Below are 72,089 nucleotides of genomic sequence, written 5' to 3'. Positions count from 1 at the left end.
CATTTTGAAGATGTCCATTGGAAGCTGATGCAGACATTTTAGAGAATGCCATTTTGAAATGCAACCTGGGAGGAAGCAGAAACCAGCTACATGCCTTCCCAGGTAATAGAGGTTTTCCAGATGTCATTGGCCATCCCCCAGTGAAGGTATTCGATTGTCGATACATTACCTTGGGCACTTTATAGCCTTAAGACAATAACTGTGTAACCAAATAAACCCCCTTTTATAAAAGCCAATCCATTTCTGGTGTTTTGCATTCAGCAGCATTAGCAAACTGGAACTCTACCCTATTTTTGATGCCTTAGTTTGGACACTTTTATGGCCTTAGGGCTGTAACTTTGTAACCAAATAAACTCCCTTTACAAAAGCCAATCCATTTCTGCCATTTTGCATAATGGTAGCATTAGCAAACTGCAATAGATTTTGGTACCCGAGGAGTGGGGTACTGCTAAGTTTGCAAATACCAAATATGTTGGAATGGCCTTTTAAATGGATAAGGGGAAGATTCTGGAAGGATTGTGAGAAGCTTGATAGAAAAGGCCTCAATTGCTTTGAAGATACTGTTGGTAGAAATATGGACTCTAAAGATATTTCTGAGGAGGACTTCAATGGATATGAATGTGTCATTGCCAACTGGAAGAAAGGTGTTCTGGTTTGCTAATGCTGCCAGGATGCAAAACACCAGAAATGGATTGGCTTTTATAAAGGGAGTTTATTTGGTTACAAAGTTACAGTCTTAAGGCCATAAAGTGTCCAAGGTAAGGCTTCAACAATAGGGTGCCTTCACTGAATGATGGCCAATAGCATCCAGAAAACCTCTGTTAGCTGAGAGGGCATGTGGCTGGTGTCTGCTTGTTCCCAGGTTGCATTTCAAAAGGGCATTCTCCAAAATGCCAGTGTTAGCTTTCAATGGCTGTCTTCAAAATATCTGTCTCAGCTGCAGCAAGCAAGCTCCTTCTGTCTAAGCTCTTATATATGGCTCTAGCAAACTAATCAAGGCCCACATTGGATGGGCAGGGCCACAGCTCCAAGAAAATGATCTAATCAGAGTTATCACCTACAGTTGGGTAAGTCACATCTCCATGGAAACAACCTAATCCAAATGTTCCAACCTAATCAACACTAATACGTCTGTCCCCACAAGATTGCATCAAAAAACATGGTGCTTTGGGGGACATAATACATCCAAACCAGCAAAAAAGATGATCCTTGTTTTAAAGTGGCAGAGAATTTGGCAAAATTAAGTCCTGGTGTTGGATGGAAGACAGCATTTGAAAATGAAGGGCTGGGATACTTAACTGAGGAGATTTTGAAACTAAATGTCCACAAGCAGCCTGACTTCTTGCAGTTTATAGTAAAATGTAAGAGGAGAGGGATAAGCTGAGAAATGAACTCTTTTGTTCAAAGAAATCAGAAATTGATGGTCTGGAAAACTCTGGGCTTCCAGAAAGTGAAACCCCAAAAGACTACAACCCCATGTGAGAATTTAATCAAACCTGGAAATCAGCCAGCCATTTCAGTATAAGCTAGGACTGGAGATGGAGTTATCCAGAAAGGATCTGTGGACAGTCTTATTGTCTGAAGATTTTGACCCCTGTAAGCTGCATGCCAAGCCAACAAGTTTTTTTTTTATGAGATCTGTATAGATGGAACCACTGCCAGTCTGGACTGGAGGAGATGGAGAAGGAACAAATTGAAGGAAAAATTTCTTCAAAGACAGAACCATGGAAATTGAGGTCTGGAGTCAAGGGTCTTGGGCAGGGAGAGCAGAGTGGCCCTGCAAGTGGAAAGGGTGAAGTTAGCACTGGAGGCAGGGGTGGGCCTTCCTCCTCAATGCTCTGGAACAGTGCTGCTGTCCCAGGCCTCAGAGAGGGTGGAACACATTCCCTAGGGATTGGGAAGAGCCTGGCCACCACTCCACTGTTCAGAGAGGGGAGAACCATTGCCCTGGAGAGGCAGAGTCTAGGTGCTGCCCCGATGTTTGAAGAGGGTGGGGCCAAGAAGAAGGTGGTCTCCCCAATGGGTGGTTATGGTAGAGCATTGCCCTGGCGTTTGGAGAGACAAGGGCTACCATGAAGACCCTTGGAAAGGGTTGGACTCCTGCTCTTGCAAGCCCCAAGGATAAAACATTCTATAAACGACTCAGACTTTGAAATAGAATAGAGTTTGCTCTGCAGGTTTTAAGAATTGTTTTGGTCGGTGAACCCTGTTTTCCTTTCAATTTCTCCCTATGGCAATGAGAATGTTTATCCGATGACTGTCCCCTCTTTGTATATTTGCGGCAGATAACTTGTTCTAAGTTTTGCAGGTCCACAGCTAGAGAGGGAAATCATCACCTGTACCTGATTTTGATGAGATCTTATACTTATTTATTGTTACTGAAATAATTTAAGGTTTTTTGATATTGTGATGGGATGGATGTATTTTTTATATGGAAAGATCTTGCCATTCTGGGGTCCAGGGGGTGGAATGTGCCAGTTTGGATATATTGTCCCCCAAAACAACCATGATCTTTTAACCCAATCTTTTTGGGTGGAACATTTTGACTGAGAGTTTCCATGGAGATGTGACATACCCAAGTGTGGGTAATACTGTTGATTAGATTATTTTCATGGAGGTGTTACCCCACCCATTCAGTGTGGGTATTAATTAAATATCTGGAGTCCTATAAGAGCACACAGAGAAAAGTAGCTCAGTGCTACCACTGAGAGAGATTTTGGAGATGGCTGTTGAAAGTAGACTTTTGCTGGGAGAAACTAAGAAAATACCCCCAAATGCTTAGAGAGAAATGTCCTGGGAGAAAGCCATTTTGAAACCAGAACCCTACAGAAGATGTCTTCCCAGCTGAGAGAGGTTTTCTGGCACCATCAGCCCCTATTCAGTGAAGTTACCCTATTGCTGATGCCTTAATTTGGACTTTATGGCCTTAGGACTGTAACTTTGTAATCAGATAAACCCACTTTATAAAAGTGAGTCCATTTCTAGTATTTTGCATAATGGCTGCATTAGCAAACCAGAACAATAAAAATGTTTTTACATGAGGGAGAATTAATCAATGTCAAATTTGCATGTTGTTAAAAATGGGAAGGTATTGGGGAAAAATACAATCAATGCAAACTAGAGTCTATAGTTAACAGTAACTGTGTGATATGCTTTCATTAATTATAACAAAGGCAATATTCCAAAGTTAAATGTTTATAAGAGGGGTATGTAAGGGAGGGGTATGGGATTCTTGGCATCGGTGGTATTGTCTGACTTTTTTATTATTTCATTTCATTTAACTTTTTCCTTTGTAGCCTTTTAGTTGTCATTTTTTTCTTCTTTTTTCTTTCACCACTTGCTTTTCCTTTGTGGAAGAAATGGAAATGTCCTCATGTAGATAGTGGTGGTGAATGTACAATTATGATTATACAGGGAACCACTGATTGTTTACTTAGGATGGAATACATGGTGTGTGAATAAAACCACCTAAAAATAAACAAAGGATACAAGTGCTGAAGAAAATGTGGATAAAGGGATGTACCTAATCATTGTTGGTGGGGAAGTACAATGGTGTAGCCCATCTGGAGGGCAGTGTGGTCATTCCACAGGAAGTCAAGCATGGGGTTGCCATATGGTCCTGCAACTGTGTTACTGGTTATATACTTGGAAGTAATGAAAATAGGGACATGAATGGACATTTGCACAGTGGAGTTTATGGTGGCAGTATTCACAATTTGCAGTGCATGTAGATGGCCTGAGGGTACATCGACTGATGAATGGAATGGTGAACTGTGGTGTATACGTACAATGGAATATTGAATAAATACAAGAAGGAATGAAGTTGTGAGGTGAATGGACATTGAGGACAGTATGTTGAGTGAAATAAACCAGAAATGAGAAGTTTAATATTATAATGCCTCACTAGTATGGACTAAATATAAAGTACAAACTGAGAATTGAATCTGACAGCATAGGTTATCAGGGCAAGGCTTATTGTAAAGGTTCCTAGATTGTAAGCTCTTACAGCAGTTACATCTATTCCTGAGTTGTAAGGGCTATTTCTAAATTCTGAGATGCTGAGTTCTTTGTGTATAAACTAGTCAGTCCCTGGAACTTAGGGTATCTGTGTGACACTGGAGACTTAAGAGTCAGAGTCTGGCAGTTATGAATGTCAGCATTACCTCATATAGCAAATGTTAAGGAAACAGAAAAAAAGAGATCAGACTACAATTAGAGAGATGAATGAAATGGATTTATTTAGGACTAAGGTAAATCAGACTAAAGGGTAAAGGATGATATTGACGGTGTTTTAAACCTTCAACTTCTGTGTGAGACCAAAGGAAGAGATGTTTATTAGGTGCAAAATCTGTATTTTTTGTAACACAAAAAATTGTGACTTGTATGGTCAATTTATTCAAACCCCATAATTACATTGAACTGAATAGGGAGTGAAATCTCATTGTTTTGTACAAGTTAGTGTGAAGTCCCAATACATCCCAGAGTAATTTGGGTAGAGAACAAAAATGTATTTGCAGAGCCCTTTTGTGGGACTAGGGAAAAATGTGGAAATGGTGAACTTCCCCACCTGGTGAGTTAATGATATTCTCACAAGTATTGGGAGCTACCAGTCTAGCAGGCCAAGGCCTCAGTCTTGGGGCTTGCCCTTATGAATCTTGTTACTGCAAAGGAGAGGTGAAGCCTAATTAAAATGGTGCCTAAGAGTCACCCTCAGAGAACCTCTTTTGTTGCTCAGATTTGGCATCTCTCACAAAGCCAATTCTGCAGGTAAACTCACTGTCTTCCCCCCCTATGTGTAAATATCCCTGGGAATGTGGGACATGACTCACAGGGATGAGATTGGCCCTGGCATTGTAGGATTAAGAAAGCCTACTTCAACCAAAATGGGGAAGAGAAATGAAACAAAATAAAATTTCAGTGGCTGAGAGATTTCAAACAGAGTTGAGAGGTCATTCTGGAGGTTATTCTTATGCATTATATAGACATCCCTTTTTTAGTGTATTGGAATAGCTAGAAGGAAATACCTTAAACTGCTGAAATGCAACCCAGTAGCCTTGATTCTTGAAGACAATTTTATAACTATTTTGCTTACACTGTGTGACCATGTGATTGTGAAAATCTTGTGGCTTCTACTCCCTTTATCCAGTGTATGGACAGATGAATAGAAAAATTAGGGCACAAAGTAAATGAATAATAGGGAGGTGTTTCAGTTTGCTAATGCTGCCAGAATGCAAAGTACCAGAAATGGATTAGCTTCTATAAAGGGGGTTTATTTGGTTACAAAGTTATAATCTTAAGGCCATAAAATGTCCAAAATAAGGCATCAGCCATAGGGTACCTTCACTGGAAAAAGGCCATTGGCATCCAGAAAACCTCAGTTAGCTGGGAAGGTCATGGCTGGTGTCTGCTTGCTGCCAGGTTGTGTTTCAAAATAACATTCTCCAAAATGTCTCTGTAAGTTGCAGCTCTGAGCTCCTCCTGTTTGTCAGCTGTTTTAAATGGCTCCAGTGATTCAATTAAGAAACACCCTGAATGGGAAGGGTAACACCTCCATGGAAATTATCCAATCAAAGTTCTTGCCCACAGTTTATTGAGTCACATCTCCACAGAAACACATAATAGGTTCCAACCTAATCAACTCTAATATGTCTGCCCCCACAAAACTGCATCAAAGAACATGGCATTTTGGGGGACATAATACATCCAAACCAGCACAGGAGGGATGGGTGGTATATGATGTTTTGAGTGTTCTTTACTTTAATTTTAATTTTTATTCTTTTTTGTGTGTGGTAATGAAAATGTTCAAAAATTGATTGTGGTTATGAATGCACAACCATATAATAGTACTATGAACAACTGATTATACTCGATTACAATATGGTTTGTGACTATATCTCAATAAAATTGAGTTTAAAAAACTAAGAATCAACTGAAAATATTTAAAAATAAAAAGCCAAAACCTTGACAATTGGAGCAAAGAGGAACATTAAAATTCAATGGTAAGCTTTTGATTAGCCATATTATTGAGAATGATATACAGTATACCTATAAACATCTCTCTATCTATACCTCTATGTGGACTCGCTCTGTAACTATAATTATATATTATTGTTTTTGAAGTTCTGACTGTTGCTATAAGATATGAAACAAGAAAACAATATTGCTAAGGTGAAAAGATTATTAGATTCAAAGTATATTATTGTCTATTAATAGTCAAGAAAATAAACTGAAAATCTATACATAAATGTATTTAGAAAAGTGATAAAGATTGAATAAAAAAAGTGGCTTTTTTATAAATGAGACATCACCAAAATGAGATGTATTGAAAATACTTTTATTTCATATTAATGCCCTATAACATTAGATGACTAGGAAAAACCTAAATGAGAAATGTGTGGAACCCATAAGAAGATGATAATAAAAAATTATTATAAAATATGTAACAAATCCTAAAAAAGTTAAGAGACATTGCATTCCAGCATAGGAAATCTTGTCAGTCCTTTCACAATCTTTACCAAAAATCCTATTGATAAAAAATTAAAAAAAAATAATCCATGGAAGTACCCTACACAACAGTGAACTCTAAGTTAAACCATCACTTTAATTAATAGCACAATTATAAAAGTGGGCTAACATCAATTGTAATAAATGTTCCACACCAATGCAAGGTGTGTTGGTGGTGGGGTGGTGTATGGGAATCCTGCATTTTATTCATGATCTTTAAACCAAAAAGTTCTCTAACAAAGAAACAGTACTCCTATTACAGTAAAAATCTTAACATTTTTGAATATCTCACAAAAATATTCATGTTCGTTAGGAAGTACAGTCAGTAAAGAACATATCAAACTTACGAAAGAGTGATAAAGAGCACTTGCTTTACAAATTTCTAGAATGTTGTAAAATTTACAATAATTAAAAGTAGTGTCGGCCTGTTGCAACAATCAATAGAGAGAGCAAATAAAAAGACCTGATCACTTCAAACAGGAGAAGCTATTAGATAACTCTATACTTCATATCAGTAGAGATGGAATGACTTTTCAAGACTTGATAATGGGACAGTAGACTAACTCATTAGAAAAAAGATCAAGATAGCAACTCATCACATGTGATAAAAAAAGTGAACTACAGTGTAATCAAAATGTTAACTATAAAATAAATAAGACCAGTGATGTCATCATCATGTCAATGTAAGACATCCCTTGAAACAACCTCCTCATTCATTGAATAAAAGGAAAAAATACCACTTGTTTAGATTTCTGGATGGTAGAATCTGAAGAAGGACTCTACAAACAATGAAAGAAAAATAAAAATATCAGGTAGGACATTTCTGTCCCCAACATGCTGGTTCTCTTCCCTCTCCCTCACTCAGTCCCATGCAGCTTGAGGGTTGCTCAGAGGCAGTGGCAGAGGTCTCCCATCTCCCACCAGAGACACAGACTGTGGAGCCAATCAAAGCAGTGAGTTGGAAGCCCACACATATTCAGGCACAAGGATGCTAGCCCACAGAGAGCTAGGGTGGAACATGAGCCACTGCAGAGTGCTGCATACTAAAGGACCCCTCTGTGGAGGTAGAGACCATGATAGAACTGTGGCTGGAAAGTGGTGCATTCATTCAATCCAGTTTCTGTTGGATGAACCACTGAAATGCAAAACAGACTTTTCTGAAATGATCCACCTTTCTGGATTGACTCTAACTGGCCCCCAAGGCAGGATACCCTAATGGGGAATAAACTGGAGGCAGAAAATCCTCACAGAAAAAATGGGGGAGTTTAAACTAAACTGTTGTAAGACAGGAGGGTCCCAGAACTGAAAACTGTAAGGAAAATGGGGCACTGAGTGAGGGAGAGAATTTAACCAAATCATAGGAACTGGTGAGAAAATTCTTTTCAAAAACAAACAGAAGAGATCAAGATTCCTGGAGAAGGAACAGAGGAAAGGAAGCTTTCTCATGGAGCTGAAACAATCACATAAAAGACCAATCTGAAAAATTGAGCAAAATATCCAGGGCACAAATCAGATGAAGAAGAGCAGAGAAAATCTGATCAGTTAAACATGGGCTTTGCTTAATGTCCAGAATAAGTTGGACCAAGCATTAAAGAGCCTCAAAAAAAAAAAAAAAACAAAAAAAAAAAAAAAAAAAAAAACAATCAACAATAAAACCTTAGACAAGAGGGAGAAACTGACCTTCAGAGTTAACTCATTAAGATAATAAGATGCTCTAACTCCAGCAAAAAAAAAAAAATACAAGCCATACAAGGAAATGAATTAAAACTTCAGAAGAGACACAGAATTTGCAACAACTAATCAAATAAGTTGAAACAAGTCTCCAAAATCAATTCAAAGAAATAAAGGAAAATAATTTTCTCCTTTTTTTTCTTCTAGTTTTCTCCCCAGCATAAAGAGATAAAGGATATTCAGAAGACTATATGTGAGCATAAAGAAGAATTTGAAAGTATAAAAAGAAACATAATAGAAATAATGGGGATGAAAGGCACCATACTGACAACTAAAAATACACTAGAGGCATTCAACAGCAGATTTGAAGAGGCAAAAGAAAGAATTATTAAACTAGAAGACAGGACAATAGAAATCATACAGTCAGAAGAACAAATAGAGAAAATAATAGAAAAAAATTGAGCAGTGTCTCAGGGATTTGAGTGAGAGCATGAAGCACACAAACATATGTGTCATGGGTGTCCCAGAAGGAGAAGAGAAGGGAAAAGGGGCAGGAAAAATACTTGAGGAAAGAATGGCCTAAAATATTCCAACTCTTAGGAAAGACATAAATATACATAACCAAGAAGCACAACATATTCCAAACAGTAAATTCTAATAGACCTACTCTGAAAAACATAATAATCAGAATGTCCAATGCCAAAGATAGAGAGATAATTCTGAAAGCAGTAAGAGAAAAGTGATTTGTCACATACAAGGGATCCTCAATAAGTCTAAGTGCCAATTTCTCATCAGAAACCATAGATATGGCTTGATATATTTAAGGCTCTGAAGGAGAAAAACTGTCAGCCAAAAATTCTTTAACCTGCAAAAGTGTCTTTCAAAAATGAGGGAGAGTTTAAAACATTGACAGATAAATAGAAACTGATAGAGATCATCAACAAAAGACATGCCCTTCAAAATTACTAAAGGGAGTACTTCAGGTTGTAAGGAGAAGACAAGAGAGTGGCTTGGAGTAATGTGAAGAAAAAAAGTTTATCAGTAAGCATAAATAAAAGCATAAGTGCAAAACCTCATAGTAATGTCTGCCCAATAGACCACTATATAGACTGATTCTATAAGAGTCAGTATTACAGTTTGCTAATGTTGCAGAATGCAAAATATTGGAAACGGATTGGCTTTTATAAAAGGGGGTTTATTTGGTTACACAGTTACAGTCTTAAGTCCATAAAGTGTCCAAGGTAATGCATCAACAATCAGGTACCTTTGCTGGAGGACAGCCAATGGCATCCAGAAAACCTTTGTTAGCTGGGAAAGCATGTGGCTGGTGTCTGTGCTACAGAGTCCTGGTTTCAAAACGGCTTTCTCCAGGACATTCCTCTCTAGGCTTCAGCTTTTCACCAAAATGTCACTCTCAGTTGCTCTTGGAGTGTTTGTCCTCTCTTAGCTTCTCCAGAGCAAAAGTCTGCTTTCAAAGGCCATCTCCAAAATGTCTCTGTAAGTTGCAGCTCCTCTCTCAGCTCCTGTGCATTCTTTAAAATGTCCCTCTTGGTTGTAGCAAGCTCACTCCTTCTGTCTGAGCTTATATAGTGCTCTAGTAAATTAATCAAGGCCTATGCTGAATGGGCAGGGCCACATCTCCATGGAAATTATCCAGTCAGAGTTATCATCTACAACTGGGTGGGTTGCATCTCCATGGAAACACTCAAAGAATTACAGTCTAATCAACACCAAGATGTCTGCCCACACAAGATTGCATCAAGGATAATGGTGTTTTGGGGGACATCATACATTCAAACTGGCACAGTCAGAATACAATTGATCAAGAAAAATGCAAAACCCATAGTATTGTATGCTGAATAGTTCATTCAATAGACTGACTCTAAGTTAGAATACAAATGACTAAGAAAAAGGCATATTTCCCAATAATGGACATGCAAACTATACAGTGGTAAAGTGGGACAAAAGCAACATAAACAGGGGAAAGAGAGGGATATCAGAGCAGAGAATATGTATGCTATTGAAGCTAATTTGACATCTTTTCAAATTAGTAGGTTACACATGTAGGTTTTGTACTATAAATGCCAGGTAACTGCAAAGAAATTACTTAAAAAATATAGAGAAACAGAAATGAGAAAGGGATAAATCAGATACATAACAAAATATCAACTATACAGAAAAAGAGGGCTCAATAAAGGAAAAGAGGGACAAAAAAAGATATGACATAAAAAGCAAAGCATAAAATGGCTGAAGCAAGTATTGCCTTTAGAGCGATAGCATTGAACATTAATGGATTAAACTCCCCAATCAAAAAATACAGATTGGCAGAATGGATTAAAAACAAACAAACAAACAAAAAACATGATGCCACCATGTGTTGTTTACAATTGAGTCACCTTAGATCCAAAGACACAAAAGAGTCGAAAGTGAAAGGCTGGAAAAAGATATTCCATACAAATAGTAACCAAAAAAGAGCTAGGATAGCTATAATAATATTGGACAAAATAGACTTTTAGTCAAAGTTGTAATGAGACTAAAAAGGAGATGATATATCAACAAAAGGGATGATCCATTAAGAAGAAATAACAATTATAAATATTTATGCACCTAACCATAGTGCCCCCAAATATGAGGCAAACACTGGCAAAACTAAAGGGAGAAATACGCACCTCTATAATAATAGTTGGAGACCTCAATACACCACTGTCACCACTGTCATCTAGACAGAAATCAATCAGGAAATAGAGAACTTGAATAATATGATACAGGAGCCTAACAGACATATACATATATTGCACCCCCAAAACAGCAGGATATATATTCTTCTCAAGTGCACATGGATTATTCCCCAGGATAGACCATATGTTGGGTTACAAAATACATCTCAATAAATTTAAAAAGACTGAAATTTTACAAAGCATCTTCTCTGACTATACTGGAATGACACTGTAAATCAATTACAGAGAACTGGAAAATCCACAGATTTATGGAAGTCAAATAACTGACACAAACAATCAGTGGGTCAAAGAAGAAATTGCAAGGGAAATCAGTAAATATCTGACACAAGTGAAAACAAGAACACAACATATCAAAGTTTATGTGATGCTCTGAAGACAGTGCTGAAAGGGAAATTTACAGCCCTGAACAAAGCAAGCAGAAGGAAAGACAACAAAGATTAGAGCAGAAGTAAATGAAATTGAAAATTAAAAAATAGAGTGAATTAACAAAACCAAAAGTTGGCCCTTTAAAAGATCAATAAAACTGAGAAACCCTTAGGTAGACTGACAAAGAAAAAAGAGACAATGCAAATAAATAAAATCTGACCATACAGAGGTAAAATGGATCATAAAAGGATACTTTGAAAAACTGTATGCTAAGAAATTAGACAACCCAAATGAAATGTTAAATTCCTAGGTAAACATGAGCAACCTATACTGACTCTAGAAGAAACAGAAGACTTCAACAGACTAATTACAAGTAGAGATTGAATTAGTCAACAAAAATGTCCCAAAAAAGAAAAGCCCACAACCAGAATGCTTCACAGGTAAATTCTACCAATTATTCCAAGAAGAATTAATATAAATTCTGCTGAAACTCTTCTAAAAAAAAATTCACAGGAGGGAACACTACTATCTCTTACTATGAGGCCCACATCACCCTAATACCAAAGCCAGATAAAGATATTACAAGAAAAAAATACAAACCAATTTCTCTTATGAATATAGATGCAAAAATCCTCAACAAAATATTTGCAAATCAAATCCAACAGCACATTAAAAGAATTATACACCATGAACCAAGTAGGTTTTATCCCTGCTATGCAGGGGTAGTTCAAAATAAGAAAATCAACTAATGTAAAATACCACACATTAACAAAACAAAGGGAAAAACACATGAGCATATCTATTGACACAGAAAAGGCATCTGACAAAATCCTACATACTTTCTTAATAAAAACACTTAGAAAAATAAGAATATAAGGAAACTTCCTCAACATGAAAAAGGGCGTATATGAAAAACCCACAGTTAACACCATATGCAATGGTGAAAGACTGAAAGCTTTTCTTCCAATATCAGGAACAAGACAAGAGGGCCCACTATCATCACTCTTATTCAACATTGTCCTGAAAGTTCAAATCAGAGCAGTTAGGCAAGAAAAGAAAAATAGAAAAAAAGAGAAAAGAAATAAAAGGCATCCAAATTGGAAGGGAAGAAGTAAAACTTACATTATTTTCATATGACATGAGCCTATATACAGAAAATACTGAAAAAATGTACAACAAACCACTAGAGCTAATGAAAAATTCAGCAAAGTGGCAGGGTACAAGATCAACATGCAAAAATCAGTAGTTTTTGTATATAGTAGTAATGAGCAACCTGAGGAAGAAATCAAGAAAAAATTCCATTTACAATAGCAATTAAAAGAATAAAATATCTAGAAATAAACTTTAACCAAGGATGTAAAGGACTTGTATACAGAAAACTACAAAATAGTGCTAAAAGAAATCAAAGGAGACCTAAATAAATTGAAGGACATTCTGTGTTTGTGGATTGGAAGACTAAATATTGTTAAGATGTCAATTCTACCCAAAGTGATTTACAGATTCAATGCAATCCCAGTCAAAATTTCAACTGCTACTTTCCAGAATTGGAAAAGCCAATTACCAAAATTGGAATGGTAAGGGCTCCTGAAAAGCCAAAAACATCCTGAAAACAAAGTTGGAGGACACACACTTCCTGACTTAAAGCCTATGACAAACCTACAGGAGTTAAAATAGCAAGGTATTGGTACAAGGATAGATACATCAACCAATGTAATTGAATTGAGAGTTCAGAAATAGATCCTCATATCTACAGACAATTGATTTTTGACAAGGCTGTCACATCCACTCAATTGGAAAAGAATAGTCTCTTCAACAAATGGTGCTGGGAGAGTTGGATATTCATATGCAAAGGAATGAAAGAGGAACCCTGTCTCACACCATATACAAAAATTGACTCAAAATGGATCAAAGACTTAAATATAAGAACCGGGATTCCTAGAAGAAAATGCAGGGAAGCATCTTCATGATCTTGTGTTAGTCACTGGTTTGTCAGACTTCACACCCAAAGCACAAGCAATGAAAGAAAAAAACAGATGAATGGGACCTCCTGAAAATTAAAAACTTTTGAGCGTCGAAGACTTTGTCATGAAAGTGAAAAGACAACCTACTAAATGGGAGAAAATATTTTGAAACTACATATCAGATAAGGTTTTAGTATCCAGAACATATAAAGAAATCCCTCAACTCAACAATAAAAAGGCAAACAACAGAATTAAAAATGGACAAAAGACATGGATAGACATTTCTCCAAAAAGGATATACAAATGGCCTAAAAATCACAAGAAAAGATTCTCAACATCACTAGCCTTAACAGAAATGCAAATCAAAATCACAAGATATCATTTTACACCCACTAGAATGGTTACTATTACAAAAACAGAAAACTACAAGTATTGGAGAGGAGGCGGAGAAATGGGAACACTTATTCATTGCTGTTGGGAATTTAAAACGGTGCATCTGCTGTGGAAGACAGTTTAACAGTTCTCAGGAAGCTAAGTATAGAATTACCATATGACTCAGCAATCCCATTTCTAGGTTTATACCCAGAAGAATTGAAAGCAGTGACTCAAACAGATATTTGCCCACTGATGTTCATAGCAGCATTATTCACATTTACCAAAAGATGGAGGCAACCCAAGTGTCCATCAATCAATGAATGGATAAACAATATGTGGCACATACACACAATGGAATATTATTCAGCCCTGAGAAGGAAAAAAGTCCTGTTGCAACATGAAAACCTGGAGGAACTTTGAGGACATTATGCTGAGTGAAATAAGCCAGACATAAAAGGACATATATCGTATGATCTCACTGATATGAACTAATTATAATAAGCAAAGTCCTAGAGTTAGAATCTAGAATATAGGTTACTATGGGATAGACTGTGGTTGAAGAATGTGGAATTGATGCTTTATTTGCACAGAATTTCTATTTAGGTTATTGTAAAGTTTTGGAAATAAATGGTGGTGATGGTACCACATTATTGTGAGTATAATTAACAACATTGAATAATATGGATGAATGTTGTTAAAAGGGGAAATTTTAGGTCATATATGTTACTAAAATAAAAATTAAAAGATAAAACATGGGACTGTATAACACAGCAAACCCCATTGTAAACAATGGCCTACAGTTAATAGTACAAGTATAAGAATGTTCTTTCATGAATTACAACAAACATATGATACAAATATAATATAATATGGTGGTATATGGGAAAAGTACACCCAATGTAAACTATGGACGATAGTTGTTCTAGTTTGCTAATGCTGCCAGAACGCAAAACACCAGAGATGGATTGGCTTTTATAAAAGGGGGTTTAGTTGGTTACACAGTTACAGTCTTAAGGCCATAAAGTGTCCAAGGTAACACATCAGCAATCGAGTACCTTCACTGAAGGATGGCCAATGGTGTCTGGAAAACCTCTGTTAGCTGGGAAGGCACGTGGCTGGTGTCTGCTCCAAAGTTCTGGTTTCAAAATGGCATTCTCCAAAATGTTTCAAAATGGCTTTCACCCAGGACGTTCCTTTCTAGGCTGTAGTTCCTCAAAAATGTCACTCTTAGTTGCACTTGGGATATTTTTCCTCTCTTAGCTTCTTCAGAGCAAGAGTCTGCTTTCAATGGCCATCTTCAAACTGCCTCTCATCTGCAGCTCCTGTGCTTTCTTCAAAGTGTCCCTTTTGGCTGTAGCTCCTCTCCAAAACATCACTCACAGCTGCAGCTGCACTGAGTTCCTTCTGTTTGTCAGCCCATTTATATAGCTCCACTGATCAAGGCGCACTCTAAATGGGTGGGGCCACACCTCCATGGAAATATCTCATCAGAGTTATCACCTAAGGTTGGGTGGGGCAAATTTCCATGCAAGCAACTTAATCCAAAAGTTCCAAATTAATCCCCACTAATATGTGTGCCCCACAAGATTGCATCAAAGAATATGGCTTTTTCTGGGGGACATAATACATTCAAACCAGCACAATAGTTAACAGTACTATTTTAATAATCTTTCAGCACTTGTAATAAAGTTTACAACTGTTAAAAAATGCACAATTACAAAAAAGTGCTATCATCAATTGTAACAAATGTTCCACACAATGCAAGGTGTTGGTGGTGAGGTAGTGTATGGGAATCCTGTATTTAATGCATGATTGTTCTGTAAACCCACAACAAATATAATAATTTTTAAATTAATAAATAATACCTCTAAAATTAGAAGATATAGGTAAATATCCAGCTGACCTTGGGATAAGGAATCAAAAACCCAACAGGTAAAACCACAAATAATGTTTGTTGAGCTACAAAAAATATTGAACTGCATAAATTTTAAACATGTGCCATCAATAATTACCATGAAACAACTTCAAAGACATTATTAAAGGTAAAAATTTGCAACACAATGCAAAGCTTTGGAAAAACATAAGCCTTCCTATAGTAGTATGAGTAAAAATCACTGCCAGATAATTTAAAAAGGAGAAATTCAACTGACCATATAAAAATGAAAAAGAAAAAACTATCCACAAGTTTATAGGCATAAAATGCAAAATATACCAATACTAATAAGAATTGAGATAAATAATTTTGGCTATCAATTCAACAATTATTTTAAAAAGATCAAAGAGCTAATACTCCTGTAAGAGTGTTGTGATAGAATTATGGAGGATTTTTAATTTTCTTTAAACAGTTACTATAATTGTATTAGTTTATTATTATGAGTATTTCATAACCATGGCAAGCCTTCTGAAAATACAATTTAATAGATATGAATAAAAACAAGGGCAATAATAATAATAGCTAACAATTTTAATGACAATGTTATGTGTTTATTTATAATCCTCATTTAATCCTCAACACAACTCTATGAAGGAGTTAAGGTTATCTCCTACATTTTTCTGATGACAAAACCAAGAGACAGAGGAATAAAATAACTTGACCAATAATTCAGCTATTAAAGTGGCAGAAATAGTATTTGAATCCAAGCAATATGTCTAAATAAGAGTGTCTCATACTGGAAAAGAAGATGGATGTTTATTTTATTCAATCATGTCAATAAGGATAATATAATTGGAAATACTTGGTCACTCTAAATAAAAGCCATTACAGAGATATATAAACTTTTCAGTAAAGTTTGAAAATTGTTTTATAGATATCCAAGCTATAAAGAAAAACCATAAATAAGAAAAATAATTATTCACTGATAAATGGTCTGTTTCCTTTATATTTTAATTAATTAAATAATAGTTAAATGTTGTGAGAGCAAATTTTGGTGTGTATGGCAATCATGTAAAATGTTCAAAATATTTACCTTATGGGCAAACTTGTACAAGTATAAAATGAAAGACTTTAATGTTGCTTTTACCTGCCTCTGTGTTCTCATTTCCTAACTATCCATTTCATGAATTTTGGAATCTTTTCTCAGTCCTTCCTAGTAAGTGATCTCTTTTGAAGACCGTAGGTAGAAAATTAAATCTCCTACTTAAATGTTATCATTGCTTTTAGTTTCATTCCAAGTCATTAAAAATTGTATAATATAGAAGAGATACAATTATGAAATCTCTACAGAAGATTATTCACAATTATATATAACTTCTTTGGCCTTCCATTAAATATCCTTAAAGAATATGTGAAAATGTCCTAAGAAGAAAAATTGCATAGAACTAAGCTAAGTCATGGTAAACCTAAAGGACAAAATGATTCAATTCATTCGTTTGAAGGTGTGTTCTAGAATTATTGCTAATGAAGGGAAGAATATTGTTTTCTCTTTTCTGAGTTTCTCAGCTATCAGGGGGCTGATTGAACCTGAGCAGGAAGAGTTGTGCTGGTTTGAATTGGTTATGTACCCATAAAAGACTATGTTATTTTAATCCACTCTTGTGGAGGCAGACCTATTGTGGGTGAGATCTTTTGATTAGGCTGTTTCCAAGAAGATGTGATCCACCCAACTGTGGGTGGGATCTTTTGATTCAATTATTTCCATGGAGATGTGACCCCACCCAATGAAGGTAGGTCTTAATTAGTTTACTGGAGTCCTTAAGAGAGCTCAGGAAGAGAGAGAGAGCCCAGAACTGATACAGAACAAGATGTTTGGAGATGCAGACAGGAAGACATTTGGAAATGGTAAGCTAAGAGATGAAGCCCAGAGTTTGCCCTGGAGAAGCTAAGTGAGAACCCACAGATGCTTAAAGAGAAAGCCACTGGAATCAGAAGCTGAACACAATGCAACCCAGGAGCAAAGGAACAGCAGACATCAGCCACACACTGACAGAGGTGTTCCAGAAGCCATCAACCTTTCTTCAGTGAAGGTATTTTCTTGTTGGACAATTTTATGGACTTAGAACTGCAAATTTATGACCTAATAAATTACCTTTATAAAAGCCAATCTATTTCTGGTATATAGCATTTCAGCAGCTTTAGCAAACTGAAACAAGAGGGGAAAGAAATATTCACAGATGAATTTGAGGGAAAATGTTACTTTAAGCGTTTTAAATCCAGGTCACAGTTTTCAAAACATAAAGACTCCAAATCTTACAATACAGACTTTAGTATTAAAGGAAAGAATAGAGAGCTCAATTGCTTTTATTTCAACCAGAATTATAAAGATGGCATGGTCCTTGGCTTGTCAAGCACAGCTGCCAGGATTCCAAAGAACAGCCAAAGATGACTTGAATTACTAGTGCTGTGGTGTGCTGACTGCACTGGATAATATGCAGATAGAGTGCTGAAATGACCACTTTCCAAATCTGGTACTTATTATTTCAAACATTATCTAACAAGAAGGCATGAAAACGTGTGACTAGCCTATTCATTATGTTACTCGTATCCTATAACAGAGCCTCCCTTGCTGGTAAGCATGAGCCAAATTAATCTTTTCCTGGAATTATCTAAGTTATTAATGCAGTGGTCAGGAATCTTGCTTGTCATTGTAATTAGAAAATAAAATCATACTTTATATTCTTACAAAAATATCACAAGTACCTCAAAGGACAAAGTGTTATAAAATCTAAACATTATTCAAGAAATAGGACATTTGATGGCTAGATATTTGCCTATAACTTTGACTGTTTTATGTAATACTGCTTTAAAACATCTATATCCCAAAAGATTTTACTCCATTAATTCTCACTATGAGTATGTTAATGCACTAATATACTAACTTACAAGATGAAAGAATAACACAAAAAGAGAGAAAAGATTCAAGCTGAATTGGAGCCTAAGATCAATGGATATCAATAACTCCGGATTTAATTTAGATATTTTTGTCAAAGATTGGTTGACCTTGTTTTGAAATAGATGAAAGGTATCAGGAAAATTGTAACCACATATTGTCCATTTCACAAAAAGAACAGAAATGACTTCAGCAATGTCTATATATATATGTGTGTGTGTACACACACACACACACACACACACACACGCACAAAGGCAGTTGAATGCTAAAGTGGGTTACTCAGTGAGGTTATATGATTTTCTTCCCTTGAGGCTTTTTATATAAGAGAAATAGCCATCTGTCTTGGATATTGTGGGTACAGACAATTATGTTAGGAAGCTTCTCTGGGCTTCTGGCCTTTTAATTTTATGAAACAGTTTGAAAGAGTGAAATGTTACAGAGCCATCATCAAATAAAGAAAGAGGAAATTTAGAGATGATTTTTAGAAAATCATTTCCACCCAAGAGTATCTGTGAAGTGTTCAATGACATGACTTGTTTACAGGTGCTCTTACCCCAGGGCAAAGCCAGAGTTGGAGAAGTTTTCCTTTTCCAACTTCTCAGGAATTGTACCGAGAACAATGGTTCATTCAGTCTGTGGATACAGAGATAAATAAAACTCAATTACTGCCTCCAGTATGGACTTACAGGCTTAATTGGGATAAACGATATATAAACAAATAAAATACATATAGCATGGTAAGTGCAGTACGGAAGCTTGCAAAATGTTCAAAACTAGTATAGAAGAATGGGTGATTGTCTGGCAAAGGAATTGTTCTGAGAAGGAAAACAAATTCATTTCAATTTTTACAAATGACTAGGAACTTCCCAGCCAGACCAGGAAGAAAGGAAATTCAGAGATCAGTGAAGAACAGACAGGAAAACCCCATATATTTTTGAGAAGTGTGAGTAGTACTCTATTGCTGAATCAGAGATAGCAGTTGGGCAAGAAAGAGTGGCATTATCTTAGTGTGATGGGTTGGAGGCTTTATGGACCCCAGAAGATCCTGTTCTTAAATTTAATCCATTCCTGTGGGTGTAAACCTATGGGAACTTTTAACTAGGTTATTTCAGTTAAGGCATGTCCTAGGTGGGTGTTCATACTCTTACTGAAGTCCTTTATAAGAGGATGAAATAGAAAGAACAGAAACTGAGAGAGAAGGACACACACAGAAGCTGAGAAAGAAAACAGGAAGCCAGTGAAACCAGAAGCTGGAAACAATGAAACCCCGAAGAGAAGGAAGATAACCAGCAGATGACATCATGTGACTTTCCATGCGACAGAGAAATCCTGGATCACCAGCAGCCTGTTTTCTGGTGATGCCTAGATTTGGACATTGTCATGGTCACAGAACCATAAGCTTGTGAACTAATAAATCCCCATTGTAAAAGCCAACTCATTTTATGGTATCTGCATTTCAGCAGCTTTAGCAAACTAAAATACTTAGTTTTCCTCTTGCTGTGAAAAATATCACACAATGGGTTACCTTAATAACAGGAATTTATTGGCTCAAGGTTTCAGAGGCTAGAAGGCTTGCTTCCACCTGGGGTAGGAAGTATTCTGACTGATTGGCAATTCTTGAGTTCCTTGGCTTTCCCATCACTTGGCAATGTCCTCTCCTTTCTCTTCTGGGTTCCACTGACTTTCAGCTTTTGCTCCATATGGCTTTCTCTTCACAAAGCCTCTGATAATAGGATTAAGGCCCAACCTCATTCATTTGGGCCACACCTTAACTAAAAATAACATCTTTACAAGGTTCTATTTACAATGGGTTCACATCCACAGGAATGGATAAAGATTAAGAAAATACTTTCACCCCCACCCCCAACATATTTCAACCTACTACAGGCAGGAAGTTTTGAGGCAGGAAGTGAAGTCAGAACAGAAGTCCAGAAAAAGGAGTGCCTAAAAGGCTACTGACTTGGCTTGTTCCCAGAAATAAATGGAGAGCCACTACAGAATTTCAAGCATGGGACAGAACAAATCCCCAAAATTAATTTGGTGGTTGTTCTAGTTTGCTAATGCTGCCAGAATGCAAAACACCAGAGATGGATTGGCTTTTATAAAAGGAGGTTTAGTTGGTTACACAGTTACAGTCTTAAGGCCATAAAGTGTCCAAGGTAACACATCAGCAATTGGGTACCTTCACTGAAGAATGGCCAGTGGTGTCTGGAAAACCTCTGTTAGCTGGGAAGGCATGTGGCTGGTGTCTGCTCCAAAGTTCTGGTTTCAAAATGGCTTTCTCCCAGGACGTTCTCTCTAGGCTGCAGTTCCTCAAAAATGTCACTCTTAGCTGTACTTGGGATATTTGTTCTCTCTCAGCTTCTCAGGAGCAAGAGTCTGCTTTCAACAGCTGTCTTCAAACTGTCTCTCATCTGCAGCTCCTATGCTTTCTTCAAAGTGTCCCTCTTGGCTGTAGCTCCTCTTCAAAATGTCACTCACAGCTGCACTGAGTTCCCTCTGCCCATCAGCTCATTTATATGGCTCCACTGATCAAGGCCCACCCTGAATGGATGGGGCCATGCCACCATGGAAATATCTCATCAGAGTTATCACCTACAGTTGGGTGGGGCACATTTCCATGCAAATAACCTAATCCAAACGTTCCAATTTAATCCCCACTAATATGTCTGCCCCACAAGATTGCATCAAAAAATATGGCTTTTTCTGGGGGACATGATACATTCAAACCAGCACATTCTACCCCTGGACCCCAGTAAAACATATTCTTTCCAAATACAAAATACATTCATCCCATCACAATGTCACAAAAACTTAAATCATTTCAGTAACAATAGTTAAGTACAAGATCTCATCAAAATCAATTACAGGTGTGGTCAGTCCTAAGGCATAATTTTCCTTTAGCTGTGGATCTGTGAACTTAGAACAAGTTATGTGCTTCCAATATACAAAGGAGGGACATTCATACGATAAATATTCCCATTGCCATAAGGAGAAATAATAAGGAAAACAGGGTTAACAGGACCAAAACAGTTCCTAAAACCCACAGGACAAACTCCATTAAATTTCAAAATCTGAGAGTCATTAACAGAATGATGTTGCATCCTTGGGGTTTGAGAGAGCGGGAGTCTAACCCTTCCCAAGGGCCTTTGCGGCAGCCCTTTCCTCTCCAAATGCTTGGGTGAGTGCTCTAACATATCCACACATTGGGGAGACCACCTTCTCGGACTCACCATCCTCAAACATCGGGGTAGCACCCGGATTCCCTTCCATCTCCGGGGAACACGCTCAGCCCCTTCAGAACAGTGTGGTGGCAGCCAGGCTCTCCCCAATTCCCTGGGAATGTGTTTCACCCTCTTTGGGACCTGGGGTGGCAAAACTCTTCCAGAGCATCGAGGTGGAATTCCCACCCTCGACCCCTGGGGCAAACTCACCCTTTCCATGCATGTGGGCCACTCTGCTCACCCAGCCCACGGCCTCTTGACTCCAGACCTCAAACTCCATGGCTCTGTCTTTGAAGAATTTTTCCTGTAATTTGTTCCTTGTCTGTCTTCTCCAGTCCAGACTGGCAACAGCTCTGTCTATAAAGATCTCGCAAAAATTCTGTTGGCTTTGCATGAAGCACACAGGGGTCAAAGCTGTTAGACAATAGGACTTTCCACAAATCTTTTCTGCTTAACTCCTTTTCCAATCTTGGCTTGTACTGAAATGGTGGCTGGGTTCCATGTTTTGTTACATCCTCATGTTGGGCTGTAGCTTCTGGGGTTTCACCTTCTGGAAGCCCAGAGTTTTTCAGGCCTTCAATTTCTGGTTTCTTTGAAACCAAGAGTTCATTTCTCAGCTTATCTCTGTCCTCTTGTATTTTACTATAAGCTGCAAGTAAAAGCCAGACTACTTCTTCTATAGTTTGCTTGGAGATCACATCAGCTAAATATTCCAGGTCATTGTTTTCAAATTCTGCCTTCCATCCAACATCAGGACTCAATTTTGCCAAATTCTCTGCCACTTTAAAACAAGGATCACCTTTCTTCCAGTTTGCAACAACACATTCATAATTTCTGTTTAAGGCCTCATCAGAAGTATCTTTAGAGTCCATATTTCCACAAACAGTCTCTTCAAAGTAGTTTAGGCCTTTTCTATCAAGCTCTCACAATTCTTCCAGAATCTTCCCCTTATCCATTTAAAAAGCCATTCCAACATGTTTTGTATTTGCAAACTCAGCAGCAAAAGCACCCCATTTCCAGTACCAAAATCTGTTCTGGTTTGCTAGTGCTATAACCAGTTGGTTACACAGTTACAGTTTTAAAACCATAAAGTGTCCAAGGTAACACATCAGCAATCAGGTACCTTCACTGGACGATGGCCAGTGGTGTCTGGAAAACCTCTGTTAGCTGGGAAGGCACATGGCTGGTGTCTGCTCCAAAGTTCTGCTTTCAAAATGGCTTTCTCCCAGGACGTTCCTCTCTAGGCTGCAGTTCCTCAAAAATGTCACTGTTAGTTGCATTTGGGATATTTGTTCTCTCTCAGCTCTGGAGCAAGAGTCTGCTTTCAACAGCCGTCTTCAAACTGTCTCTCATCTGCAGCTCCTGTGCATTCTTAAGAGTCCCTCTTGGCTGTGGCTCCTCTTCAAAATGTCACTCTCAGCTGCACTGAGTTCCCTCTGCCCATCAGCTCATTTATATGGCTCCACTGATCAAGGCCCACCTTGAATGGATGGGGCCATGCCTCCATGGAAATATCTCATCAGAGTTATCACCTGCAGTTCAGTGGGGCACATTTCCATGCAAACAACCTAATCCAAACGTTCCAATTTAATCCCCACTAATATTCTGCCCCACGAGAACTGCATCAAAGAATATGGCTTTTTTCTGGGGGACGTGATGCATTCAACCTGGCACAGTGGTGGTATGGGAAAAATGGTTCATGGGAGCAAAGGCTAGATTCAGGGAGATGATTTCGGAGGGAATTAAGAGTACAGGCCAGACAAACTGAATTAAAGCAGGGAGTGGGTGGTGAGGAAAATAGATTCAAGAGACCTATTGGGGGTGCACCTGACTAAATTAGTTAACTGGCTACTTATGAAAGGAAATTTTTAAAAGGAATCTGGAATAGTCTCTTTGATGGGATATGAAATGTAAGAGGCCTACAATTTTAGGGGAGGAAGAAGATGAGTTAACTTATGTACCTGCTGACTGGGCCTGGGGGTCACTGTGCTGTCCATGTAGAGATCTCCATGGTTTGTAGCTTAATGGAAGAAGTTTGGGCTGAATATGCAAATTACAGGGGAATTTCCAAAAATTCAAAACATCCTACCAGTACTACTTGACATGACTTTACTTGTACTAGATCATGCCATTACATAACACTACATGATATAGTGAAGAATTTATTCCCTTTCCAATTTCCTTTCCTTTTAGATTAGCACTTGAGATAGTTTTAGTTTGTGAAAATATGTTTTTCACTTTTGCTAATTTCCCTTTTAAGCAGAGAGACCATCAACCTCAGGTTCAAAGTTCTTAAGCTGGCAATAAATATCTTATTATAATTTAATAATCACTATGTTTTTGCTATGTTCTTTTTTATCATTGCCTTGTATGAAGCGATGTTGACTCTGGATTAACAACAGTGATAATTTTATTTATATTTACTTGAATTTTAAAAAGTGATTGAACTCAATTCAATTAGCCACTGTGTAAAGAAGAAATTATGTGGTGTATGTAGTTATGGAATAATCAAGAAGATGGTATGTATTTGGACTTGGATACAGCAAAGGGGGCCCATTAATGGGCAGTGGTAGAACTGAGATTCATCTTCATATTTGGAGTAACAGAAACCACATAAATTGATGAAATTATTTTATGAGATTGTCTAGGAAGAATTGCTAATCCAGTGGATGGGCATCAGTGATTCTGTTATTTGCCTTATCCTACCTGTAAAAATTTGCATCTGTCTGCCTTTTTTTGCTGGGTAAGAGATATTAGGTCTGTTTTGGCTGTTGTTTGCTTGTCTTGTTGTTTTTTCAGATTCTCAAAGAGAATTGTTTTTGGCCAAAATAAAATAAGGACAATGGAAGTGAATGGAGAACTGAGGACAGACAGAGGAAGAGGTTCACCAAATTAAAGGAGAAATAAAATTCAAAGATGTAGGAATTCAATCAGGGGAGTGTTGCCATGTTACCACAGACTTCAAGGAAGAGAGGTATCACCCAAACTAAGGGAAGAGAGGCATGGGTAGTTAATGTTTAACTTTGTCAAATGCTACAAAGTGGTTTAGTCAGCTAAGGTCTCAGTGATCAATAGCCTCTGATTTAATAATATAGTGACTGTGCTAGAGCAATTTCATAGTGGGAGTAGGGGTGGAAGCCAGACTTCAGTGGGAGAGGAGTTAATGGGAAGGGAGGAGATGGTGACAGGAAATGAAAATTAGAATTTTCTAGAAGATGACTGAGAAAGGGAGGAGAAGACAGGACGCTAGCTAAAGGGGGGAGCAGAAGCAAGTGAGGATTCTGTTTGCTTGTTTTAAGGATCAGAGAGATATGGTCTTGAGAGTAAATGTGAATGATGGAGCCATTAAATAAAAAAAGGGGTTAAAGTTGCAGGAGATAAAGGGAATGATTTAAGAAACAAGATTCAGAGTGGAATGGGGCAGTTATGGGATCCAGGGCAGAGAGGGAGATCGGCTTGAATATGAGATTGAAGATAAAAAGACTAGCTCAGCAGAAAAATATGAAGGAGTCAGAAGTACTGAAGGAGCTTCACACCTAAGAGACTCTGAATTCCCCATAAAGAAGAATCATCCTATGAGTGTATGAGACATAGTCAGGGTGACAAACTGTGCACCAGCTGCTAAGAGAAACCTAAAAGGGTGCTGTGACAGTTTGGATATATTATGTCCTCACAAAAGCCATATTCTTTAATGCAATCTTGTGGGGACAGATTTATTAATATTTTTGATTAGGGTGTGGCCTCTTGATTGAATGTTTCCATGGAGATTCGACCCCACCCATTCAGGGTAGGTCTTGATTAGTTTCCTGGAGTCCATTAAAGGTTGCTCACACAGAGAGCAGGAGGACAAAAAAATGCCCCAAGAGATGTTTGCTGATGCTTAGAGGTGCTTGGAGATGCAATAGAAGGGCATTTAGAGATGCTGAGCTAAGAGTTGCTAGTCCAGAGTTTGCTCTGGAGAAGCTAGGAGAGGACCCAGATGCTTAGATGTACAGGAGCTGAAGAAGCTAAGAGACATCCAGAGACATTTTGGAGAAAGTCATTTTGAAATGCCACCTGGGAGCAAAGGAACAGCAGAACCACCAGCCACATGCCTTCCTAGCTGACAGAGGTGTTCCGGATGCCATCGGTCTTTCTTCAGTGAACGTATCCTCTTGTTGTTGTCTTAGATGGCCATACAACTGTAAATTTGCAACCAAATAACTCTCTTTTTAAAAAGCCAATCCATTTCTGGTATTTTGCATTATGGCAGCATTAGCAAACCGGAACAGGTGCGGACCAACGGGAAGAAAAGATTTCACGAGAGGTCAAAGTTCCAGTCAGCTGGAACAGTTGTACAAATTTCTCTTAGCTTTAGAAATGTAGGAGGCAGACCAAAGGACTGATCACATCTTGGGGTTTACAGGAAAAATCACTGTCCCTACTCCATGCTAATTCCTTCCCTCACTGGTACATGGAATGCCATCCATTCCTGTGCACTTATTAAAGGATTTTTTCTCCCATTGTTGTCTCTCTCTTTTTTAAAATATTTCCTTCTTTCTGGTTCATTCTTACTAGTCTAATTCAGGCATTACTATCTCATGTTTTAAAAAAAATTCTGGCTTCTGGTTGGACAAGTTGGTGGCATAAATATTCCAGAGTGCCTTTCTCCCCTCACAGAATCTTTGACCAACTAGCAAAAACTGGCAGAAACTTCTTCCTCAAAACTCTGGAAAACAGTTAAAGAATTGCATTAATTGGGCCAGTATAAGGATAGAGAATGGAGAATTAACACTTAAATTGGGTTGATCATAAAGTTTTGGTAATGGATGGTGGTGATGATACCAACAACATTGGCAATATAACAGCTATGAATTACATATTTGTATGTGATTAAAAGGGAAATTTTAGCCTATATATATGTTAATAGAATAAACTTTTAAAAAACATAGGCTTGTACAACACAAACATTGAAGCCTATTGTAAATGATGAACTATATTAATAGTACAGTTATAAAAATGTTCTTTCATGAATTGTAACAAATGTACTACACTAATGCAAGATGTTAATAATATGGTGGTATATGGAACTCTGTATCTTATGGATGATTTTTCTGTAAACCTACAACCTAAAAAAAAAAAAAAAACTGAAAAAATAGCAGGAAGGGAAGCTCATGGTGCCCTTGATGGCACTTCCTCCACTCCCTACCCAACAAGGCACAGCATGGAGCTAACCTGTGCTCCACTGTAGGTCCCTGGCCCTGTTCCAGTTGCTCCAAAACTATCCTTATGCACATACTGGGGGGCCTGTATGCCAGTACCAATCAGTTGGGTGGCAACATGAAAGACTGTACTAGGAAACTTGTCTGTGGCTCACACCCCCAGAACTTGCCCTGCAGGCAGAAGATGCTGGCAGGCAGCTAAAGCAGTATAAAAATTTGCCAAAACTGTCTGAGGCAAAGGATTACCTGGTTTAAATTATACAATAAAGCACCTAGGAAGGGGAGAAAGCCTATTTCATTAGGAGCAGCAGGGGACATTTGAATTCCTGTAAGTAGGGGATTTCTTAAGGCCATGAGAAAGCACAAGCCTAGGGTAAGATGCAGTCTCAGAAAAGACAGAGAGGACCCTGTATTTCACAATTACTTCAAGCTGGTTTTATTCACAGGAGGGCAAAACTCTGAAGGACAGCACAGGCCAACACAGAGCCAATAAGTAAAGACCAAGAAAGGTGGTTTTTTGCATTGATTTGTTTGTTTTCCTAGTTCCTGGTGCCCAAATAAATCTCTGTCATATAACTAGCTGGGTACAAATGAATTAAATGAATTAAATCCCCAAATTAATACTTTATAAAATTAAAATATACAGTGTGCAATAAAAGACTGAAAGACAAAGAAATAGGAAATGATGACCCATCCAAAGGAATAGGATAGAAATCCAGAAACCATCAATGAAGAAACCAGACTTTGGACATTGTTTTAGTTTGCTAATGCTGCTGGAATGCAAAATACCAGAGATGGATTGGCTTTTATAAAAGGGGGTTTATTTGATTACACAGCTACAGTCTTAAGGCCATAAAGTGTCCAAGGTAACACATCAGCAATTGGGTACCTTCACTGGGAGGATGGCCAATGGTGTCTGGAAAACTTCTCTTAGCTGGGAAGACATGTGGCTGGCGTCTGTTCCAAAGTTCTGGTTTCAAAATAGCTTTCTCCCAGGGCATTCCTCTCTAGACTGCAGTTCCTCAAAAATGTCACTCTTAGTTGCTCTTGGAGTGTTTTTCCTCTCTTAGCTTCTCTGGAGCAAAAGTCTGCTTTCAACAGCCATCCTCAAACTGTCTCTCTGCAGCTCCTGTGCATTCTTCAAAGAGTCCCTCTTGGCTGTGGCTCCTCTTCAAAATGTCACTCTCAGCTGCACTGAGTTCCTTCTGTTTGTCAGCTCATTTATATGGCTCCACTGATCAAGGCCCACCCTGAATGGATGGGGCCATGCCTCCATGGAAATATCTCATCAGAGTTATCATCTACAGTTGGGTGGGGTGCATTTCCATGCAAACAACCTAATCCAAACGTTCCAACTTAATCCCCACCAATACATCTGCCCCACAAGACTACATCAAAGATAATGGCATTTGGGGGACACAACACATTCAAACCAGCACAGACATACCTGAAAAAAGACTTTTTTTTTTTAAGGTCCTCAATATGCTCAAGTAGAGAAAGGAAAACACAGAGAAAGAACTAGAAGATATCAGGAAAACAATGAATGAACAATGTGAGAAACTCAATAAAGAGACAGAAAATTTAAAAAGAAACCAAACAGGAATTCTATAGTTAAAGATCACAATAACTGAAATATAAAATTCCATATAGGGTTTCAACAGCAGATTGGAGCTGTCAGAAGGAAAAATTAGTGAACTCCAAGAAAATACAATCGAAATGTTTCAGGATGAGGAGCAGAAAGGAAAAATAATTTTAAAATGTAAATGGAGCCTAAGAGACCTCTGAGACACCATCAAGTGTACCAACATATGCCTTATGGGAGTCTCAGAAGGAGAAGAAAGAGAGAAAGCAGCACAGGGTATATTCAAAGAAACAATGGCAGAAAACTTCCAAAATTTAATGAAAAACATGAATTTTCACATTAGAGAATCCCAGTGAACCCCAAACAGGATAAACCCAAACAGAAACACACCTAGATGCATAGTCAAACTGTCAAAAGCCAAGGGCAAAAAGTGAGTTCTGAGAGCTGTAAGAGAAAAGCAACATGCTATGTACAAGGGAATCCCAGTAAGATTAAGTGCTGATTTCTCATTAGAAACCATGCAGACACAAAAGCAGTGGGCCAAAATATATAAAGTGCTGAAAGAAACAATTACCAATCAAGAATTTTATATCTGTTGAAACTTTCAAAATTGAGGAGGAGATTAAGACATTCCCAGGTAAACAAAAAATAAGGGAATTTGTCACTATTAGACCTGTCCTACAAGCAGTGTTAAAGGGAGTTCTTAAAATTACAAGGAAAGGACATAAGTCGGAGGATCAAACTGACATAAAGAAGTAAGAACCTGTGGTAAATGTAACCACAGAGTTAATTATAAATGCCAGTACTACTGTATTATATTTTTGGTATGTAACTTCATTTTTAACTTGTTACCATTCCTAAAAAGCAAATGCATAAAAAATAATGATAAATCTATAGTTTTGGAATAAAACATATAAAAATATAATTTGTAAAAAGTACAACAAAAATATGGGGTATAGAGGGGTAAAGGAATAGGGCATGTGTATGCTATTAAAGTTAAGTTTCCATAGAATCAAACATTATTATAGATTTAGGATGTTAAATTTTAGCCCCATGGTGACCACAAAGAAAATATATAAAATAGATATATAGAAAGAAAGGAGAAAGGACTCAAAATGGTACAACACAAAGAGTTAAATAAACATGAAAATAGGTATTAATAGAGAAATTTGAGCAACAGAAAAGGTACAGATCTTCAAAAGACCATGTAGCCAAATGGCAGAAGAAAGTCCTGCATTTATCAGTAGTAACCTTAAATGCAAAAGGATTAAAGTCTACAGTTAAAAACAGGGATTGACAGAATAGATATAAAGAAGGAACCAACATATGCTGATTACAAGAGACTCACCTTAAATATAAAGATACTATTTGGCTGACAGTGGAGAAAAATATTCAATGCAAATACTAAACAAAAGAGAGGTGGGATAGGTATACTAATATCAGATAAAATAGACTTTAAGGAAAAAATTATTACAAGCGTCAAAGAACATCACTATATATAGCCAAAGGGGTAAATTTAACAAGATGACATAACAATTATAAATATTTATGCACCTAATGGCAGAACACCTAAATATATGATGAAAACAGACTGTATTGGGGGGAAAAATAGGCAGTTTATATTAATAATAGCTGACTTCATATACCACTTTCTTTAATGGATATAACATCTCAACAGAAGATCAATAAGGAAATAGAAGACTTGAACAGTATACTCAATTAGAACAGTTTACTAAATTTCAGCAGAATTTGTATTCTTCTATGTGTATTAGTCAAGGTTCTCTAGGGAAACAGAATCAATAGGAGATATCTGTAAATATGAGATTTTATAAAAGTGTCTCATGCAAATGTGGGGATGCACAAGTTCAAATTCTGTAGGGCAGACCGCGAGCTGGCAACTCTGATGGAGGTCTTCAATGAACTCCCCATGAGAGGCTGGCTGAATCAAGAAAAAAGTGAAAGTCCTCTTTTCTCCCTTAAAAGTCTTCAACTGATTATGTTATATCCAACCGATTGGATTATTTCATTGCGGAAGATACTTTCTTAGTTGATCATAGTCAGTCACAGATGCATCAGCCACAGATGCAATCAATTGATGATTTAGTAAACCAGCCTTCTGGCTTACTAACAAGCCAATAAAGGTCCTTGCAGTAATGGTTAGGCCAATGCTTGCTTGACCAGACAAACTAAGCTCCATCACCTGGCCATGCTGACATATCTACCTAACCATCACAATATGTTAGACCACAAAACAAGCCTTAATAATTTCAAAAATATGGCAATGATACAATGTATTTTATCCAACCACAACAGACTGAAGTTAGAAATTAATAACAGGGGAAGAACTGAAAAATACACAAATTTTTGGAAATTAAACAATCAACTTTTAAATAACAAAAGGGTCAGAGAAGAAATCATTAGTGATATCAGGAAATATCTGGAGTGAATGAAAATGAAAACACAACATACTAAAACTTATGAGATGCAGCAAAGTCAGTGCTGAGAAGGAAATTTATATCTCAAAATGCTTACATTAGAAAAGGAGACTTCAAATCAGGGACTTATCCTCATGAATGGATGATCTGAAAAAAAAAAAAGAGTGAACTAAACCCAAAGTGAGCAGAAGGAAGGAAATAACAAAGACTAGAGCAGAAAAAATTGAAATAGAGAATGAAAAAACAAAATAAATCAATGGAATCAAATTTAGTTCCTGGAAAAGCTCATTAGAACCAACAAGCCTTTAGCTAGACTGACAAAGAAAAAAGAGAGATGAAGCAAATAATTAAATCAGAAATGAAAGGGGGATACTACTACTGACCAGACAGAAATAAAAAGGACCATAAGAGGATACCGTGACCAATTCCCGAAGACACACAAACTACCCACCCTATCTCAAGAAGAAATAGATGATTTCAACAGACCAGTAACAAGTAAAGATATTGGATTAGTAATCCAAAACATCCCCCAAATCAAAAGCCCAGGATCAGATAACTTCACAGGTGAATTTTACCAAACATTCCAAGAAGAATTAACACCAATTCTTCTCAAAGTCTTCCAAAACATTGAACTGGAGAGAACACTCCTTAACTCCTTCTGTGAAACCAAATCCCCCCATACCAAAGCTAGATAAAATTACTACAAGAAAAGATTATTTTAGAACAATATCCTGTATGAAAATAATGCAGAAATCCTAAATAAAATAATAGAAAAACAAATCCTACCACACATTAAAACAATTATACAGCATGCTCAAGTGGGATTTATTCCATGTATGCAAGCGTAGTCTAACAAGAAAATCAATTAATGTAATGCATTACATTAATAGAATGAAGGAAAAAAACACATCTCAATTGGTGCAGGAAAGGCATTTGAAAAAAGTCAGCACACTTTCTTGATAAAAACACTTAGAAAACTAGGAATAGAAGGAAACTTCCTCAACACAATACATGGCATGTATGAAAATCACATAGCTAATGCCATAGTCAATAGTGAAAGACTGAAAGCTTTCCCTCTAAGATCAGGAACAAGACAAGGATTTCCACTGTCACTATTGTTATTCAACATTGTACTGAAAGTTCTAGCTGGAATAATTAGGCAAGTAAAAGTAATAAAAGTCATCCAAATTGGAAAAGAAGAAGTAAAATAGTCCTTATTTGCAGATGACATGATCTTATATTTAGAAAATCCTCAAAAATCCACAAAAAGCTACTAGAACTAATGAACAAATTAAGTAAAATGGGGGGGGGGGAGCTCAACATGCAAAACTCAGTAGTATTTCTATATATTAGTAAGGAGCAATCTATAGAGGAAATTGAGAAAAAAATTCCAATTACAATGGCAACTAAAAGAATCAAATATCTAAGAATAAATTTAACCAAGGATACAAAGGAATTATATGTAGAAAACTACAAAACTTTGCTGAAAGAAATCAAAGAAGACCTAAATATAGGGAAGGACATTCCATGTTCACGGGTTGAAAGACTAAATATTGTTTAGATGTCAGTTCTTCCCAAAGTGATTACAGATTCAATGCAATTCCAATTAAAATTTCAATAACCTTCTTTGAAGAAATGGAGAAGCCAATCACCAAATTTATACGGAAAGGTAAAGGGCCCTGAGTAGCCACAACCATCATGAAAATGAAGAATGATGCTAGAGGACCCACCTTTCCTGATTTTAAAACTTATTACAAAGTCAAGTAATCAAAACAGCATGGTGCTGGCACAAGGACAAACATATAGACCAAAGGAAGTGAATTAAGAGTTCAGAAATAAACCTTGTCATCTTTGGCCAATTGATTTTTTTTATTAAGATTTATTCACATACCATACAATCATCCAAAGTATATAATCCATTGATCACATTGCCATCATATAGTTTTTCATTCATCACCCTGATCTATTTTTTTTAATATTTTCCTTGTACCAGAAAAAAAGTGAAAGAAAGAATAAAAAGTTAACAGTAAAAAACAGAACACCCAAATTGCCTCTCCACCCTATTTTTCCTTTAGTTTTTTTTTTTGCCCCCATTTTTCTACTTATCCATCCATACACTGGATAAAGGGGAGTGTGATCCACATGGTTTTAACAATCAGATTGTCACTGCTTATAAGTTCCATTGTTATACAATTGTCATCAAGATTCAAGGCTACTGGGTTGTAGTTTGATAGTTTCAGGTATTTACTACTATCTATTCCAATTTATTAAAACCTAAAAAGAGTTATCTATATTGTGTGTAAGAGTGCCCACCAGAGTGACCTCTCAGCTCCTATTAGAATCTCTCAGTCACTGAAACTTTATTTCATTTCATTTCACATCCCCCTTTTGGTCAAGATGTTCTCCATCCCACAATGCTGGGTCTAGATTCCTCACCAGGAGTCATATCCTGCATTGCCAGAGAGATTTACACCCCTGGGTGTCAGATCCCACGTAGGGGGGAGGGCAGTGAATTCACCTGCCAAGTTGGCTTAGCTAGAGAGAGAGTTGGCCAATTGATTTTTGATAAGGGTGCCAAGTTACTCAATAGGGAAATAATAGTTTCTTCAACAAATGGTGCAGGGAAAACTGGATCTTCATATGCAAGAAGGAGAACCCCTACCTCACACTATATACAAAAATTAACACAAAATAGATAAAAATCCTAAATATAACAACCAGGACTATAAAAATCCTAGAAGAAAACATAGGGAAGCTTCTTCAGGATCTTGTGTTGGAAATGGTTTTTTTAGACTTTACACCAAAAGCATGAACAACAAAAGAAAATATAAACAGGACTTCATCAAAATTTAAAAGTTTTGGGCATCAAAGGAATTTATCATGAAAGTAAAAAGACAACCTACAAAATGGGAGAAAATATTTAGAAACCACATATCTTCTAAGTGTTTAGTATTCAGAATATATCAAGATATCCTACAACTCAAAAACAAAAAGACTGACCATCCAATTTAAAAATGTTCACAAGACTTGAATAGACATTTCCCACAGAAGATACACACGTGGCCAATAAGCCTATGAAAAGTCGCTCAACATCATTACCTATTTGAGAAATGCAAATCAAAACCATGAGATGCAATTTTATACCCACTATAATAACTGCTATTAAAAAAGTGGAAAATAACAAGTGTTGGAGAAAATGTGGGGAAACAGGAACACTTGCTCATTGTTAGTGGAAATATAAAATAGTGAAGACCCTGTGGAAAACATTTTGGTGGTTCCTCAGAAAGTTAAGTATGAAATTACCACATGACCCAGCATTCCCACTTCTAGATGTATACCCCAAAGAATTGAAAGCAGGGAGTTGACCAGATTTTTGCACACTGATGTTCTTAAATGCACTGTTGCTTAAAGATGGAAACAACCCAAGTGTCCAGCAACCAATGAATGGATAAACAAAAATGTGGCATATACATGCAATGGAATATTATTTAGCCAGAAAGAGGGAATGAAGTTCTGATATATGAGACAACATGGATGATACTTGAAGACATCATGGTGAGTGAAATAAGCTAGACACAAAAGGAAAATTATTGTATGATCTCACTGACAGGAAATAATTAGAATAACAAATTCACAGACACAGAAACTTGAATACAGATTACCAGGGGCTGGGGTGGGGGTAAGTATTGCTTACTTGGTAGAGAATTTCTGTCTGGGACAAAGGAAAAGTTTTGGTATTGGATGGTGGTGATACACAAGATTGTGAATGTAATTAAAACCACTGAATTTTATATTTCAATGTGGTTAAAAGTAGAAATTTCAAGTTGTATATGTGTTACCAGAATAAAATTTAATAAAAATCATTGGACTACACAGCATAAACAGTGAATTGCAATGTAAACTGTGGACTATAGTTAATAGTACAATTATAATAATATTCTTTCATCAACTGTAACAAGGTACTATACTTAATGCAAAGGGCTAATAACCATATAACCATATGGGAACTCAGCATTTTCTGCATGATTTTTATGTAAGCCTACAATTTCTCTAATAAAAATTAATAAGCAAATAAATAAATGAGTAGATAAATAAATAAATCCCCTTGCCTGCTCCAGCTAACTTCAATCCTTTCTTGAAAACTTCTCAAAAGAATTGATTTCTAGAGGGTATCTGCTTCATCTCCCATTCTTTCTTTTCTCTTGCTATTACTTTAAAATATAATTTTTTTCAGATTTATGTATAAATTTTACTTAGAATTTTGAATAGTTATCCATGTGTACAAAATCAAAGATATAGGAGGAAAAAAGAGTTAATCTATCTCCCATCTTTGTCCTCTACCCATTCTGCTTCCCTCCCTTGTAGGCTACTACTATTATGTTTTCTTGTTTTATTTTGTATATACTTCCAGACATATTTTATGTGTAGACAAGCAAATACATATATAGGTTAATTTTATTATTATTTTAATAAATGATAACACACTATGTATACTGTTGCTACTTTCTCTCCTTGCTTAATATACTTTGAAGATTTTTTACATGTAAATATGTGGAAAACTACCTTAATCATTTTAACAGTCGGAAAGTATTCCATTACATGAATGCACATAATTTATTTCACTTGTTTTCAATAGAGAGATATTTATGTCGTTTTTAATAGTTTACTTACATACAAAGCTACAATGAATAACTTTGAACATACATTATTTTACCTAAGTGCAAATATATCTATAGAACAACTTCCTAGTATTGGAATCACTGGATTACCAATCTGTTCCACCCTTATTGTTCAGCCTTGATTTCACCAGTTTCACTGAACTAGCTGTTTTCAAGGTCACATAAAATTCCAAGGTGATTCTTTGTCCTCATATAACCCCTCAGTAGCATTTGACTCAGCTGATTGCCACTTCCTCTTTCTTAAAATGCTTTCTTTTTTTGGCTTCCATGATATTATGCCTTTCTGGATTTCCCCCTGTTGCAGTGACTGCCCTTTTCTGGTTCCTAATCTTTTAAATGTCCTTGTTTTGGACAGTTCTAGAACTCTTTTCTCAGCTTGATCCTTTAACTGCCTTCTCTCCTTAATTTATCTCATAAAGTTTCTTTGTTCTAAATACCAGTTATACACAGAGGACTCACACATGTTCATCTCCAACTCTGACTTGTCTCCTGAGCTCTGACTCAACTGCCCTTGTGACTCCTTCGCCTGGATATATAATAGACTATTCAAAACTTAACTGTTCCTCCCTAGTCTTCCTCATATTGATTGGTGCCATCTCCAATCTTCCAGTTGTTCTTGCCAGAAATCTAGTATGAGCCTTGATTCTTTCCTTTCCTTCCATTAGCAACCATATCTAATCCATCATCAAGTTTTGTCACCTTTGCCCCTAAATACATCCAGGACTCAGCCACTTTTCACCATCTCCACTGCTAGGACCTAAAGACTGGAAAATTCTCACAGCTTCTTAACAGCCTTCATGCTTAACCTCTTGTCCATCAACAGCAAGATGGATCATTATAAGACATTTCCCTGCTGAAAATGCTGTAATGGCTTTCCTTTTGCGAAGAAGGAAACCGAAACTCTGTACCATGGGTTAAAAGGCCACACATGATCTGGCTGTTGCCCACCTTTCTGATCTTGCTCCACTCTGGGCTCTGCCTCGTTTGTGCTTCTGACTTGATGTGTTATTTTTCTATTTCTTAAACTCTCCAAGCCTCTTTGTGCTGCAGAGCCTTCACACTTGTTGCTTCCTTTGCCTACAACAGTCTTTCCTCAGATCTTCACATAGCTGGCTTTTTCTAATTTTGGGGGGTTCAACTCACATGTTATTTCCTCAGAAAAAACCTCCTTGAACACCCCAATTAAAGTCACCCCCACCTCAATGTGCTTTATTTATCTAATCACCCTTCTAAAATTCTTCAAGGAATTTATCTGAAATTATTTAACCCCTTCCTTTTTTCTTTCTTGTCTGTCTTTTCCCTGGAATAACAGCTGCATGGGGGTTGGCTGTCTTATTCACCACTTTATCCCTAGGACCTGGAACTGCACCTGACATAAATAAGTTCTCAATCAATATTTCTTGAGTGGATGAATAAGAAGACTGTGGGGCAAAAGTCTTGAAGGAGTTGGTGAGATTGTATATGATATAGCTGGCCATGTAACCCAGATTTGATAAAGAAAGACCACAGACTGGTTACGAGGTTTGAGTTAGATTGAGTGAATTGAACTTGGACCTCTTGAGGCTGAAGAGGGGATAGAGAGAATAAGGGAAGGTCTGAGGAAGCTGAAAGAAAAGTGGGTGATCATAGCACCTGGAATATTCTGGTTAAACATTTCCAGTGTGGAGCAGGTTCTGGGTTATTCAGTATTCCAACTCAGCTGTAGCTTCTCATTTGCAACTCTTGATCAACCTACAATTGCTTCTGAGAGAAAGAAATACCACCAAGGAATTGGAGAGATTATCAGATAAATAGTTTAATACTTATGGTTCACTCATTGATATAATTTTGGCCCACTTATGTTCATTCCTTAACTCTGAAACATTTCTCCTTATACCTTTACAAGTGGAAGTAAAAATATCTGTTATAGATGACAATTTTGAGTTTCTCTACTGTACCTCAAGGGTTCTTCACTTTTAGAGCAGAAATTGGTGTTTCTTGCCTGTCTAATTTAAGGCCGAGGAAATGGGAAAGCAAGGTTTCCTATATCAGGACTCAGGGCCTGTGATTCTATGTAGGATTACTACAGATGCTTCCCTAAGGAGCTCTGAACTCTATGCCCTAAGGTTTAATAGCGCTTTCAGTTAGGTGTTATTGGGAGACTACACACTGGATCTTGTTTACTCTGCCTCAAACAACATCCCTTCTACCTCCTAACCTGCTTGCCATTCTCCCTTCTTTCCTTATCCTCTTCAATTAATATTGAAGAAAAGATAAAAGATAATACAGCCATGACCTTTCAAAGATTATGATGTCTTTGTTGTTATACATTAGCCATTCATTACTAGTGTATTAGAAAATATCCTTCAAAAATCCTTTAAATGTTCATTAATAGTTAAACAAATTTAAAAGGACCCATATTTACTAAGAACAGTTAAATGATCACTCCTTTTACCTCTCATTAAGAGGTAAGTAATTTTTGGAATTCTTTGAAAAAAGATATGCACCCAATTTTAAATTAAAAACAAAATATTTCATAAGAAAAGTGTGTTGTATTATTTTTATTAGCAGCTTTGTGGGCAGTCTTTATAAGACCATTCCTCCCAAAACTTTATAAAACTAGTCAAATCATACTTTTATTTATATAAAAATGAGAAAAGTGCCTTTACAAATGTGCTGTCACTCAAACCCAGTCATTTGTAAAGCAGGTTATCATGAAGGTGGCAAAACTTGCATTATTCTTTTAAGTCTTCATTCTAACAAATAGAGATCTTTGTAATTTTTTTAAATCTTTGTATATTGTTGAAGGAAAACAAGCTCTGCATATAACTTAAGTCCATTAGCTACATAATTAGCCTTAATTGACCCTTGAATAAATGATTTATACTAACCAAAGAGGGTTTGAAAAAACATTAAAATTTCTTGGATAAAATAAGTTCTTTTTCATATCTGGAAACTCTTGGGAAACTGGCAAGTATTTATTCTGTAAATATCTGAGTTTATTCCTTAATGGACAATCTACCCAAAGCATAGAAAACCACTTCTCATTGGAAACAGTGAATAACAACTGTAATTATCAAGAAAGACCTTGAAACAGATTGAATGGAGTGGGGGATGGGGCAAGAACTACATTTTCCTCGTAGGAGACACAGAATGGTGGTGATTCGACCTGCTTCTGAGTTTGGAAGGAAGAAAGGAAGAGGAGAGAAGGAGAAACAGCACTTGTAAATGAGAAGGAATGGCAGAGTCTAGTCTTTCTCAGGTTTGCTTTGACTGTTGACACTCTATTCCAAGCATTGAAAGGCAGCTCAGAGTCAAGTCCACCTTCCCCAAGAAACACATAGAAATATGTAGCAAAGCAAACTTGAGCATCATTAGACTGTAGGTTACCAAATCAAATTTCAAAGAACTGTAAACGAAACCAGAGTGAACCCATTTTGAATCTGTTTCACTGTCCTGTTTTTTGGCATAGAACATCCACTAAAATTTAATCAAACTGTAACAATTACATAGATAACTCAGAAAAGGAGGGGTAGGATGCCACCTGCTTATGTCATCTTAAATGTTCACTTAAATCAACTTAACTCTGTTACAATTGTTCAGTTGCCTGCCAAGTCCCTTACATCCAGGGAAACTAGGTCTTCTTTACAAGGTTTCTGCCACAATGCGCGGCATTGCATGTTCGATGCCCTCCAGTGCCCTATCCGGGCTGTCTCTTTTGTGCAAACGGAAATAACCCCCAAACAAAATCCAGCATTTAGGACACGAAAAATACCAATCTCGTTATACTTTCTAGACGCACAAATGCGGCTCTCGCAGTCCCCTAGGGAACATTAAACCTGCTCATTCATCACTGCAGATAAACTCCCAATCTGCTGGCCGCTCAGGTATTTTCTGCTTTCTTCAACCACCCCAGCAAACAGGAAGACGCCTTTGCTGGGCGAGACCTGCTGCAGTCCAGGCACTTGGCGGCCGCGAGGTGGAAGCGCCCTCCTGTCCGTTTATCTCAGTGCTTCGTACCCGCGGGAAATCAAGTTGGAAAACTGCAAGAGATTTGCGATCTACGGTTCCTCCCGTCTTCTCACATTTCTCTGCTCGTTTTCCCTGAATCCGCCCCAGATCCCAACGAGGGATGGATTCAAAGACTCTTTCCGTTCCCCAGTCCCGAATTCTGGCCCGTGCCCAGCCTTTTTCCAGCTCAGCGGCTCCCCAAGGCAGGAAGTATGGGCAGTCTGCGCCCTAAGAGAGGTGTCGCCCGCGCAGACTGTCATCCCTCGCCCTTGGGCCAGGGTCGAGCCCCACTGTCTCAACCAGGACCACCTGCCCCGCCCAGTACCACGCCTGCTCCCCCCGCAACTTCGCCCGGGGAAGCAGAGAAGGAGGGCGGATTGGGAAAGGGTTATTTTGAATTCCATGGCTGCTCTTCCGCCCTAAGAAGTGCCGGGAAAGGATTTAGGCGCCAGTCCCGAAGGTCTTCCCAGCCCTTCCAGAGACAGCAGTTTCTGGCTGGGGCTCCTCCGCTCTGCTTCCCCACCTGCGCACCAACCGCGGAGGCGGCGCGCTCTCCGCTGCTGGGCGCAGATCCGCAAACTCACCTGGAGCGCTATTCCGCAGCTGTCCGGAACCGGAGAGGTGCTCCCCAGGCCCGGGATGCGGGCGGGAAGGGGCTGCCATGAGGGGCGCGGGCCGCGACCAGGCGGAGAGCTGCGCGTCTCGGTTGCTCTCGGGGCTGCGGAGCGGGATGCTGCAGAACTCCGGCACTGCACCCGGGCGAATCTGGAGCGCCAGGCGGGCGGGCGCCCGGGCTTACCACTGTGTCTAAACCCCCCTCTCTTTTTGCTTTCATCTGTCCCTTCCCCTCCACACCCCTTTTTCTTCTTCTTTCTCCCACTTTCCCCCCTCCCTCTCTTCTCTCCTCTCTTCAGTCTCCTCCCTCCCCTTTCACTGATGCGTGGAGGAGGGCGGGTGAAGCGGGAGGGAAACAGTCCCGTCTCTTTAATCTGAGTGGTACCTTGGAGGTTATCTGTTCATGGGATCCGGAAATGAAGTGTACAACCTTTCTAAACTAAAGTGACTTTGGAATGCTTTTCCTTCTCATCTTTGTGCCTCCTTTTCAGTGGCTCTTTTTGTCCGCGATTGGGTGGCTCCTTAGTGAGGTGGCACCAGAGAAGGAAAGCGAAGTCTTCGGAAGCTGGCTTGTGACCCAGCCATTGACGAGTCTAAAAATCATTTTACCTACAATTTCGCAAAGGAGTCATCCCCTGAAAAACAGCTGGGGTTAAGATTGGGGATGAGAAGTAAAGGGAGATAAGACAGGGCAATGGATCAGAGTTTATCCGCAGCTTTATTCTGGAGCTTTCCAAGTGGTTTACTCTGGAGATGCCTTTGAATACATCTCCAGCGTTTCCATCTGAATTCGATCTTGAGAGAGAAATTTGACCTTCCTGTTTTTGGTCATAAATCGTTTTCCAGATCGTTTTACAAACCTATAAATAGAATTCCTTCAGCTGCAGTCTCCCAGAAACTCCCTAAACCTGAAATGAGGGCCTCTAGACATTTGAGTGCTTCTTGGAGAGTGCCGTTTTTCCATCACTGGACCCGGTTTCCAATGTCGGGGGGGGGGGGGGAAGATTTTTTTGTACCACCCCCCCCACAGTCCCCAAGCTGACCCACCCTGGATTGAGTTGCAACCGGGTTTGACTGTTTCAAATCCTTTCCTCCAGAGAACTCCCATCACTGAAAAATCTTTCTGTGTGCTCTCCCATCTCCCAACTTTCTGCCATCCAAAAACCATTTTATAGTAATCTAGATTAGATCTGTGTTTCGCACTCCATCTTCCTTCCGTTGTAATGTCCTTTTTCTCAGACATCATATATTTAAATGAGGTGCTGCATGCAAAATACTAAGCATAATGCTTGGGGCTTAGTTTGTACTCAGTAAATGTCACCTGAATTACTATGGGCAATGACTTCAGGTTGTCATTAACATTTATTTCATGTTCTCATTCTCTCACGTAATTCTTAAACCTCAATTTCCTTGCTACGATTTGCACTGTACCAACCCTTACCTTCTCTAAATATATGATATGAGGTCATAACTTCTCATTTAGGAAAACATAATGAAAATATTTCCAGAGCAAGCCAAAATTTATAACTTTCATAATACAACACAGTGATTTCCCCAGAAGATATGATATTGACCACTTTGATTTTACACTTATACCCAGAGTAATTTGTAACAAATCTTGTAGATGACAGCCATGGAGAGAATTCAAGGTTGTGCCATCTCAACAGAGCAGATTTGGAAGAGTTTCCTGCAATAATGGTGTAAAGAGAGCAGGCTATTCACAGAGATTTTGAAGATACTCTAAGGAATTCCATATACAGCAGATTTTGTTCTTCTGATTAATAGTTGTAATGAGGCAATATGATTAGTCCTATAGAACTAACTGAAATCTGGAGAGCTGACATTCTCAACTTCAGGATGTTTCCAGATGGCATGATCAGACTTTTACAGTTGAAGTGAACATCTGGGAAGTAGAATATATTAGTGAAGGTGTGGAGAAGACCCTACCTATGACGCAAAAGGGATCTAAAATTTCAGAAGCTGCTGCTATTGCTACTGCAACAAACACATTTGCTAAGATATCAGTGATGAAAATGCACTTGCATTCTGCAACAGGACGTTGCACCGCAGAGGTATTCAAATTGTTATTCATTACACAGATGCTTAAAGCAGCAGGCAGGACACAAATGCAGCACTCAGTAAGGGTTTCTCTGAGTGACTAGAGGATATTGTAAACTCTGAAGACTGATTCTTTAGATATCTTACTACATTTTAGATGCCAGAGTGTCTGTGTTTAAGTTCATTTTTCTTGTTTGAGATAAATTAAGTTATCCCAGTCAAGTTCTTTTTGAAAGTTGAGATGAAAGATTCAGAAAGAGTCACTGCTTTAGGGTCTTGTTTATTTTTAATCTTGAATATGTGGAATGAGGGACTTGAGTACTAACAGTCTATTTCTTGAACTTTTGACCGAGATGAGATTTTCATTTAAGGACAATTGCACTATTTTGATAATATTGCTCTCAGTTTAAGACTAAGCTGAAACTCTTGCTCCTTTCAATTAAACTTGCTTCACTGCTGAGATAACCATAAAAGCCAGTCAAAAAGTGCAAAATTAAGGAGAAGGTTCAGAAGCTGTAAAGAGTTGTAAGTAGTGTAGACAGAATCAAGGCAAATAGTGTAGGTCTGAAGAATGTAAACTGTTCCTTAAAGGTTTTTGTTTTCCTTGAGTTATTTGGTTAACTACAGAAGATTAACCTGATCTCATATACCTCATAAATAAGATTCATCAACCCATTTCATGACAACAAAAGGTCAAGTTTTAGGAGCATTATTTTAAGTACTTTTTTTTTTTCATATTTCGGAAGAAAATTACTGCAGCATGAAATGGCAATTCATAATGCAAACAACAGCATATAAGTAACCCCTGCCCGTGTTTATAGGAAAAGCATTTTATTTTTTTCTTAATCATCCAGATTGCCTTTGTGCCGTTATTAAATTCAACAGATAATTGCTCAGTTCTCCTTTTGGAAAGACAGTCAGATAGAGAGGTACAGAGATATTTAATATATAATTTTATAATTCCATAATATGCAGGAGAAGATTGGGTTGGAAATAATCCCTATTGCAAGATAGTGTCTATTTATTGGTGAGTAGAAGATATACTTAGATCAGACTGTATCTAGAGAATACTATTACATCTAAAGCACCAACAGAAAAATTGGGTCCATAATTTAGATGTGTGTTTTATATAAATCATGAAAATTTTCATTCTAGTTAGCTAAACTCATTTTCAAACTGATTTGCAATATGATTTAACAGTAGGGTCACAGGATGAGAAGGTTTAAGGTCTGTCATTATGGAACAATCTAATCTTGGGTGAATTGGGCCTTAGTTCATCTTTAAAATTGGAAGGATGAGTACTGAATAAATGAACACCATCACTTCAATGATGTTCCTGTGTGTTGCCCCACATTCTTTAAAAGATTGCAGCAGAAAATTTTGCACACTATAATGCATGATATGGCTTGACAAAAAAATTTGAAGACTCCTGTCTTGATTTGCCAGAGCTCCTATGACAAACACCACACAATGAGTTGTCTTAACAATAGGAATTTATTGCTTATGGTTTGGAGCACTATAAATCTAAAGTCAAGGCATCAGTAAAGATGTGCTTTCTCCCAAAGTCAGTAGCATTCTGTTGCTGGCTTGCTGCAGTTTTTGGAGTTCTTTGGCTTGTATTTCTGCCTTCGGTCACATAGCAACCACTCTTTCCTTGTGTCTGCTCTTTCCCTCGTGTCTGCTTTTTTGGTTTCTGCTGACTTATGGCTTCTGCTTGTGACTTTCTCTTCATAAGATTTCCGTAATACAGATTAAGACCCACCATAATTCAGTTGGCCACCCCTTAACTAATAATATATTTAAAAGGTCTTATTTACAAATAAATTCACACCAACAGGAATGCAGATTAAGATTAAGAACACGTCTTTCATTAGGGTTCATAATTCAACCTACTACAAAGTTGTTTACCCTACTGGGTAAACCAAATGCATTAAAAGAGGGAAGTTACTAAGTCTATGATGGTGGTATAATGGGAAAATAGCAACTGATCAAATTCAATTGAAACATGTATTAATAATTCTTCTAAACTACTATGTAATCAAACCTCCTAGCTGAAAACCCCGTGTATCTCAAGAGTTAGTCAATAATAATATATTCATGTCTCAATAATTTTGATGCTATTCTCAGTTATAACTGCATTTTACCTATAACCTATTTTATATTAGTCTTAAAATTTTCAATTCATTCACAATTTCTCATTTATTCTGCATTTGATAAGGCAACAGGGAAATTGCAGCTATACTGTGCATTCATGTAAAAACTATGCCTAAAGATCATTAAAAAGTATTACATTAGAATTGAAATAACTGGTTTTAATTTGATTAATCCACTACCCAGTTTGCTGACTTAAAGAAGGTAGTTAATTTTTTCCAATTTCAGCCTCCTAAAATTTAACATGGGAATAATGCCAATCCTATCTATCTACCAAACTTACCCTGAATATACTAGGATTTAGTATATGAACTTTCATAGAAAGGGTAAGGCATTGCACAATAGAAGATCAAATTTATGTGAAGGAAGCTTGCAATGAAATCAGAACAAAAACATGTTTTAATATGCAATGACATATCTTTGAGGCTGTTAATCTCTTGATTAGGCTCTTGCAGTGTCAACACATACATATAAAATTTTAAAGTGGGAATATCTCACAGATATGTAATTTGCAACTGTACAGCTTCTGGTCAGCCAGACTGGGTGATGTGCATACATTTGTGCCCAGTAAGTACACAGCCAATTGGAAAATCCTATATCAATATTTAAAACAAACAAACTATGTAGTTAAATGATTTATTAAGATTCCCTCTCTTATTGTTTCGGTTTGCTAAAGCTGCCAAAATGCAGTATACCAGAAATGGATTGACTTTTACAATGTGTGTTTGTTAGTTCACTAGTTTACAGTTCTAAGGCTTTGAAAATGTCCTGATTAAGGCATCAAGAGTAAGATAGCTTCTCTGAGGAAAGGCGGTTGGTATCTGGGGTTCCTCTGTCACATGAGAAGGTACATGGCCAGAATCTGCTGGTCCTCTCCTGGGTTTAGCTTCTAATTTCCATAGCTTTCTCCAAAATGTCTCTGGGCTTCTATCTTAGCTTCTCTCAGCTCTTGCAGGTCCTCCTTGCTTCTCCTGGGGACAAACTCTGGATTACATATCTTAGCTTCTCTGAGTATCTCCAAAATATCTCTGCATTTTATCTTCTCATAAAGGTCTCCAGCAAGGGGACCAAAACCCATCTTGAATGGGTGGGGTCACATCTCTATGGGAACAATCTAATCAAAAAGTCCCACCCACAGCAGGTCTGCCCCCACAGGATTGGATTAAAAGAGGATTCAAACCAGCAAATTTATCCTTACAAGCTGGGAGCAAAGAGTTCAGTTAGTTGAATTTGCTCATTTTATGGGTGAGAAAATTAAGACTCAAAGAGTTCACAATTTGTCCCAGGTCATCCCGCTGGTAAGAATCCGAGTTGGGACTCTGAATTCTAAACCACCCATTACACTTCATTACCACAATTAATGAAATGTGCTATACATATTTTCTGGTCATAATATTTTTTTGTTTTCTATGTACACATTTTCAGTAAATGTGGCAGATTGAGTAATGTATCCCAGAAAATGATATGCTCTTAATCTTAATCCATTCCTGTGAGTGTGAACCAATTGTACATAGGATCTCTTAAAGAAGTTATTTTATTTCAGGTGTGGCCAACTGAATCAGGGTGGGTCCTAATCCTGTTACTGGAGGCCTTATAAAAAGAAAGCCACATGGAGGAGTCAGAAGCCAGAAGTCCGATGGTAACCCAGAAGAGAAAGGAGAGGACATTGTCATGGGATTCAACATGTGTCAGGGAAAGCCACAGAACCAAAGGATTGCTGACATTCAGCGCTAGAACTTCACAGTTGAAGGGGAGAAGGCATCACCTTGCTGACATGCTGATTTTGGACTTTTCCTAGCCTCAAAACCATGTGCCAATAAATGCCCAATGTTTAAGCTAACTCATTATTTGGTATTTATCTTAGCAGCGTGGGGAACTAAGACAGTATCTATTTTCATTTTCATTTTTAAAAGCAACATAGTTTTATGGGCATAACTGTTGGACATTTCTGCTTAGAAGTAGTTATGTAGATGATACTAATGAAAATAACGAGGCTTTTGAAAAATCAAGGTAAAACCCTATAGTGGATTATTGCAGTTCTTAACAGGTAAAACAAGCTTTATTGTAATTAATGTCTGCTCTTTGACTTTTACCAAGATAAGAGAAAACTCAGGTGTTTAATATGTAACAAAATTATCCAAAAATTTCAGTATTTAGGAGATTGACTAATATGCGCCCTTGATGGAAAACAAAATTTTAATTATTTTTAAAATCATACATTTATTACATCTTTATATGTATGCCTCTTCTTATGAATGTGAAATGAGACTAATTAATTAATGACTTGGTAAAGCTGTTTTTATCATTGCTTAATTAAGTGCACTTTATGAAGGTTTTTAATACAATTTGTTTAAAAGTCCATGCCAATTCCATAACTATTCAAAATGCCTTTATAGTAATAGCTCAAAGTTGGAAATAGAGAGCCTGATGCAGCTGTAGATTAATCTGAGTGAACTCTACTGATACAATTGAAGTCTTACTGTGAACATCTGATGAAGCAGTAAGTTTCTTTGAAATAGGATCCAAATATAAGGCTTTTTGTTTCCAAAGAGAGAACAATTTCTCAATATTTCCAATTATAAGTTTTCCTTATATTTCCTTAAAAATCACCTATATTTACATGTGTAATAGTATTAGTGAGTTTATTTTTAAATGCTGCTTTAAGAAGCAGACTCACTCAGACATAGAAGTATTTTTCTATCTGCTGCCTCTGATGGTGTCCATCTATTATTCAATCATTTATCACACTTTGTTGTCACTGTTTTTATATTTGTACACTTGTCTCTCTTTTACTCGAAACTCTGATCTATTCTAGAGAAACTTTTATTACTCTTTGCTTATTGTTAGCAATTTGCCTACTGCCTAGAAATTAGAAGATGCTCAGTAATTTTTAAAATATATGCATGAATAAATATTTCAGGTGCATATCTGTAACTTTTATGTTAAATGAAACCAGTTAGTTGCTTTCTCCAAAAGTGGCATTTATTCAATGTTAGAAATTATTCCATGTCTTTTATGGTGTCACCCAATTGTGTTATATGAAACAGTTCTCCCTTCTCTTCCTACACCATCACACAGTTTTTCATATTAGAGGTAGGTATCCTTAAATGTCTAGAGGTCTTGGGTATATGTTAATGTTTTAAAATGTGGCACAGAAACTCTATGTGCCAGAGTGTGCCTTCCTGGGTGTGGGCTTCATTAAAATTGATCAGTTAGTGAGCTGATACTCCATAGAAAGAGAGAATCTTTTCTTGTGGCTTACTACAGTGTTGAATCTTTAGAAATTATTACAGAGATGAATCCTCCAGTCTCCTTGGAGGAATTCTGGAAGTAGAAAGGGGAAAAGTAATTGGAAATCCCACTCTGTATAATGTATATTTTCATTTAATCCTCTTGTGCTGTACCTTGTGCCTACTGTTCCAGGGCAGAAGTACCATGGTGCAATCTTCCCACAGAATAAATCCCCAGTCTCTTTCCTGGGGTAAGGGTAGAGAAGTTATTGCTTGGGTATAATGTGTGGGCGTGGGACCTAGGGGCCTATGGTTTTCTATTACAGATATACAACTTATAATCAATATACCTGCTTTCATCCCTGTGCTATATCCTACAATTTAAGTGCCTTGTGCTTTCCAGTCCTGAGGCATAGATACAGTAGGGCCAGCTACCAAGCATCTATTTGCTTTATTTTCCCACCTCCTGGAAAAATATAGAATCTCCTGTTTTTTTCTCCTGTTGTTTCGTTCCTTGTGGCTTGATGACATTTTATTTCTTTACTGCCATTTTAGCAGGACTGTTAAGGATAAATGAACAAATGCATACTATTAAATTAACCTTTCAAAGTTAAAGGAGGAACTACCTGCAAAATGGATAAGCAAATTGTGGGCCTTAATTATTGTGCATGATTATACAGAATGTTATGCTACAAGATGATGTAACATACAGTGTCTTTATGCCAGCTGTGCAATTTCTATATTATTGTTGTAACTATAACTGTTCATTTTTTAAGTTGATGGAATAATAATTATTTGCTTTCAGTTGCAAATGTTTTTCTTGCTCTTCCTTTTCTTTTTGAGCCTTTGATTTCTGTTAATCTCCTGTTTTCTATACATCTAGCTCTATTTTTCCTTCACCTTAATTTTCCTTTCTAAATACTTACCCCACAGTGGGTGAATTATGTTAAGTGTAATGATTTACTGTTCGGCTTGAAGTCAGTTATTTATATTTATTGCTTTCTTTTCCATATTTCCTTCTGTCCAGTGATAAAAAATAATTGCTATTATATAACTATTTAAAAGGAAATAGAAAAGAAAATCTTTTTAGCTCCATCCTTTGTAGAGTTCAAAATAAAAAAAAAAATAACTAGGTTTGGATTATTCCTTTGCAGAACTTTCAGTAGAATATTGCAAATTGATAGTACTTGTCACTGTGAATAGTAATGACTATTATTAATACATCTATAACAGCCACCATTTATTTAACCCAACACCATAGGAAACAGAATATATTGTCTTTAGATACATTGTGAGACTAAGAGAGAGGTATCAGTATACCCATTTCACAGAAGAAAAAAACTAAGGCTCAAAGCAGTTAAGGAAATTTCCCAGGGACAACTAACTAACAAGTGCCATATATTGGACTGAAATCATGTTATGACTGTTTCCAAAGTATGCTTTACTTCCAAAACACCATTAATAAAAAGCAGTTGTGTATATTTAACTGTAAAATCAAGGGTATTGATAAGGGTAGTTATGCAGTGCTATACAGTAAGTAATCTAAAGTTTGAACTCTTTCTTTTATGAAATCAACATAGAAACCTACTAGCTCAAACTCCAGCCTCTTAGCTGGTTTCTCAGCCTGACCCCAGGTGTGTTCTCTCCCTTCTTCACCTTCCCTACTTTTTTTTTTTAATCTTAAAAATTATTTTAAAATATCCTTTTTTTAATTTTAAAATTGTTTTCTTTATTTAAAAAAACAAACACTTCCAAACAAAATAAAACAAAGCAATGGGAAAAACAAATATCCTAAAACAACTTCATTCCTTCCAGTATACTCCTACTTAAACCAAAAGAAAATTAATGAACCATAGTCACACTTGAGCATTCCCATATCATTAAGATCATCCTCAATATCTTGTCTGTTTTATTATTCTCCCTTCACTGGCTTCTGTCTATTTCTAGGTCCCCTATATTCTACAATATAAGACACTTATTTTACATTTTTCACAGAGTTCACATTAGTGGTAACATACAATATCTCTCCTTTTGTGTCTGGCTTAGCATTATGTCTTTAAGATTTATCCATGTTGTCGTGTTTCATGACCTCATTCCTTCTTAATGTTCCTTGGTATTCCATTGTGTGTATATGCCACATTTTCTTTATCTACTCATCTGATGAAGGACATTTAGGTTGTTTCCATCTCTTGGCAATTGTGAACAATGTCACTATGAACATTGGTGTGAAAATGTCTATTGGTGTCACTGCTTTCATATCCTCTGGGTAAATACTGAGAAGTGAAATTGCTGGGTTGTAGGGTAACTCAATATCTAGTTTTCTGAGGAACCACCAAACTGTCTTCCAGAGTGGCTGAACCATGATACAGTCCCACCAGCAATGAATGAGCTCCAGTTTCTCCACATACCCTCCAGCATTTGTAGTTTCCTGTTTGTTTAATGGCAGCCATTCTTATTGGTGTGAGGTGAGACCTCATTGTGGTCTTGATTTGCATCTCCCTAACAGCTAGTGAAGATGAAGATTTTTGCATGTGTTTTTAGCCATTTGTATTTCCTCTTCAGAGAAATGGCTTTTCATATCTTTTGTCCATTTTATAATTGGGTTGTTTGTACTATTGTCATTGAGTTGTAAGATTTCTTTATATATACAAGATATCAGTCTCTTATCAGATTTACGGTTTCCAAATATTTTCTCCCATCTTTACCTTTTTGAAAAATTCCTTTGAGGTATAGAAAATTTTATTTCTGAGTAGTTCCTATTTATCTATTTTTCCTTTCATTGCTTGTGCTTTAGGTGTTATGTCTAAGAAGCAACCTCCTAATATTGAGTCCTGAAGATGTTTCCCTATATTATCATCTAGGAGTTTTATGGTATTGTCTCTTATATTGAGATCTTTGATCCATATTGAGTTAATTTTGTATAGTGTGTAAGGTAGGGGTCCTTTTTCATTCTTTTGGATACAGACATCCAGTTCTCCCAGCCCCATTTGTTGAAGAGGCTGTTATGTCCCAGTTCAGTGGATTTTGGGGCCTTATCAAAATTCAGTTGACCATAGATCTGGGCAGTTATTTCCAAATTCTCAGTATGATTCCATTGATCAGTATGTCTAGCTTTGTGCCAATGCCATGCTGTTTTGTCTACTGTGGCTTTAAAGTAGGCTTCAAAGTCAGGCAGTGTAAGTTCTCCCATTGTGTTTTTCTTTTTTAGAATGTTTTCAGCAAATTGAGGCATCTTTCCCTTCCAAAAAATTTGATGACTAGTTTTTTCAAGTCTGCAAAGTAGATTGTTGGAATTTTCATGGAAATTGCATTGAATGTCTAGATCAGTTTGGGTAGAGTTGACATCTTATTTAGCCTTCTGATCCATGAACAGGGAATATCTTTCCATCTCTTTAGATCCCCTTTTATTTCTTTTAGTAGAGTTATGTAATTTTATGCATAGAGGTTTTTTATATCCTTGGTTAAGTTTATTCCTATGTACTTAATTTTTTTAGTTGCTATTGAGAATGGAATCTTTTTCTTGAGTGTCTTCTTTATGTCATTTCTACTGCATAGGAACATTACTGACTTATGTGGATTAATCTTATACCCTGCCACTTTGCTGAATTTGTTTATTAGCTCAAGTAGCTGTCTCACTGTTTTCTCAGGGTTTTCCAAGTATAAGATCATATCATTTGCAAATGATGAGTGTTTTGCTTCTTCCTTTCCAATTTTGATGCTTTGTATTTTCTTGTCTTGCTGAATTGTTCTGGCTAGATCTTCTAGCACAATGTTGAATAACAGTGGTGACAGCAACATCTTTGTCTCCTCATTCCTCATCTTAGAAGGAAGGCTTTCAGTCCTCTCACCATTAAGTACTATACTGACAGTGGGTTTTTCATATATGCCCTTTAACATATTGAAGAAGTTTCCTTCAATTCCTAGCTTTTGTAGTGTTTTTATCAAACAAAGAATGCTGGATTTTGTCAAATGCTTTTTTAGCATTTATGGAGATGATGATTTTATTTTTCCCTTCTGATTTGTTAATGTGTATGTGTTGTATTACGTTGATTGACTTTCTTGCATGCCTGGGAAAAACCCTACTTGGTCAGGGTGTATAATTTTTTTAATGTGTCTTTGAATTTGATTTGCAAGTATTTTGTTGAGAATTTTTGTATCTATATTCATTAGGGGGATTGGCCTGTAGTTTTCCTTTCCTGTAGCATCTTTATCTGGTTTTGGTATTAGAGTAATGTTGGTTTCATAAAATGAATTAGGCACTGTTCCATTTTATTCAATTTTTTTAAAGAGTTTAAGTAAGAATGGTGTCAGTTCTTTATGGACAGTTTGATAGAATCCCCCTGGAAAGCCAACTGGCCCTGGGGTTTTATTTGTAGGAAGCTTTTAAATAACTGATTAGATCACTTTACTTGTGATTGGTTTGTTGAGGTCTTCTATTTCTTCTCTACTCAGTCTAGGTTGTTTGTGTGTTTCCAGGAAATTATCCATTTCCTCTAAGTTATCTAGTTTGTTGGCATAGAGTTATTCATAATATCCTCTTATGATTTTTTTTTATTTCTTTAGGATCCATAGTAATAGCCCCCCTCTCATTTATTATTTTATTTATTTGGGTCTTCTTTCTTTTTGACTTTGTCAGTCTAGCTAAGGGTTTGTTGTTCTTGTTGATCATCTTAAAGAACCAACTTTTGGTTTTATTTATTCTATTTTTTTTCCATATCATTTATTTCTGCTTTAATCCTTGCTATTTCTTTTCTTCTTCTTGCTTTAGGATGAGTTTGCTGATCATTTTCTAGCTTCTTCAGTTTTTCCATTAGTTCTTTGATTTTAGTTCTTCCTTTCTAATGTGTGCATTTAGAGCTATAAATTTCCCTCTCAATGCCACCTTTCCCATACATTTTGATATGTTGTGTTCTCATTTTCATTCATTTACAGATATTTAGCAATTTCTCTTACAATTTCTTCTTTGCCCACTGATTGTTTAGGAGTGTGTTATTTAACCTCCAGATATTTGTGAGTGTTCTGGATCTTTGATAGTCATTAACTTCTAGTTGCATTCCATTGTGGTCAGAGAATGTGTTTTGAATAATTTCAATCTTTTAAAATTTATTAAGGCTTGTTTTATGCCCCAGCATATGATCTATCCTGGAGAAAGTTCCATGAGCACTAGAGAAGAATATATATCCTGGTGATTTGTGATGCAATCTTTTATATATATCTATTAAGTATGATTCCTTTATCACATTGTTCTCATTCTCAATTTCCTTATTGGTTTTCTGTCTGGATGATCTATTTACAGGAGAGAGTGTCATATTGAAGTCTCCCACAACTATTGTGGAAACATCTATTGCTTCCTTCAGTTTTGCCAATGTTTGTCTCATGTACTTTGGAGCACCTTGATTGGGTGCATAAACTTTTATGATTGTTATTTCTTCTGGGTGAATTGTCCCTTTTATTAGTATATAGTGCCCTTATTTGCCTCTTATAACATCCTTGGATTTAAAGCCTATTTCATCTGAAATTCGTATTGCTACCCCTGCTTTCTTTTGATTGTAGCTTGCATGGAATATTTTTTTCCATCCTTTCACTTTCAATTTCTTTGTGTTGCTAGGTCTAAGATGAGTCTCTTTTAAACATTCTATTGATTGTTCATATTTTTCAATCCATTCTGCCAATCTGTATCTTTTACTTGGGGAGTTTAATCCATTCACATTCAATGATAGTACTGTGAAGGCAGTTCTTGAATCAGTCATTTTATCCTTTGGTTTTTTTTTTTTTTTTTTTTTGCAAACACCAAAAAGTAAACATTTATTAGAAGATAAAAGTATTTGTAAAATATTTATAAAAGTCACAAAACAAACAAAACTACCAGAGGAGAGCAGGAATTAGTTTTTAACAGGCATATTATTTGCAAATGGAAGTTTCAGATTCAACTAATTAATATTCACTGAGTTCTTTCAATATGCCAAGCAATATAATAGGAACTTTCAAATACATTATCTTAATCCACAAATAAACCTGTAAGGAGTTATTCATAGCCCCTCTTAGTAAATGAAGAAATTAGAGATCAGAGAGACTAAATAATTTTCCAAAGTTCACACAGCAAGATAGCTGATATTTGATCCAAAGTCATTTGAATCCAGTGCGCCTTCTATTATACCACACATCCTCAAACATAATTTGTTGTTTCATTTAAAACTAAATTAAAAAAACAATGACAGCTAACAATTATTGAGACTTTACTAAATACCAGGCTCTTTGTTAAGCATTTTGGATATACTAGCTTATTTCACCCTCACAATCACTTCATGAAGTTGGTACAATCTCCCCCAATCTACAGATGGGAAATCTGAGACTTGGAAAGATTAAATAATAACATGTACTGTGAGCAAACCCATACAACCATAATAACCGCTTAAATTATGTCTACTTTTCTGATATGGATCTGACATATCTTCTTTAGTCTTGAATGCTTTGGGTAAAATTTGGAGATTTTTGGAAATTCTTACTGAAAAAGTGGTGATTTCCTCTAGCTTATTATTTTTTTTTTAAATTCAGTTTTTTTTAATCTTCATTTTATTGAGATATATTCACATACCACGCAGTCATACAAAACAAATCATACATTCAATTGTTCACAGTACCATTACATAGTTGTACATTCATCACCTAAATCAATCCCTGACACCTTCATTAGCACACACCCAAAAATAACAAGAATATAATTAAAGTGAAAAAGAGCAATTGAAGTAAAAAAGAACACTGGGTACCTTTGTCTGTTTGTTTGTTTGTTTCCTTCCCCTATTTTTCTACTCATCCATCCATAACCTAGACAAAGTGGAGTGTGGTCCTTATGGCTTTCCCAATCCCATTGTCACCCCTCATAAGCTACATTTTTATACAATTGTCTTCAAGATTCATGGGTTCTGGGCTGTAGTTTGATAGTTTCAGGTATCCACCACCAGCTACCCCAATTCTTTAGAACCTAAAAAGGGTTGTCTAAATTGTGCGTAAGAGTGCCCACCAGAGTGACCTCTCGGCTCCTTTTGGAATCTCTCTGCCACTGAAGCTTATTTCATTTCCTTTCACATCCCCCTTTTGGTCAACAAGATGTTCTCCGTCCCACAATGCCAGGTCTACATTCCTCCCCGGGAGTCATATTCCACGTTGCCAGGGAGATTCACTCCCCTGGGTGTCTGATCCCACATAGGGGGGAGGGCAGTGATTTCACCTTTCAAGTTGGCTTAGGTAGAGAGAGAGGGCCACATCTGAGCAACAAAGAGGCATTCGGGAGGAGGCTCTTAGGCACAATTATAGGGAGGCCTAGCCTCTCCTTTGCAGCAGCCGTCTTCCCAAGGGTAAATCCTCTATCTCTTTATTTCCTTTAAGGTACCCTTGCTAAGACTCTTCAGTTCTGTACCCTTCTCCAGACCTTTCTCTCTTTTCTTTTTTTTCTCAGCTGGTAGAGCTCCCCTTAGTAGTTCTTGTAGGGCAGGTCTCTTGTTAACAGATTCTCTCAGCATTTGTTTTGTCTGTGAAAATCACTGGATAAAGAATTCTTGGCTGGCAATTTTTCTCTTTCAGAATTTTAAATGTCATACCACTACCTTCTCGACTCCATGTTGCCTGCTGAATAGTCAGTACTCAGTCTTATGTTGTTTCCCTTGTATGTGATGATTTGCTTCTCTCTTGCTATTTTCAGAACTTTCCCCTTCTCTTCAGCATTCAACAATCTGATCAGAATATGTCTGTTCTAGTTTGCTAATGCTGCTGGAATGCAAAACACCAGAGATGGATTGGTTTTTAGAAAATGGGGTTTATTTGGTTACACAGTTACAGTCTTAAGGCCATAAAGTGTTCAAGTAATATATCAACAATCGGGTACCTTCACTGGAGGATGGCCAATGGTGTCCAGAAAACCTCTGTTAGCTGGGAAGGCATGTGGCTGGCATCTGCTCCAAAGTTCTGGCTTCAAAATGGTTTTCTCCCAGGACATTCCTCTCTAGGCTGCAGTTCCTCAAAAATGTCACTCAGTTGCTCTTGGATTGTTTGTCCTCTCTTAGCTTCTTCAGAGCAAGAGTCTGCTTTCAACAGCCATCTTCAAACTGTCTCTCATCAGCTGTTCCTGTGGTTTCTGCAAAGTGTCCCTCTTGGCTGTAGCAGCTTGCTCCTTCTCTCTGATCTTATATAGTGCTCTAGTAATTTAGTTCAGACCCACCCTGAATGGGCGGGCCAATGCCTCCATGGAAATTATCCAATCAGAGTCATCACTCACAGTTGGGTGGGGTGCATCTCCATGGAAACACTCAAAGAATTGCAATTTAATTAATACTGATAGGTCTGCCCACACAAGATTACATCAAAGATAATGGCATTTGGGGGGACAAAATACATTCAAACTGGCACAATGTCTCAGAGTGGGTTTATTTGGATTTATTCTATTTGGAGTTCATTGGGCATCTTTGATTTGCATATTTATGTTGTTTAGAAGGGCTGGGAAATTCTCCCCAACAATGTTTTTTAATATTTTTCCTAACCCTTTACTCTTCTCTTCCCCTTCTGGGACACTGATGATTCTTATATTTGTGTCTTATATTCCCTGCTTCTTTGCTCTTTCACTAACACAAGCTCATAGCTTAGGTATAGTCTTTTTTGTTTAATTGCTTTGAGATATAATACATATACCATAAAATTCACCCATTTAAAGTTTTCAATTCAATTATTTTTAGTATACTCAGAATTATTCAGCCATCACCATAATCAGTTTTAGAACATATTCATTATCTTGAAAAGAAACCTGGTACCATAAGTAGTCACTCACCACTTCCCTCCACATCCATCCTCCTGTCCTAGGCAACTACTCATTCTATCTCTCTCTATGTATCTATTTTGGACATTTCATATAGATGAATCGTACACTGTGTAGTCTTTTGTGACTGGCTTCTTTTACTTAACATGCGATTTTCAAGGTTTATCAATGCTGTATCATGTATCAGTTCTTCATTCCTTTTTATTATCAAGTAATATCCCATTGTAGGGATAAACCACATTTTATTTGTCCATTCACTGGTTGAAGGACATTTGAATTGTTCAAAAATTTTGACTGTTATGAATAATGCTGCTATGCACACTAATATACAAGTTTTGCATAGATGTATGTTTTCATTTTATTTTTCTTTATATCTGGAATTGAATGATTCGGTCATATGGTAACTTTTTGTTTAATGTTTTGAGCAACTGCCAGACTGTTTTCCAAAGCATCTGCACCATTTTACATTCAATATGAAGGTTTCCATTTCTCCATATCTTCATTAACCCTTGTCGTTATCTGTCTTTTTGATTATAGTCATCCTGGTGAGTGTGATATGGTATCTCATTGGTGCTTTGATTTGCATTTGTCTAATGACTAATGATGTTGAGCAACTTTCATGTGCTTATTGAATATTTTTATATCTTCTTTGGAGAAATGACTATTCAGATTTTTTTCCCATTCTTAATTGGGTTATTTTTCTTTTTATTACTGAGTTGTAATAATTCTTTATATATTCTAAATACATGTCACTTATGATATATGGTTTGCAAATAATTTTTCCTATTCTCTAGGTTACCCTCTAACTTTCTTGATTACCTCCTTTGAGATTGACAATACTTTTTTCTTTTGCATCTTGTGCTTTTGGTGATATATCTAAGGAGACTTTGCCTAACTCACAGTTATAAAGATGTATGTCCATGTTTTCTGTCAAGGATTTTAGATGTTTAGCTCTTACATTTATATTTTTGATCTATTTTGAGTTAGTTTTGTATAGAGTGGGAAGAAGGGGTCTATCTTCATTCTTTTACATGTGGACATCCAGTTGTCCCAGCTCCATTTGTTGAAAAGACTATTCTTTCACCTTTGAATTATCTTAGCACACTGCTGAAAATTACTTGTTTGTAAATATAAGGGTTTATTTCTGGATTATCAATACTATCCTATTGATCTACACGTCTGTACTATACCAGCAGCACACTCTTGATTACTATATCCTTGGAGTGAACTTTGAAGTCAGAAAGTGTGATTTTAACTTTGTCCTCCAACTTGTGCTTTTTTTCAAGATTGTTTTCTCTATTTTGGGTCTTGAATTTACAAACTGATTTTAGAGTTTAGGGTCAACTTGTCAATTTCTTCAATAATACCAACTGTGATTTTGATAAGGATTGTGTAAATCTATAAATCAGTTTGAGAAGTTTTGCCATCTTAACCAAGAACACAGGATGTCTTTCCATTTATTTAGTTTTTTAATTTCTTTCAACAATGTTTTGGAGTTTCCAAAGTATAAGTTTCGCACTTCTTTTGTTCAGTTTATTCCTAAGTATTTTGTTGTTTAATTGTGATGCTACTTTTAAATTGGATTGTTTTCTTAATTTCATTTTTGGATGGTTCATTGCTAATGTATAGAAATGCAATTAAATTTTATTTGTTGTTCTTGTAACCTGTAACCTTGCTGAACTTATTCAGTAGTTCTAATATATTTTTTAAAACATTATATTGTAGTAAAATTTCTAATAGATTTTTAAAACATTTTATTGTAGTAACATACATACAATTTAAAATTTTCCATTTTAACCCCTTTCAAATGTAAAATTTGGTAGTATTAATTACATTCACAAAATTGTGCTTCTGCCACCAATATCTATTACCCCTTATTTTGAGTTTTACTAGGCTGTGTCTTTGCATTTATCCTTGTTGGAGTTCATTGAGCTTGTAGAACATATAGATTTATGTTTTTCATCAAATTTGAATGTTTTCCACTATTATTTCTTGAACACCTTTCCTGCTCTGTTTTCTCTCTTTCCTCTCCTTCTGGTAAAACCAGTACATGCATGTCAGTTTGCTTATTGATGTCCTACATTTCTTTGAGGCTCTGTTCATTTTTCTTCATTCTTTTTCTTTCTATTCTTCAGCTTTCATAGTATTTGTTGCTTTATCTTTAAGTTCAGTGACACTTCTACCATCTTAAAATCTATTTTTGAGCACTTTCTGTGAATTTTTTTCAATTATCATACTTTTCAACTTCAGAATTTCCATTTGGTCTTTTTGGAAGTAAATTCTATCCCTTTTTTGATATTCTCTGTTTGATGAAATAGTGTTAATAATTATGCCTTCCTTTACTTCCTTACTCATAGTTTCCTTTAGATTTTTGAACATATTTATAATAGCTGCTTTGAAGTCTTGCTCTGCTGAGTTCAATATCAGGGCCCTCTCAAAGGCAGTGTTTGTTGCTTGTTTTTCCCCTGTGATAGGTCATGTTTTCCTGTTTCTTTGCATGTATCATGTATTTTTTGTTGACTGCTGGATATTTTAGATAATATTGTAGCTACTCTGGATACTGATACTCTTCTTCCCCAGGGCCTCTTGTAGTGTGTTTATTTGTGCAGTGACTGGGTTGGAAAATTGTGTTAGGTCTACTTCCCCTGTAGTGTGCAGCTCTAATATTGCTCCTCAGAGGTTATATCCTTAGGTATTCACACAGTCACCTTGGAGTGACCATGATTTTAGCAGAGCTTCCTATGACTGCCTCTTTCCCTGATTTCTGAAACTGTCTCCCTCTCCTGGCATCACACATAGCTGTTCCATTCTTCTACTTGAAAACTATTCTATTATTTTCTCCACAGTCTGGCCCAATTAAACTTGAACATCTTTGTAGGAGTGGTCTTTGAGGCCAGTCTTTGAGGTTTGTTTGAAACCATGGGGGCTCTTCCTGGCTTTTTTTTTTCTGGATCTCTTTGGTAAACTTCTAGATGGCCTATGATTTGGCTTGTTGCTTTCATGGAGCTACCAGTATCTTAATTGTTTTTAAGGGTGCCCTTGGGTTTGAACTTCCCTACACTCTTTTCCAAATAAAGTTGGTTTCCTTAAAGAATGTTTCAGAGATTTCTGTTCTTATAACCTCTTCTCCTGAGAAAAAACATGTGCAACACTGGTCTGAAGCTTATTGTAGAGACAATGGCCCATATCTTTATCAGGGACACAGCTTGTTTTACAAACAGGGAACTGGGTGGGAGCAATAGCTTCTGGTCTTCTTACCTCATGTCTCCCAGTGTGGATCCTCAGCCCTGTGAGTGATCTGGGATTAACACAATCAGGGTTCCAGGATTCTAGGCCTCCTCTGCCTAGGGTATAGCTTTTGCCCCAAGGTGGGGGCTGAGTAGAAAAAGAAAGCCCAGAATTTTCAGCCACTCTTACCTGGAATTGAGTTCTGTAACACAGGGCTGGAGTGGGGAGAGGGTGGCAGGGCATGAGAAATGTTGACAGCTTGCCTCTCCAGGGAGACAGCATAGTCCTCAACTGCAGCTAGAGTGAGAGGGAGCCCTGTATTCCTGGCTGTACTCATGCAGAGTGGAGTGTCTAGTATGCTGAGCAGAAAGGGGAGAGGAAGGAGTGGGCCATGGTTCAAATGCCAATGACACTTTTCTTACTGAGATTTAGAAGATTTTCTTGACTAAATGTTTTTCATTGTTGTTATGTCCTCATGGCAATTTTAAGACACTTTAAATTTTAAAAATAATTTTTACCAGTTATGGAGAACATCCATGGAGTTCCTCATGCCAACATTCCAGAAGTCAGGTATTGTAATTTAAGTCTATGTTTTGTTGCCTCCTTGTAAATCATAACCTCTAGAGCAGTAGTTCTCAAAGGATGGTCTGGGATCTATGGGAATCTGACCATTTCATGGTTGTCACAAATATAATAACAAGAGCATATATTATTTTTTAAATTTATCTTTATTTTACTTTATCTTTAATGAAGCAATAAACATGATCAATTGTACTAAATTTCTATTCTTGACCATATCCTTACTTTTGCTGCATAATAAAATATGGTGCTTGTTTGAGAAAAAAACCCACATGTATAATTGCTTAAATTGCAAGCTGTACTAAGCCATTTTTTTCCCCATGGAACACTATTTTTACTTGGAAAGACGGACAAAGTATGTTTGCTCAGACTTGAGATTTTGGTATATATTTTCTCAAAAATAAATAAATGATCCTGTCACTTCAAGTACATTAAAAGACATTATTTTTGTCAATGATAAAATATGAGATTTCAAGCAAAATTTTGAATTTTGGAAAATTAGAATTTTGGAAAATTTATGTTTACCACCTTTTGTACATTAGTACTTAAAGGCTTTTCTCATGGTGGTAATATTAATGAATGTGACTTTTTCATATTATGTAGCAAAATATGTTAACATTTGGTAGAGCTGCATAACTTAGTATACAAACATTTTCCAAATGATCAATGCATAAACTTATAAAGTTATTCAAAGAGCTATTCAAATCACAAGCTAGATCAATGAATTTTAATGTAACAGAGTATGTAAAGTTCATTGATCTGGTTGCAGAATCCACAGTGCAGCTAATCTTTAAGAAACCACCATATTTCAAGGATTAGTGTAGTATCAAAAATGAATATCCATGATTATCTATAAAGGTTATTAATGTAGTCCTACATTTTCCAAATTCATACTTGTATGAGGCTATATTTTCTTTATAAACTGTAACCAAAGCAACGTATCACAATATATTGAATGCAGAAGCATGTGTGAGAATCCCCCCTTGTTCTAGTCATCCAGATATTGGATGCTAGAATGTAAAACAATGCCTGTCTTCTCATCATGTATATGTATTAAATGCATGTTATAAAAAGCATAGTATTTATTTTAACAAATAGTGAGTTTATTATGGTTATTTTAAAAGGAAAAAATAAATATTTTAAATTTTTCTCCATTTTAATTTATAGTATGGTAAATATTGATAGATTTAACTCATATAAACAAAAGCTCTTTGGGTCCTCAGTAATTTTTAAGAGTGTAAAGAGGTCCTGAGACTCCCAAAATTTCAGAGCAATTATTTTAGAACAGGGTTTGACAAACTTTGGCCTGTTTGCAGATCAAATTGTGCCCCCTGCCTGTGGTCCCTTTTTGTACATCTCCAGAGCTAAGAATGGTTTTTATATATTTAAAGGGTTATAAATAAGACAAAATAAACAAACAAGCAGATAAAAAAAGAAAAATATTGACAAGTATCATGCATAATTTGTAAAATCTAAAATATTTACTCTCAGGCTGTACAGAAAATATTTGTCGACCCTGCATTTTATCAGCTTTTATCCCAACATCCATCCCCAACAGCTTGTCAAAATATTTTGTTTAAGATCTTTCCTTCTCTTTATAGGTAATTTTTGGCAGCTGAAATATTAATGTTTTTAGTTCCTCAGTGCTTTTGATGAAATAGGGTTTCTGGATAAGGATGGTATTATTCCTTGGAGTTAGAAGATCTTTAAAAGTTGTAGTTGTTTTTCATTGCTTCACAGACTAGGAATAGGGAGGGGTACTACTGGCTTATGATAGGGATCCTGCAACGGGAAGGGCAATCTCCCACCAGGAAAAATGATCCTATACCTTTAGAATTTTTTATTTTTCATCAGACATTTATTTAGATTTGAGTGCATTATATTGCAGTAATCCTATAACCTAAATCCAGTTTACTTCCTGACCAAACTTGTACATAGTTTTAATGTACACTGAATTTTTCTGGAACGCAATTTTTATATACAGATACCATTCATTCATTTGTTCAACAAATATTTGCTATGTGTTAGAAGCTCTCTGAAGTTTTGGAAGTATATACATTAAAACACAAAAGAAAAATGTATTCCTGCAGTCAGGGAAGGAATATATTGTTATGATCAAGATAGTTTAGATTATGCTATGGTATCAAGCAAACTCCAAATCTAAGTAGTTTATCACAAGTTTATTTCTCACTCAAAGACACACTGCATGTTCATCATGAGTTCTAGAGGTACTGATTTTCACAAGTCACTCAGGAATCTAGGTTGGTGGAAGTTTTTATCTATTAATTATACCTTCCAGTACATGTGACCTCCTCCTTGAACAATGCAGCAAGGGAGGAGATCATGTGGCAAGCTCACACCCTACTGGTTGTGTTTTGGCCTGGATATGATGCATGTCACTTTCACTAACACAACTAGCCACATGAATAAAGGGAAGTGTGGGAGATGGGATGAAGGAGGTGAAGTCTGGGGATGTTGTGATTCTTGGTGACCTTTTAGACCATTTTGTGGACTTTGACTTTTATTCTAAAATGGGAATATGTTGAATGTTTTTTAAATAGATGAACAACTACATTTGAACAGGATCACTGCTGCTGTGTTGAGAATAAACTCTGGGAAGATAAAATAAAAGCAGGGAGACCAATTAAGAAATTATGGCCCACTCCATATGAGAATGTGGGCACTTTATTTTTGTGCAATCAAGTGGTGAGAAGTAGTTGGATTCTGTGCATATTTTGAAGATATTAGGTTTGCTAAATGTTATGAGAAAAAGGAAAAAGTCAAGGCTGAATCCAGAGTTTTGGTTTGAGCAGCTAGAAGAGGATTTCAGTTTGTGATACATTAAATTTCAGATGCTTATTGGATATTTTACTGATAATACTGAGTAGGTCCTTAAATCTATGATTCTGGAGGTCAAGGAAGAGGTGTAGAATGGAGATATCATTTTGGGATCTGTGCCAGTTTGAGTGTATTGTGTCCCCCAAATGCCATTATCTTTGTAGTCTTGTGTGGGGCAGAAGTTTTGGTGTTGGTTAGATTTGCTTGGAGTGTGCCCCACCCAGCTGTGGGAGATAATTTTGATGAGATGTTCCCATGGAGGCGTAGCCCCACCCATTCGGGGTGGGCCTTGATTGGTGGAGCTATATAAATGAGCTGACTCAAAGAGAGAAAAGAGAGTGCAGCTGGGAGTGATGTTTTGAAGAGAAGCAAGCTTGCTAGAAAGGAACGTCCTGGGAGAAAGCCGTTTTGAGGCCGGAGCTTTGGAGCAGATGCCAGCTGCCTTCCCAGCTAACAGAGGTTTTCTGGACGCTTTGTGGCCTTAAGACTGTAATTGTGTAGTGAAATAAACCCCCGTTTTATAAAAGCCTATCCATCTCTGGTGTTTTGCATTCTGCAGCATTAGCAAACTAGAACAGATTTTGGTACCAGAGAAGTGGGGTGCTTTTGCTGCTGAGTCTGCAAATACCAAACATGTTGGAACGGCTTTTTAAGTGGATAAGGGGAAGATTCTGGAAGAGTTGTGAGGAGCTTGATAGAAAAGGCCAAAACTGCTTTAAAGAGACTGTTTGTGGAAATATGGACTCTAAAGATACTTCTGATGAGGACTTGAGCAGAAATGATGAATGTGTTGTAAACTGGAAGAAAGGCGATCCTTGTTTTAAAGTGGCACAGAATTTGGCAAAATTGAGTCCTGGTGTCAGATGGAAGGAAGAATTTGGAAGCAACAACCTGGAATACTTAGCTGAGGAGATCTCCAGACTACGTGTGGAGGACATATCCTGGCTTCTCCTTGCAGCTTATAGTAAAATGCGAACAGAGAGAGATAAACTTAGAACTGAACTCTTGGGTTCAAAGAAACCAGAAGTTGATGGCTTGGAAAATTACAGGCTTTCAGGGGGTGGAATCCCAGAAGCTACAGCCCAACGTGAGGATGGAACCAAACATGGAACCCAGCCGCCATTTCAGTACAAGCCAAGATTGGAAAAGGAGTTAAGCAGAAAGGATTTGTGGAAAGTCCTATTGTCTGATGGCTTTGACCCCTGCGTGCTTCATGCAAAGCCAACAGAATTTTTGCGAGATCTTTATAGACAGAGCCATTGCTGGTCTGGACTGGAGGAGACAGACAAGGGAAAAATTAAAGGAAAAATCTCTTCAAAGACAGAGCTATGGAGGTTGAGGTCTGGAGTCAGGAGGTCTTGGGCTGGGAGAGCGGAGCAGCCCACATGCATGGAAAGGGTGAGTTTGTCCTGGAGGTCGAGGGCGGGCATTCCGCCTCAATGCTCTGGAAGAGTTTTGCCACCTCAGGTCCCAAAGAGGGTGGAGCACATTTCCAGGGAATTGAGGAGAGCCTGGCTGCCACCCCACTGTTCTGAAGGGGTTGAGCGTGTGCCCCGGAGATGGAAGGGAATCCGGGAGCTGCCCCGATGTTTGAGGAGGGTGGGGCCGAGAAGGTGGTCTCCCCAATGTGTGGATATGTTGGAACACTCACCCAAGCATTTGGAGAGGAAACAGCTGCCAAAAAGGCCCTTGGGAAGGGTTAGGCTCCTGCTCTCTCAAGCCCCAAGGATGCAACATTGTTCTGTTAATGACTCTCAGACTTTGAAATCTACTGGAGTTTGTCCTGCAGGTTTTAGGAACTGTTTTGGTCCTGTTAACCCTGTTTTCCTTACTGTTTCTCCTTATGGCAATGGAAATGTTTATCCTATGAATGTCTGTCCTTTGTATATTGGGAGCACATAACTTGTTCTAAGTTCACAGATCCACAGCTAAAGAAAGATTGTGCCTTGGGACTGACCACGCCTAAATTGATTTTGATGGGATTTTGTACTTAACTTTTGTTACTGAAATGATTTAAGTTTTTGTGATATTGTGATGAAATGAATGTATTTTGTATTTGGAAAGATAATGCCATTTTGGGTTCCAGGGGGTGGAATGTGCCAGTTTGAGTGTATTGTGTCCCCCAAATGCCATTATCTTTGTAGTCTTGTGTGGGGCAGAAGTTTTGGTGTTGGTTAGATTTGCTTGGAGTGTGCCCCACCCAGTTGTGGGAGATAATTTTGATGAGATGTTCCCATGGAGGCGTGACCCCACCCATTCAGGGTGGGCCTTGATCGGTGGAGCTATATAAATGAGCTGACTCAAAGAGAGAAAAGAGAGTGCAGCTGGGAGTGATGTTTTGAAGAGAAGCAAGCTTGCTAGAAAGGAACGTCCTGGGAGAAAGCTGTTTTGAGGCCGGAGCTTTGGAGCAGATGCCAGCTGCCTTCCCAGCTAACAGAGGTTTTCTGGATGCTTTGTGGCCTTAAGACTGTAATTGTGTAGTGAAATAAACCCCCGTTTTATAAAAGCCTATCCATCTCTGGTGTTTTGCATTCTGCAGCATTAGCAAACTAGGACAGGATCATAGGCACATAGACAATATTTAAATATATAGGACTAGGAAAAAGAAGAGGTCTGAGAATTGACACATGGGGCACTCTAATATTAAAATATGGGAAGATAAGGAAGAGACATCTTATTTCCTAGACAGGGAACTGAGAAAGATTTTCTAAAAGGATAAAGAGGAACTCTTTTCATTTCTTTGCATAAATTCAAGTTTATTTCTAATATAGTACTTCTCTCTGAAAAACTTCCTTTAAAATTTCTTGTAGCACAGCTATGCTGGCAGTAAATTGTCTTAGTTTTTGTATGTATGAAAATGTCTTTAGTTGTCCTTCATTTTCAAAAATATATTTGCTGGGTTTAGAATTCTGTGTTGAGGGTATTTTTTCATAGCCATTTGATGATGCTACTCCATTTTCTTCTGGCTTCATATAATAGTTTCTGAAAAGAAGTGTGTTGTAATTCTTATCTTTGATCCTCTGTGTGTAATGTGCCCTTTTTGCCTGACTGCTTTCAAGATTTTCCTTTCATTTAGTCTCAAGCAGTTTGGATGTTGTTTTGGTTTGCTAATGCTGCTGGAATGCAAGATAACAGAAATGGTTTGGCTTTTTCAATGGAAATTTAATAGATTACAAATTTACAGTTCTAAGACTTTGAAAATGTCCAAATTAAGGCATCAAGGGGAAGATATCTTCTCTGAGGAAAGGCTGCTGGCATCTGTGGTTCCTCTGTCAACATGGGAAGGCACATGGCAGCATCTGCTGTTTGAGTTGTCTTGGACTCTGTCATTGGGGGCCTGCCTCTGACTGCTAGTGAGATCCATGATCAGATGCTTTTGTCTGCCAATTGTGGACAAGAAAAGGGGAAGGAAACAACATGCCTCACAGTGACTAGGTAACCCTGTGAATAAACCAAGGTAAAAAAAAAATCTATTTTTGTATTGCCTTGGTGGTCAGTACATTCTAATGGGTCTAAAGCTAATCCTAAGGGAAAAATGCCCAAACAAAACTCAAAATGGGAAATAAAGACAGTTGACCAGCCAGAAAAAAAGGGAAAGGGGTACCTGTAGGGTCCCCTGATGACATTCCTCTGAACAGTCCATTGGGGAGAACATTAAAATGTTGAGCCAATAGTGATCAGACCAAAGGAAAGGATAAAAAGAAAATGATCAAATATTGTTGTTACATTTGGAAAAAAAAAAAGCATTTTGCCGCCCGATGTATTCTAGCCAAAATATGAGGCAAATAAGGATTAGCTCTGTGCTGACCTTGCATTTTATGTTAATAAAAAAAAAAAAACCTTTTTCTAAGAAAGAATCTAACTGTGCCATGTGCTGGCTGCAGTTTTTATCCCATAAAAGTTAAAACTCCAAACCCAAAAACTAAATATTTAAAAACTAAAGCCTAGAATCCTTTATTAAACCTCCCTCCTCCCTATGTTCCCCCTCCCCTCCCAGGGCAGGAACTGCTAAACCCTAAGAGCCCAGTAGAACCCACCCAAGCCCCTGGGGAGCCAAAAGGCCAATCAGTGTCAACCGCTCCATGGGAGACAGCCCACCAGCTGTTAAAGAAGAAATTGGCTATATATATATATATATATTCACAATATACACAATTTTCCATTTCCAAAAACTCCTGAGGAGAAAAGGATAAGGTAATAAAACCCCACTAAGCCCCTATACCCTTTAAAAGAAAGTACTCAGGAATGAATCCTGATGACCCTGTGGCCCAGGAAATGTTAAAGATCAGCTATGTAAAGAGGTCTTGGCCTAATATTCAGAAAAAGATGCAAAAAATAAACAAATGGCTAAATAAGCCATTGAAGGAGTTATTAAAAGAGTCTCAAAAAAATGTTTGTAAGAAGGGAGGAGAAAAAACAAAAGCAAAAAAACCAAATTCATAATGAGCACAGTTGAGCACATGGTCAAAAACAGATTAGGTACAAAGCAGGGAGGAGGCAAACAGAGGTGAGATAAAAAAGTAGTCGAGCCAGTTGAAAAGAAGAAGGGAGGAAAACACAAAACTTTGAAGGGTGCTATCACTGCGGGAAACCTGGTCATTTCAAAAGGGAGTGCCCCAGTTTAAAGAAAGAAGGGGGAGCTAAAAAGGCTTCTGAGATTGGTGGAGTGCTGTAAATTGTAGGTAAACTCTTGTGTGACTCGAGCTAGGGGGCTGTGCCAGGGACTATTAAAAGAGGAGCCTAATGGATTGGAGTGAAGGTAGGGGAAAATGGAGGCCTTGTGGGGGGGAAGCTCAGATGAATGCTGGTGTGGGCTCCTGTTCTTTCCCTCCCCTCCCTCAAGGGGCCTTTCTGCCTGTTTGTTACAATGGATAAAAGAACAACCTTAGGGTTACTAACCCAAACCTGGGGAGGACAAAAAAAAAAAAAAAAAAAAAAAATCCTGTAGCCTTCCTTTCTAAAATTTTGGGCCCTGTCTCTAAGGGTAACCTGTGTGTGTTCTGGCTGTTGTGGCAACCACTCTTCTGGCGGAGAAAAGTAGGATGTTAACCTTTAAAGGGGCATTGGTGGTCAGCACCCCTCATTTCAGGGGGCAGGGAAATAGCTAGCTAATTCCCAAATCTCAAAGTGCGGGGCAGTCCTAATAGAAAAAAAAAATTTGGGTCCATGAGAAATTGGTAAAACAAGTGCTAGCTAATCTACTCTTACCTAAAAAATAATCAGTGGTGCATGTAAATGGACACCAAAAAGGTCATACTTTTGAGGCAAAAGGCAACAGCTTAGCAAATAAAAAGGCTAAGGAAGACTACCTCTGTCCCCCTTTAAAGTTAATAGTTTTAATACCTCCATTCCCAAAAAGTTTGGTGTCCCTACATTCCCAGCAAAAGAAATGAAAGAGGTGGAGCAGTTAGGAGCAACTTTAAATGATCAAGGAAAATGGCTCCTCCCAAACAGCAAATGAATGTTAAATAAACAAATAATAAAGTATTAGCAGTTTTACACCAGGGGAGTCATTGAGAAGTACAGGTCATGTGTAATCTGGTTCTTAAGCATTTTGGATGTGTGGGCCTTTATACTGTAGCTAAACAAATATGTGAATAATGCATAATTTGCCAAAGGGTTACTAAGAAAATCCGAAAAACAAGTATACTGGGGAAGAAAATCAGTCCTCAGACCATTTCAGAGTATTCAGGTTGATTATACTGAAGTGTCCCCAGTAAGTCAGCTAAAATACATCCTAGTTCTTGTAGACCATCTAATAGGATGGATGAAGGCATATCCTCTCACCTTAGCCACAGCATCAAGAACTTCCAAAATCATCCTAAAACAAATCATTCCCTGCTATGGGCTAGTAAAGAATATAAACTCAAATAATGGTAGCCACTTTACCTCATGTTTATTACAAAATATTATGCAAAGCTTAAATATTGCATGGAATTTCTGCACACCCTGGCATCCACCACCCTCAGGGAGGGTAAAGAAAATAAATCAAACCCTAAAAAAAAAAAACTTTCTAAATTAGTCTTGGAGACAAGGTTACCCTGAATCAAATGCTTACCTATAGCCTTATTAAGGATTAAAACTGCCCCTCAAATAAACAAACAAACAAACCCCTGGGGATGTCCCCTTAGAAAATGCTTTTTTCATTTGTCTTTTCCCAACAGAACAAAAAAACTCTTTTCCCTAAATTCAAAAAATCCCTTAAGAATTATATACTAGCCTTGTCTTCTACTTTATCAACCCTCAGGCATCGTGGTTTGTTGACCCAAATCCCAACTTTTAAATTTGCTGTCCATCAGCACCAACCTGGCAGCTGTGTCCCAATCAAGTTGTAAAAAAGTCCAAACTTCAAACAGCCTGGGAAGGACCCTATCAAGTATTGCTAACAGCTAAAACAGCAGTCCAAACAGCAAAAAAAAAAAAAAAAAAAAAAAAAAGGCTGGACTCATTGCACCCAAGTGAAGAGACCAGTACCTAAACTGAACAATAAGTACCCAGCAACTCAGCCTAAATCCTGAAAAATAACTTCAACCTCAGATCCCTTGAGAATCACTCTAAAAAAACAATAACTGGGAGGGTATGTCAAAAAAAAAGAGAAGGGGTGGGTCAAACCTTGTATTTTACTAATCCTACCAAAAGCTAACAAATAAGGGGTTTCAGGCTCAACCTAAAAATAAAAATAATTATATTAATTATAATGTTTCCAGCAATAAGCCTTGCCAAAAACAGCTTAGTAATAACAGTAACTGAGGGCCGAAAGTCCCAAACCATACAGTTTAATGCTTACCAGGTAATACCCTACAGAAACTGAAAACATTAGCAGGAGCTAAGTGGAAACAATAAGTACCTTTTCCAGGGGTAGAAATAAAAAAAAAAAGTATAATGTTTTTTCCTTTTGCCCCAAATAAAAAAAAGTGTATGGTAAACCACCCAGTATAAAGGGTAAACTGCAGAGGCATGGGGGGAGCAAAGTTTACTAAAAATTGAAATAACCATTTTACAAAAGTAGTGCCCCACTGAACTACATAAACCTTCAGTGCAACCCAGTAGTATTAACTGTCAAGAAAGCAGACAGCCTAATTAACAGAGTATGTGAAATAGAAGTAGATATCATTAGTAAAAATCCTTTGGGGGGGGGTTCATACACAGTTTGTCTCCTCATCTCAAATACTGCACCAAGAAATGTCCCCTCCAGCTAACCTTTCAGTGATGACAAAGAAACCCCAGCTAAAAATCAACTCCCCAGTTAAAAATAATCCCACGGTAATCAAAGTACTCAAAGCAAAAGACTTAAAGCAAACCATAGAAATAAAAACAGGTTATAAAAACACAAATGCCTGAGTAAAATGGGTCAAATATAGTCTAAAGTCTAAACAAAAGCAATTGTTATGCTTGTGCAACAGGTCAATCCACTGTCCAAATTGTGCCCTTTCCATTAGGTATGGAAAAGCATAAAAAGAAGTTTCAGTGTATCGTACTCCTCTTTCAAAATGCTACTCCTATTAAAAACTGTAGCACATTGTCCTCTCTCTTTTCTCCAGTCTGAAAGGGAAATGTCAAGGCTGTACCAGCTTCTTGCCTTGGTCCATAAAACCACTCTGCCTAGACAGAGAAAAAGGGCTCCAAAATCTTAAAACCATGGCCTTGTGTACCCAAGTATAAAACATAAGCAAGGATAGTGCTGGCAATTTCTCCAGTTTAACCATACCCCATGCAAACCTCTGGTAGTACTGTGGAAAAGGCATCCTCCAGCCAACCTTAACTAAAAAGTGGAAAGGGACCTGTGCTCTGGTTCAGTTGGCTATCCCATTCATCCTGGCATTTAAAAAGAAAAAGACAATGCAAACCCAACAGGAGAGAAAGAAAAGAAATATACCTGGTTCCTTTAATAAACAAATTTGCCTAAGGAATATAGGAGTTCCATGAGAAATCCTAGATAAATTTAAAGCTAAAAATCAAGTAGCTGCAGGGTTTAAGTCATTTTTATTCTGGTGCGTCACCATTAACAAAAATGTATATTACATTAATTATATATGTTATAATCAACAAAAATTCATCAATTATACCAAGGATGCAGTTAAAAAAATAACAAAACAGTTAAATGCAACTAGCCAGATAATATGGAAAAATAAAATAGCCCTATACATAATGCTAACTAAGAAAGAAGGCATCTGTGTTATAACTGGGGAGAGCTGCTGCACATTTATACCCAATAACAGCAGCAAACAAAACTACCACCAAAGCTTTACAAGGTTTAACAGCCTAATCTAAAAAATTTGCAAAAAATTCTGGCATTAACGAACCACTTACAAAATAATTAGAAAACTCATTCAAAAAATGGAAAGAAGTTGCACTATCCATCTTAACTTCCCTTATCATTTCAACTAAAGTACTCACAGCAGTTAAATGCTGCATGATCCCATGTGCCCAAGGGTTAGTTCAAAACTCATTAAAACCACCGTAACCAAATGCCCATGCAGTATAAGCAAAACAACCTTTACCCCCTCAAAAAGGAAGACCCCTATAATAAAAAATGTAAAAAAGCCCTTAGCAAATTAAAAAAAACTAAAATATAAAAACTAAAAAAAGTTTAAAAGAAAGGGGGGAAATCTGTTAAAAAAAAGGGTTAAGTTTAGCTTTCACATAAAGGTAACATGAAATAGGGGAAATAAAGGCTAAACACAATTAGCACAAGCTAACTCTGCAATTAGAGGGAAAAAAAGGGCATCTAATGTAAGCCTAAAGTTAATGCCAGCTCCTTATCTAAGTAAAAACAAGTAACAACCAAAGTCACTGAAATATGAAGGAATATGGGGTGTAATCGAAGGTGGGTTAATAAGCTCTCTCAAAGTAACCTCTGGAGCACCCAGCCGATGGGAAAACAGGGGAGAGACCTGCGTGTTAGGCTTAAGAAATAAATTATACTGTTTTCCTTTGTTTGACACACTGACCATTTCATTTTCTTTTGGTTGTGCGCCCGCTCTTGCAAAAACAAAAATAAATTTCTTTTCTCCTCCACAGTCAAGTAA

At 37.2% G+C, this 72,089-nt stretch overlaps 1 long non-coding RNA gene across 1 annotated transcript; it reads right to left on the bottom strand.

The window, feature by feature from the left end:
* Positions 1 to 19,002: 19,002 nt before the first annotated feature.
* LOC119529989 lies at positions 19,003 to 40,391 on the bottom strand. The gene is made up of 3 exons (XR_005215992.1): positions 40,140 to 40,391; positions 30,984 to 31,033; positions 19,003 to 19,077 (listed from the first exon to the last, which is right to left on the bottom strand). It is a non-coding gene; the product is annotated as an uncharacterized LOC119529989 (long non-coding RNA).
* Between the last annotated feature and the right edge of the window lie 31,698 nt (positions 40,392 to 72,089).

Source organism: Choloepus didactylus, chromosome 1 (genome assembly GCF_015220235.1).
Source record: "Choloepus didactylus isolate mChoDid1 chromosome 1, mChoDid1.pri, whole genome shotgun sequence".
NCBI lineage: Eukaryota > Metazoa > Chordata > Mammalia > Pilosa > Megalonychidae > Choloepus > Choloepus didactylus.
This window is presented reverse-complemented; position numbering and strand designations above follow the sequence as displayed.